At 48.4% G+C, this 71,894-nt stretch overlaps 2 protein-coding genes across 2 annotated transcripts; both read right to left on the reverse strand.

Annotated features, from left to right (window-relative positions):
• Nucleotides 1-19,232: 19,232 nt before the first annotated feature.
• Nucleotides 19,233-46,253, reverse strand: FBXL18 (F-box and leucine rich repeat protein 18). The gene is made up of 5 exons (XM_066577236.1): nt 46,172-46,253; nt 41,270-41,464; nt 36,193-37,745; nt 27,755-27,973; nt 19,233-19,531 (listed from the first exon to the last, which is right to left on the reverse strand). Exons 1-5 carry the CDS (start codon nt 46,184-46,186, stop codon nt 19,375-19,377), a joined length of 2,139 nt encoding a protein of 712 aa, XP_066433333.1. The 5' UTR covers nt 46,187-46,253; the 3' UTR covers nt 19,233-19,374.
• Nucleotides 46,254-67,040: 20,787 nt separating this feature from the next.
• Nucleotides 67,041-71,647, reverse strand: ACTB (actin beta). The gene is made up of 6 exons (XM_066577237.1): nt 71,513-71,647; nt 70,998-71,126; nt 69,089-69,328; nt 68,297-68,735; nt 68,039-68,220; nt 67,041-67,622 (listed from the first exon to the last, which is right to left on the reverse strand). Exons 2-6 carry the CDS (start codon nt 71,118-71,120, stop codon nt 67,479-67,481), a joined length of 1,128 nt encoding a protein of 375 aa, XP_066433334.1. The 5' UTR covers nt 71,121-71,126; nt 71,513-71,647; the 3' UTR covers nt 67,041-67,478.
• Nucleotides 71,648-71,894: the final 247 nt, after the last annotated feature.

The raw sequence follows: 71,894 nt of genomic DNA on the forward strand, positions 1-71,894 counted from the left end.
GTTTAGCCCCCTTACATTAAAGGTGCTGAATGAGAGACTTGCCATTATGTTATTGTCGTGTGATACTCCTTTGTAGCTGGACAGACAAGGGACCAGGAATGAGAAACAAAAGGATGGGAAAGGGAAAGACAAAAAAGAGAGAAGAAATAGAAAGTAGGAAAGAACATTGCTAACGGCATATAGCAGCCGCTGTTGCTCTCACAGTGAGCCCTGCTTGCTAGCGACTCACTAGAGGTCACACTCTGTCGTGTGACAAGTCACCCAATAGGAGGAATTGGAGCACACCTCAAGAAGGAACGCAGCCCCCACTTACACCTACCCCCAAACTTATGTAGATGAACTGACCTCCAAGAGGTCTTCAATAATAATTTCCAGGCACCGGCAGCCCAAGAAGAAAAAACTTGTAATATAATCCCTCAAATAACTTCGCACTCCACCCTGCGGGCGAGAGGTCCCACAACTTAGAACTCAATCTGAATAAATGCACAATCTGACTCCTCCCTCCCCACCACAGAAACAGTGGGAGAGAGGGAGGTGGACAGGTGCGAGCCCCCTCAATCAACCATCAGGTCTAATTTGCGACCCATCAGGGCCTCACAGTTCAAGTTCAGGTGGGATGTTCTCTTCCTCTGCGACGATCCCGTTGCCTCTTGGGCTGTGCTGTCTGCCACTGCTCTTGCGATGCTTGCGTGAGCAGAGTAGGAGGTGTAGGCCAATCAGGAAGCGCGACCATGGGTAATTCAAACACCCCTAAGAATTTAGGGATGTCGCCTAATGTGCGGAAAACAGCCACTTTGCCACCTTTTTTCGCTGACAAGGAAAATGGAAAGCCCCAACGGTATTGAATATCCCGCTCTTTAAGTGCCGACAGGAGGGGTCTCAATGCTTTCCGCAGCTGAAGGGTATGACGTGCCAAGTCCTGCAGTATTATGATTGATTTGCCGTCGGTCGTAAGAAATTCTGGCTGATCTCTTGCTTTGCGGAGTATGGCGTCTTTGTCCCTGTAAAAATGTATTCTGCATATTGATATCGGTGGTCTTGGGACCTAGCGCCCTGTGGATCCTGTCAATTTCAATAGGACGCTCAGGCGGTCGGCCCAACAGGCGCTGAAAGAGGTCTTGTGCCCAAGCTTCCAGCTGGTTCCCTCCTATCTCCTCTGTGAGACCTCTGATACGTAAATTATTCCTCCTATGTCTATTTTCGAGGTCGTCTAGGTGCATAGTGAGGCTCGCAATCTGGTCTGTCTGCGCTTGTATAGCTTGTTTGTGTGACTCTAATATGGTCGCAGTCTCCTCCTGAGCCTCCTCCACCTGGTGTAACCTGTGACCAATCTGGTGCACCTCACTGTGGATTGCTTCCAGAGCCTGTTTATTGGAAGCCTCAAATTTAGTAAATAAAGCTCTGTGCAAAATGTCTAGTCTCTTGTTATGTGTAGCACAGCTGCAGCAGTTGAGAGGTTAATTTCTGAATGTGGCTAGGAGATGTCTGGAAATGTATCAATTTATGTCCTGTCATGTGGTATGCTAAAAACTATAAATGTGAGTGTCTGAGAGTGGGAAGAGCAGTCCTTCATAATCTTCAACAGTTGAGTGTGGAGCGCCGGCCACATGAGGGTACCTTCAACCTTCATGTGGTGAAGTGATGGAGGAAGAGGAGAGGTATCCTGAGGTCTGCTATTCCAAGTACCACCTCTAAGGAGTGACTGGAGAGTCTGCCATGCAAAGCTGCTTGCAAATACTGAGTGTCTACATACCCCCATCCTCCTCCGGAGTGTTCCCCTTCCAGGAGCGGTACCTTACAGATAACGTGGCCTGTAGGACCGGTGTCATCCTGTGTCTCCTCCCTGACCTCACATTCTTTGTCTTTCCTGCGCTGGCGTGGGTAACGTTTTAACCTGACAAACTTCAAGTAAAGTTTTCCGGTCACTGCCTGTTCCCAGGGACTGAGGTACTAAAGTTAATTGTGTGTGTGAACTTCATTTCTCCATGGAGGATCATACCGGTGTGTAAGGAAAAGTGGCATCACGCGTGACAAGTTTACAGTCTACCACAGGTAATTGCTGTCCCAGCATTGCCTGGAAGAGGCTTAGAGATACTTGGGCCAAGATTACGTGCATCCCTCCGGGAGGAGCCTGGTAAGGGCCACCATGACAAGTGCCAACTCTACCCTCCCAGCAACTCAGCCAGGGTTTCGTGTCTAGGTGGCCACTGGGACACTGCAGATATATACTTAATGCCAACTGCTTAAAGAAAACTGCAAACAGTTGTATTGTTTCACTGGTTCTTCTGACTCATGGAGATCCTTCTCACCTAAGACCACCTGCACTGCACCACATACTACACCACCCTCCAGGGGAAGGAAATACAACCCCCAACAAACCATTCCCTAAAAACGTTGTTCGTAGCAGGACTGGGGTGGGAGTTCAACTGCTTGGTTGCCCCTCGCTCGGACCTTGCTGCGGACTGGCATAACAACAATTAATTAACATCATCCCTAATCGACTAAGAGTAGTGGTATTTTTGCAAACTGCCAGTCGCTGCCGTTTGGGGTAAAGCACGGACGGTAACCACTGTGGACGAGTAACTGGTCTAAGACTACTGTTCGCATTGTCCACATAAACCACCAACAGACCCCTCTTCTAGGACGGCGCGCTACATAAGGACACCGGCAGAGCAGTGCTGATATCACCACAGCAACTGTGTTAACTTTCTGGTGCTCAACACACACGCGGTCACATTGCCCCAGATGGGAGGAGGGAGCAAGTGTAGGCTCTGGGGCAAACTTGTCTGGTGCTTAAATGAGTTGTCCAGTTATCATAAGGATAAGCCATCAATAGACTGGTGATAGTCGGTGTGTTCATACAATGAGCTGATTTCTTCAGGAAGCAGACAGCTCTGTTCCCACTACAGTGGCCAGGCTTGATATTGCAGGCCAAGTTCCCATTTGCTTCAATGTAAGCTGGACCTACAGTACCAAGCCTGGACACTGCAGTGGGATTGGAGCTGTCTGCTTCCTGCAGAAATCGGTTCAATGCACAAGTTCACAGGCGCAGTGATTGGTGGGGAGCCCTAGCAATGGAACCACACTGATCTACTGTATGAACCATCCTGCTGAGACACCATCAATAATTTACAACTGTACAACCCCTTTAAATAGGTTCTGGGTAGGAGAAACATATATCGCTGGGGTTGGCCACTGACATTCCAGTAAGCTGCAGGTGTTAAGCAGGTCCACAGCCGCAGGCAGATCCAAGATGGCAGCAGCTTTGTGGGTGTGACACCTGGGACACGTTTTTATACCAGGGCTGCACAGGACAGCTGGCCCCAGCACAGAAAAACACCCAAGGGCATCAGTAAGCAACTTGGATCTCGACTCTCGACTTTGCATACAGACACCTTAGTAGCAGTAAGTGAGAGAGGGGCTGCCAGGGACAAAAGGAAACCTATCTGCATCACAGACTATAATAAATTAATGGGGGGTGTAGACATGTCCAACCAGCTGCTTCAGTAATACCTAGTGAAGACAAAGACCAGAGCCTGGTATAAAAAGGTAGTGATCTACTTTATTCAGACCGCTACCTATAATGCTTATGGAATTTACAAGAAGCCCCGGGAGCGTTCGCCTTCCTGCAGTTCCAGGAGCAGCTTGTTGAGTGCCTTCTGTGTGAGACCGCTGCACCTCAGCAAGATTATGAGTTTGAGGACGTGCTAAGGTTTACATAGCGCCACATTATTACTTTTATCTAAGATTTAGGAAATGCCAAAAAGGTGGGAAGAGCGGGAATTATTTTTAGGGAGTCAATTATTTTTTCTGCATAAGTGAGCAATGGGGCCTGGAATTTATTCAGTTGTGCCCTGAAATCCAATGGTTGTTCCCTCCATTATAGGCCTTGCCATGTGTCCTGTAAGTAGATTGGGGCCACAATGAGGGTTTTACCAAATACAGAAGAATTAGTGCTATAAAATTTGGGTTGCGAGTCCCCAGTTTTTCTTGCTTGAAACAAAGAAAACTGTCATGAAAGTGACATATTTGTGAAAAAAATTACATTTTATTTTTCACATGCTTTATGCAAAAAAGCTGTGTGGTCAGAATGCACAGTACACCCCTAGATGAATTCACTAAGGGGTCTAGATTTTAAAATGCAGTCACTTGTGGGGGGCATTCTATCGTTTTGGCTGCTTGATGATTCTACAAGTGAGCAATGGGGCCTGGAATTTATTTGTGTCCTGAAAGCCAAAGGTTGTTCCCTCTATTACAGGCCTAGCCATGTGTCCTGTAAGAGGATTGGGGCTACAATGGGTATGTTTCTGAAAACGGAACAAACAGGGGGATCTATTTTAGGGTGCAAGTCTTCATTCATATGTGTTTTTTAAATGACATAATTGCCAAAACAATGAAAATCGTATGTTTGCTTAAATGCATTCAAAAACGGTGGGGTCAAAATACGCAGTACGCCCCTAGATGGATTCGTTAAGGGGTCTAGTTTTCAAAATGGGTTCATTTGTGGGGGTTCCATATTGTTTTGGCAGCTCAAGGGCTCTATAAATGTACAATGGGGTCGGAAACATCTTCAAGCAAAATTTCTGTCCTGAAAGCCACCGACTACTCCTTTCATTTTTGGCCCCATTGTGCATCCAGGCATAATATTAGGGCCACAATGGGTACGTCTCTGAACACAGGACAAACAGGGGGATCCATTTTGGGGTGCAAATCTTAATTTTCATGTGCATTATAGAAAAAAAACTGTCTTTAACCCCTTCCCGCTCCAGGACGTACCGGTACGTCCTGGCAGCCTGGTACTTCCCGCAACAGGACGTACCGGTACGTCCTGGCAGCCTGGTACTTCCCGCAACAGGACGTACCGGTACGTCCTGGGGATAGCGCGGGATCACATAAGATCCAGCGCTATCCCGCAACGGGAGCCGGCTGTCAGTCACAGCCGGCGTCCCGCTGCAACAGCAGGGGGCATCGGAGATGCGCCCCCGCTGTTAACCCCTTCCCTGTCGCGATCTAAGTAGATCGCGGCAGGGAAAGAGTTCACAGAGGGATCGCGCTACCTCTGTGTCTCCGGCCGGAACTCGCGATGTTATCGCGAGAGCCCGGCCTGTCGCCATGGCAACAGGACGCCAGACACTGGCGTCCTGTATTGCCTGTGCCTATAATCGCTGTATAAGCGATAAGGCATGGCAGAGCAGTAGCTCTGCCATGCCTTATGACAGCGATCATAGGCACAGTGATGTAAGTCCCTCAGAGGGACTCAAATAGTATAAAAAAAAGAAAAGAAAAGTGTAAAAAAAAGAAAAGTGTTTAAAAAAATGTAAAAACCCCCCTTTTTTATGCTTTTTTCTAATATTAGCATAAAAAAAGGGAAAAAAAATTAAAACCCCACATATTGGGTATTGACGCGTCCGTAACGACGTGTACAAAAAGTTGAACACACTTTTTATTTTGTACGATAAAAAGCGTAAAAAACAACGCTAAAAAACAGAGGCAAAATGCTAATTTTTAGCATTTTGCCTCCCAAAAAATGCAATAAAAGTGATCAAAAAAGCCGTACATTCCCCAAAATGGAACCAATAAAAACTACAGCTCGTCTCGCAAAAAATAAGCCCTCATAGAGCTCCGTACATAGAAAAATTAAAAAGTTACAGGACTTTGAATGCAGCTATAGAGGAAAAAAAAGATTTCCAAAAAAAAGGGGATTTTATTGCAAAAAAGTGTAAAAACCTAAAAAAAATATAACAATTTTGGTATCGTTGTTACCGTACCGACCCGCAGAAAAAATTTAGTGTGTCATTTATGCTGCATGATTAACGCTGTAAAAAAAAGAAAAAGAAATCTATGGCAGAATTGATGCGTTTCTCTCCCTGTTATCATAAAAAAAAAAAAAAAAAATTTTACGATATTGTCTATGTACCCAAAAGTGGCACCGATAAAAACTACAGCTCGCCACGCAAAAAACAAGCCCTTATACGGCCGCGTCCACGGAAAAATAAAAAAGTTATGGCTTTTGAAAAATGGAGATGGAAAAATACCAAAAAATCGCTTGGTCCTCAACGCCAAAATAGGCCATGTCAATAAGGGGTTAAAGGACATATTTGCAAAGATATGAAATGTTATTTTTTCTCTTCTGAATTGCATTAAATCCTGAAAAGAACTGTGGCGTCAAAATACTCACGACACCCCTCAGTGAGTACATTAATGGGGTAATTTTTAGGGGTAACTATTGTTGTAGTAATAATAATATGTGTTTCTTAAAGGGGTTGTCCCGCGGCAGCAAGTGGGTCTATACACTTCTGTATGGCCATATTAATGCACTTTGTAATGTACATTGTGCATTAATTATGAGCCATACAGAAGTTATAAAAAGTTTTATACTTACCTGCTCCGTTGCTAGCGTCCTCGTTCCCATGGAGCCGACTAATTTTCGCCCTCCGATGGCCAAATTAGCCGCGCTTGCGCAGTCCGGGTCTTCTGCAGTCTTCTATGGGGCCGCTCGTGTAGAATGCCGTCTCCGTGTAGCTCCGCCCCGTCACGTGCCGATTCCAGCCAATCAGGAGGCTGGAATCGGCAATGGACCGCACAGAAGCCCTGCGGTCCACGGAGACAGAGGATCCCGGCGGCCATCTTCAGCAGGTAAGTATGAAGACGCCGGACCGCCGGGATTCAGGTAAGCGCTGTGCGGGTTGTTTTTTTAACCCCTGCATCGGGGTTGTCTCGCGCCGAACGGGGGGGGGGTTAAAAATAAAAAAAAAAAACGTTTCGGCGCGGGACAACCCGTTTAAATCAACCTATGCAAACATATATATTCATATATCCACTTTCATAGAAAATAGCTAGCAGTGAAATGGTTAACGGGTTCAATACTGTACACTGTGTGTGTTGCATTCTACTGCAGTATCTCCAACACTCATACACACAGTTCTGTAGGTAGTGTTAAGTCCTGAGATGTGTTTCTTATGAGAAAGACCTGGGATGCACACCGCTCATAAGAAGGGGGGGGGGGGGCTGCTCCTTCCCTCCTACCTTGGTCCAGATTGGAATATTAATAAAGTCTATGCTACTTGCGTATATAGGAATTACATATTCACCTAGTGACATACACCTGGGGCGTAAACATATGTTAATCATTAGTGTCATTACAATAAGGCTGTTGACAAAGGCTACTATAGCCGAAACGCGTTCAGCGCGAACCTGTGAGCTGTATGCTTTTTTTAATTCAATAAAGAATGAAATTTTTTTAACGGTAGCAGCTCCCCTCCACTTCTATTTTTTGTTTATAGTGTCATTACATACTAGGCCAATCATGAGTTGTTATGATGTTGGGAGGGGTATGCATGTAATTGGTGCGTCATATTCAGTATAACTGTATTGTACTTCCTGTCAATAAACCAGAAGGGTATGGGGGTTGACGTAGAGCATCCGTGAGCTCAAATACATATATTCATGCATGAAGCTGCTCATTATAACCAATCTGGAGCAAACCAGTGAAATCTTCTGGAATACGATTTATTCCCATAACACTAGAATTCTGATACCCATGAACCTTTGCAATCTTGGCTTGGTGTTGGAAAACAAAATGTTCCTTAAAATTGTAATAATGTTAAATTGTAGTCTCCTAAATTGCTAAAAAAAACTGAAGTTTTTCAAAAGTGCTGAAATCCAACCTTGAGGTCTGAGTTTTCTCAGGTCTTCCTCCCCTTTTTATCCAAAATTCAAGGATATCATGATCCCTGCCTCCTAACGTCCCAGCCACCCTTACTCCCTCAACATTTTCCTCCCTGTTGGTAAGAATTAGGTCCAAGATAGCAGATCCCCTTGTTTTCTTGTCTACCTTTTGAAAGATAAACTTGTTAGCAAGAGCGGATAAGAATTTGAGAGATTCCCAACAAATGTCTGATAGGTAAAATCTCCCATGATCACTATGTTGTGCTTTTTTGAGAGCTTGGCCATCTGATGTAGAAAGAGTTCATCCATATCTTCTGCTTGTCCAGGTGGCCTATAGTAAATGCCTACATTGGTGTCCTTTCTGTTGTTCTCTCCTTGTATTCTTACCCAAACAGTTTCTACAGAACTCCCAGCTCTGAAGCTTGAATCTCGGTGGAGATGAATGTTTTCCTAACATACAACACAACACCTCCTTCCCTTTTTTAGGTCTGTTTCTTATAAAAAAAAAGTTGTATCCTTCAAGCCTTGTATTCCAATCATGTGCATCATCCCACCAAGTTTCCGTGATGCCTTTGACATCATATTTCTCTTCCTGTGTTAGGAGCTCCAATTCTCCTTGTTTGTTTCCCATGCTCTGCATTTGTGTAGAAACATTTTAGTTTGTGATCGGTGACTCTTGCTCCTCTACTTTCCTTCTGACTTTTTGTCTTTGCTCTTTCTTTTCACTTCTAATAGCAAGGTTCTCAAATGTATTAATTAGCTGTATATTTTTACCTTTCACTTCCCTTCCCATATTGTTCTAGTTTAAAGCTCTCCTACTGAGTGAAGCAAGGCGCCCACCAGATATATGCTTACCTGTTTTTGTAAGGTGCAACCCGTCTCCAGCTAGCAGTCCATCGTACAGGTAATTCACTCCATGGTCTAGAAATCCAAATCTTTGCTGACAGCACCATCGACTTATCCAGTTGTTCACCTCTAGAATCCTGTTCCATCTTCTTATACCATGGCCATCCACTGGGAGGATGGATGAGAAGACTACCTGTGCTCCTAGCTTCTTCACCTTCTTTCCGAGGTCTTCAAAGTCTCTGTAGATAGCTGCAAGGTCCTTTTTTTGCAGTGTCATTTGTCCCTACATGTATTAGTAGGAATGGGTGGTGTTCCGTAGGACTAAAGAGTCTTAACAGCCTATCAGAGTTTTTTGTGGGTAAAGTAATTTCTTGCTCTACCTCTTTCTCCTCTGCTGTTCTCTGTGGGTAGTCATTTCTTACTGTACCTCTTTCTCCTCTGCTCTTTGTGGGTAGAGTCATTTATTGCTGTACCTCTTTCTCCTCTGCTCTGTTCTTTGTGGGTAGAGTCATTTCTTGCTGTACCTCTTTCTCATCTGCTCTGTTCTTTGTGGGTAGAATCATTTCTTGCTGTACCTTTTTCTCCTCTGCTCTGTGGGTAGAGTCATTTCTTGCTGTACCTCTTTCTCCTCTGCTCTGTTCTTCATGGGTAGATCTATTACTTACTGTACCTCTTTCTCCTTCTATTCAGGAACCAGTACCAGCCCCCCCTGTGTGAGAACCTGGTACTGGTTCCCGAGCAGTATGGGTGCTGGCTGACTTCTGATCCTCCTGCTTCTTTGGGTCACATGCTTCCATTCTTCTACTTCTGCAGGTACACTAGACATTTCTTTCCCTTCAACATTTTGAACTTTCTTCTACTCTGTCAAGAAAATCCTCACCTTCCTTAATAAGTTTAATAAGCTATTCTCTCCTGAAGACTATGTACCTTTTCCTCCAGTAGAAACACAAGTTTCCATTTCTGGCAGGTGAAGTTTGACTTTTCCTCTAGTTGGTCTGTAAACATATAGCAAACGTTGCAGCTCACTATATGGCTCCTCTCCTTTTCCATGTTGTCAGTTGATGTCCACTTCCAAACTTCTAAAAGTCAAGAATTATGGTGAAGATACTGTGACGGTAAATGTATATATTGCCATATGTTTTTTATGCTTTTATACCTGTATGCAAGTTCTATTCAAAGTTAAAATGAGAAAAACTTATATGTCGCCGTACATCAGATATTCCAAAAGTTTGCAAGGCCGAGAGAGATGTGTCCAGAAATTCAGAGATGATACAGAACCAGACACGAAGGCCGCGTGTACTTGGCTGTTTTCCTAGAAACGCCATATCTAGATGAAGACCGTTCAACTATGCATCTGAACTTTCACTGTCTCAGGCCGGAAATCCGGACTTCCCATATATGGTTATGCGGTGAATTTGAGCCAATGAGCCCATCACCCATTCCTAGTGATGTGACCAAAGGGTATAAGATCCCATGTAATCTGTAATAAAGTGCGCAGTCATGTCCCCGTGTGAGGAGCTATACCAGACTTCCGTGTGTGGTGTTTTCTTCTTTACCGCCGGCAGCGGGGCATTGGGGTGGGCCTGATTGGTGCTGTACGCAAGAAATTTTCCTGACAATTGGCGCAACCAACTGGGGCGACAAAACCGGAGCCGTACAACGCAGTCCACCCAGATCCACGCCACGGGGAAGCCGTCCTGCTGCAAACCGAGCCTGATCAACTCACAGAACTCCAGGTAAGACCAGCATATATTTATGTTGTGTTTTACACTGCGAGTCTTGCAGCGGGAGGGACTATTTGTGTTTTGTGACCGGACGGGTTGGGTTAAGAGTTCTACATGGTAACTCGTGGGCTTCAGGTTTGCCGTCACGGACCACTGACCGTGATATGCGCACCAATCGCTCACCCAGGAACTAGTCTGTAGTCTATTTGTACTTTGAAGTCCGTAGCATTTTAACGATAGTGAAGGTTGCTTGTTGTATCTGCAGAATTTTTTTTTTCTTTCTTTTCATTTAGTCTCACAAGAGAAGGGACCCTCGGTTGTTTTTCCAGTATATAAGGGGCTAACAATTTGAATTTAAGAGGGATGCATGCTGAGAGGGATGCATTTTGTGAGACAGGCTTCATAGGAGAAGGGTTGTTTTGTCTTATATATGGGGCTAACGATTTGATTTCAGAGAGATGCATTCTGTGAGGCTGGTTCCATAGGAGAAGGGACCCTCGGTTGTTTTGCCGGTATATAAGGGGCTGACAATTTGAAATTAAGAGGGATGCATTCTATGGAGCGTGTTATTATTATTGTTGTTGTTGTTCTAATATGCGTAAGATCTTATTAAAGAAGACGGAGCCCTTTATGGGCCGCCGCCGTGCGGATCAATTGATGGAGGAGAGACAGTAGGAGAGACAAGAGTTCCAATCTGTAAAATGTAAGAAAACTTATGAAAATGTGTGACATCGACCCGCATGGTAGATTACAGCATGGTGTCTGGGAGGAGGTCTTTAGGACCAAGAAGGGTGCCTTGAAAGACCAAGGGTTGCTAGAAAGTGCTGGAGTGAGGAGGAGAGAGAGACAGTCAGAGAAAGTTAAAGGGGTTGTCCGCCGCCTAAACTGATTTCCCCCCCCCCCCCCCCATTAATGCCCTGTGGAGTAGAAGCATCACACACAACAGCCTTTCCCATAAAAATCGATATTCTGCTTACCTTTTCATTCCTTTTCTTCCCTTTATAAAGTTTGCCTGAAGAATTCTTCAAAGATGGCGCCGCTGGGTAGTTCCCATGATGCACTGCTGCCTCTCTCTCCTCAGCGTGCGCGCTCCCGATGACACCGGTCACATGACTGGAGGACCAGCGTCATAATGCAGACGCACGCTTCACTGCTTTGAATAGAGCCGGCAGCCGGCCGGTCCCATTCAGAGCAATGAGAGGGCAGGGAGAGCAGTGCGATCTGCTGCTAGAGCTGTGACAACTGTAACAGGAGATTCCTTCATCTCCCTGGCATGTCCCCTCATCACTGGATACTGTGACAGCCCTGTCACAGTGTCCAGTAATGAGGGGACATGCTGAGGAGATGAAGGAATCTCCTGCTAACAGCTGTCACAGCTCTAGCAGGATCGTGATCTGTAGCAGCACTTTCAATAGCAGAGAATCGCGATCCTCAGCTATTGAAAGTGAAAGTAGCACCAAACATGACTGACACACACACAGCCCCCTCCACACATGCACCCCACAGTGTCCCCCTCCAGTGCCCCCCCTCCCCCGCAAGCCACCAGTTGACAGCTCCGACCAGCAGCATCCTCCCCCCCCCCCCACTGGCTGACAGCTCCGACCAGCAGCATCCTCCTCCCCCCCACTGGCTGACAGCTCTGACCAGCAACTCCCCCACCTTCCCCCTCACCCCCATACCGGGACTACTGACTGACAGGTCTGTCACCCCTACACCTCCCCACCCCCACCCCTGACTACTGACAGCTCGCAGCACCCCTCCCCCGTGAGAGACCGGCACTCCACTCCACTCCCCCTCCTCCACTCCCCTTACCTGTCAGCTGAAGATCCCGCGGCCGAGCGTCCCCTGCAGGCAGACCAGAGCTTCCTGAAGCAGCCGGCAGAAGAAGATCTACTGCGCATGCGCGGAGTAGAAGAAGCGCGTCCCCGTGCAGAGAACACCTGGAGCTGGCCCGACAAGAAGAGGACAAGAGACTTGTCGGAACCAATGGCAACCGAGGAGCAACACGGGGGGGGGGCACCCCAAAAGGTAAGTGAATAACTTCTGTTTGCCTAATTTACAATGCACAATGTATATTACAAAGTGCATTGTATTGGGCAAACAGAAGTAATGAGACCTAATGTTTATGGCCGGACAACCCCTTTAAGTATGTACACATTATTTGTTTAAGAAAGTATCCGTAAGTGAAATGTTGGAAAGTACAGTAAGTGATCAGGAGGGTGTCGGGAGAGTGTCTATTGAAGGTTACATTGGCAGTTAGGTAGGGAGAGAAATATGGGGAACAAGCAAAGTCGAGAAGAAAGTTACAATGCATGTGATTTGTTGGCCAAGAGAGAGGAAAAGGTGTATAATACAAGATAGATAATAGATATGGATATATATGTGTGTATATATGTGTGCAAATGGTTAACTGAGCTTGCTTTTAGAGGAGAAGGATTGTTTACTTAAAGCTGCAGCCTGTGTCTAGCTTTCCAAGGCTTATTTTGCAAAGGTGGGGGCTTTCAGACTTGACTCTCAGCTCAGGGTCAAATACAGAGAAAGAAAGACAAGGGGGGCTAAAAAAGATACCCACGCATTCTAAAATACTTCAGCGTTTAATACAGCATATAACAGCTTCAGTAAATAAGAAAGATAGAATGTCTCAGTCACTTAGCAAATTTTTTCACATAATTTGTCAAAAATAGCGCTCATTCACAATCTCATCTCAATAGAATCATGTACTTTATAACATTATAGCACTCACCTCAATGTTTTTCAACTGGTGTATGTTTGTTTGTCAGACTTTTTTTTTGTCTGTGCATCTGTATGTACTGGGACACCTTCAATGGGGGGTGACGGGGCAGACTTGAGCGCATGGATGGATGAGAGTTAATGCCCAGTGCTCAGGCTGTGATGAATGTGTGATGTGTGATGCAGATATTGACTGGGGATAAAAGTCCCCCACCCGCCCCAATGCATAAGACTTTACTTGGTTGTGATGTGGATGCTTGGACTGTAAAGCTGAAATGAAGTTGTGAAAAAAGACGCAAGCAGCCAATATCGAAGGCGTGGAGCTAGATGATGTAAAGGACGTAATGTTTCATCCCTCTTGTCCACAAGGGAGGGGGTGAGGATCTTGAGCAGCTAGTAAAAGTTTTTTTTTTGTTTTTTTACTCTCTCAAATTTGATAAGACATTGCAGGCAGGATCAGATTAATAATGAATTTGCTTAAAGGATCTCACATTTCCAATATTAATAGATGTTTGTAGATTATTCTGCCCCGATGTAACTCATGTCTCTGTTATTGTTGCTAACATTTTACAGGCCTTATCTGCATCCATCAAATCTTTTTACAATGTTGTAATACCTTAAACCCGGCTACTCTTCTTACAATTGAGTACCCTGGTTCAAAGGGGGGAGGAGAAGGCATAGGTGATCTAGGTATTGCAAATCAGCCATTTTTAAATTTTTTGCAACAAGATTCTGATCTTTTTGAAATAGAATATCAGCATGATAGTCTAGCAGTGATGCAACAAGAAAATTTAAGTTTTAAAAAGTTACTGAAAGCCCTTGTTAATAATGCATATTTTGAGTTGTTTTTTATAGATGGTACCAGGGTGATTGACGACTCCACACTGGATATACAGTGGTCACACAACAAGATGTCCTAAAAGCAGAATGCCTCCGCATGTCGCAGTACAAGAAGCGGAACTAAAAAGGCCCTCACTGAGGCGAGTAGAGTGGCAGAAGGTAAGACGGCAAACATTTACACTGACTCCCGGTATGCATTTGGCATAGCTCATGATTACGGCCCAACATGGAAGGCCAGACAGTTTTTTACCTCAGCAGGACAGCCAATTAAGAATGATGCAGCGGTGCAGGGTCTCATGGAGACCCTACTTCTACCTGACTGTGGAAAGCTCACACCAATTCCTACACCAGAGAAACAAGAGGCAACGCCATCACAGACCACACAGCAAAAGCAGCAGCCCTCAAGCCGTGGAAGAAAAGAAGAAAAGAAGAATTTGATAAAAACTTTGGACTTTGATAAAAACTTTGGACTTTGATATGCTAAAGACTTTACAGTTACAAGCCAGCAAGGAAGAAAAGGAAAAATGGACTAAAAAGGGACGGCGTATGGCGAACAGTCAACAGCACTTGCCTACCACGGTCCCTGTGCTCCATGATGGCCCAGCTGACGCACGGAAAGACGCACCTCTCAAAGCAGCAATGATGTCAACGCTTGAACGAGGACGGGTGGCTCCTGGGTTTTCTGTAGCTGCTGCATCATTTGTCCAATTTTGCATGATCTTTGCCTTAAGCAACAGGGCAGAAGTAAATTTGCCACATCACACTTGCCTAGACCACTCTACCCATTTTAGGGATTGCAAATTGGCTACACTCAGCTCCCACTTGTTGGGAAGTATGAATATGTGCTTCTTGTTGTTGATTTCTTTTCAGGTTGGAGACCTACCCTGTTACCAAAGTAAATAAGCAGGTAATCGCACAGAAGCTCATGAATGAGGTAATCTGCAGATGCGGGGCACCGGAAGTGATTGACTCAAACAAAGGTACACACTTCACAGGTGAAATAATGCAACACATCATGTCTGCTTTGGGTATATTCCAGGCTTTTCACACACCCTACCATCCGCGGAGTAGGGGGAAAGTAGATACAAAAGGCAATGAAGAAAACGGGCAAATCTTGAATTGAGTGTCTTCCATTAGTTTTTCTTTTTCCCAGGAGGGTACATGCCACAGTAGCTGAGTTTGGGGAATGATTTTCTTGTTAATTTTGTCATAGGCCTCCCAAATGAATTGTCAATAATGCATTCTGCAGTCTCTGCTTTTCTCCCAGGTCCTACAGATGAGTGTCACAATCTGAAACCAGGTGACAGGGTCTATGTGAAAAAGTTTGAGAGAAACCCTGTTTAAAGGTCCCTACCAGATGTTGTTCACCACCCCAACTGCAGTCAAGCTCGAAGGAAAGCCCACTTGGATCCACACTTCGCACTGAAAGAACTCATGATCCTGCATATCCTTTACATGCTATAATGTGGTACAATTCCTCTAACACACACCTTTGACTACTGTACACTAGCCCCGTTTCAGAACAAATTGGAGGGGTTGTCTCGCGAGAGCGGGTGGGTGGGTGGCTTCTGTGTGGCTCATGTTTGGTGCACGATGTGTGTTGCGGGGTGCATTGGTGTGGCCGTACGGGGGTGCTTGACCCCGCTTGCTTTCACGAAACAACCCCTTTAATACAATCAAATGTGCAATATGAAGACTACACTGAGGGTGAGAATCCAACACTGCATCGTGCTAAGAGAGAAGTTGACGCTCCAGGTGGTAACTTTGATCCACATGTATATATAGGTACAATAGGAGTGCCAAGGGGGGCGCCAGATTAATTTAATTCTAGAGATCAGGTTAAAGCAGGTTTTGAGTCCTTATTTGCTATTGTCACTGTTAATAATGTAGATTGGATGAATTATATCTATTACAATCAGCAGAGGTTTGTAAACTACACCAGGGATGCTTTTGCAAGGGTTAGCTGACCAGTTAGGGCCCACTGGATCCATGGCCCTAGAGTGGCCCTGGATATGATTTTAGTAGAAAGAGGTGGGGTATATAACTTCCTGTACGTGTATTATCCCTTTGATCAAAAAGAGTATGAGTAAGGGACTGGATAATGTGACACCAAAATTTCCCTTGTTTGAAAAAGATGAAGAGCCAGTTCCGATAATGCCAACCACGTACGTTACCAGAAGAATGAAGAAATGTACTAGTACTGCGCCTGCCGCGGTCTCATAAGAGGGACTGTCAGTGGAATTCCCATTTGCCTAGGGATAGTGCAGAAGACCTTAGGTTTCGGCGAGGGCACACCCTGTGGGGTGTTAACTTGTACAGATAGAGGGTATGGATGCCCGGAAATAAGCCCAGGTAATCCATGGCCTCCTTCTGAGGTGAGGTAGGGATCCCCCCTCCTAGGAGTAGGGCCTTACGGGCAGTGGGAAAACCCTGACGCAAGGGAGAGGTGACGAGGAAGAGTGCAAGGTCTGGTGCTTGATCTCCATATAAGTTTTTAGGGGGGTTTGTGAGGGTAAATGTATATATTGCCATATGTTTTTTATGCTTTTATACCTGTATGCAAGTTCTATTCAAAGTTAAAATGAGAAAAACTTATATGTCGCCTTACATCAGATATTCCAAAAGTTTGCAAGGCCGAGAGAGATGTGTCCAGAAATTCAGAGATGATACAGAACCAGACACGAAGGCCGCGTGTACTTGGCTGTTTTCCCAGAAGCGCCATATCTAGATGAAGACCGTTCAACTATGCATCTGAACTTTCACTGTCTCAGGCCGGAAATCCGGACTTCCCATATATGGTTATGCGGTGAATTTGAGCCAATGAGCCCATCACCCATTCCTAGTGATGTGACCAAAGGGTATAAGATCCCATGTAATCTGTAATAAAGTGCACAGTCATGTCCCCGTGTGAGGAGCTATACCAGACTTCCGTGTGTGGTGTTTTCTTCTTTACCGCCGGCAGCGGGGCATTGGGGTGGGCCTGATTGGTGCTGTACGCAAGAAATTTCCCTGACAATACATAACCTATAAGATACTACTAAGTGTACAACTTCTGGCGATGTCCTCCGAGGCAGCTAGACCTAGCTAATCCCAATCAATCTTCCCGCTTAGTGATTCTTTGCTCTTCCCAGAAGGCACTGTGAATATGCAAATGATCTTTCTGTAGCTCCAATCTCTGGTCTGGTGATGTCATATTTCTCTTCATGTGTCAGGAGAAACACAGGAAGAGAATTTGGCTTGGTCATTAACCCCTTGAGTGGCGGGTTTCCTACCACCCTGTCGTGCCCACCAGGGCAGGTTTTTTAAAATGGTCTAATCATTGAATTTCAACTAATTTTGCAGTTGCGTCTCAAGAGCCATAACTTTTTCATTTTTCCATTGACATGGCCAAATGAGGGCTTGTTTTTTGCGGGACAAGTTGTGATTTTTTAAACAGGGGGGAGGAAAAAAAGAAATGGGGAAAAAAGAAAAAAAGGGGCCATGTCATTAAGGGGTTAAATAATGTATTAACTTCCTTCTCTGGGTCATTACGACGCATGGATACCACGTGTGATTGTATTTTTGATTTTTTACAAAGTAAAGGGAGACAAGTGTTTTTATAATTTTTTTTATAATTTACCTTTTTTTTTTAAAAAAATGTTTAAAATTTTTTTTTTTGTCCCTTTAGGGGACTTCCACAGGGACCCATCAGGACCCCTGATCTCATTCCAGGGGTCCGATGGTGACAGCCCTTTACATGCTGCAGTGACAGCCCTTTACATGCTGCAGTCACATAGACTGCAGCATGTAAAGGGTTAACACAGCAGAGATCGGAGGTTTTCTCTGATCTCTGCTGTAAGAGCTGGTACGTAGCTGTCCTCTCACAGCCAAGCACCAAGCTCTCCCTGCAACAGAGACCATCGGCTTGCTTCTGACAAGCCGATGGTCTCTATGGCAACCTGTAAACAAAGCAGGAGGTTGCCGGCACATCGGCAATATCTTCTGCTGGTTTTTCAAAGCCCTTGCACTGCTCTGTGTGGGTCTGTGCAGGCAGAGCACACTGTCACAGCTTGTGGCATTGTGCTCTGCAGCTCCCATAGTGATACATAGCCCGGAAATCTTCCGGGCTATGTCACTATGAGCAGTGGAGCTCGTCCCGGAAAATTTCCGGGCGTGCCACTCAAGGGGTTAATGCACAAACAGGCTTGGTCACTAAGTGGTTAAGGGGACAGTGTGACTTTGGTTCATAGAATGGTATAGTTGGAAGGGACCTCCAGGGTCATTGGGTCCAACCCCCTGCTCAGTGTGAGATTTACTGGCTGAGGATTGGACCCGATGGTTAGGGCAAATTCACTGCCTAAGGGTTGATGGGGTCCAAGTAGCTGTAGTGACCACCCATTATTGTGGTCTTAATTGAACTGGGCTCGCTACTCCACTGCCACTTCAGACCTCTAGATTTCTTGCAGCTTCTGGAATCTTTATCGTGTCCCCCTCTCTGTGCTCATATTCTTTCCCTCTCTTATAATAGCAGTATATCACATGTTGGGAAGTGATTAACCCCTTAGTGACATGGCCTGTTTTGGACATAAAGCTTTTTTTAGGGATTTTCATTTCCTCATTTCAAAAGCCATAACATTTTTATTTTTCCATTGACCTGGCCGTATGAGGGTTGTTTTTTGTGTAGCAAACTGTAGTTTTTATTGGTACCATTTTTATGGGACATAGAATGTAGGACTTTTATATATTTGTTTTTGCAGGGCAGGGAGGAAAACAAACATCTATTCTGCCATATTTTTTTTTCAACTTTAAGTATGCAGCATAACTTTATGCTGCGAGTTGGAATGATTAAGACAATAGCAGAATTGCTTATTACTTGTTTCTTGGCAGCACCCCTCACAAAAATGGAGTAAAAAGATGTCTAAAATTCTGACCCAGCAGCAAGCTATATCCATGTTTTGCAAACGGCCATACATGGTGCAAAATGGCTCTAAATTCTAGCACAAATGGTTAATAAATGTGTCCTACAGTGGATTAGATATTATTTCGTAATAAGGTATAAAAACATTGATAGGAGGAAACAATTTTTTTTATTTAAAAAAAAAAAAAGTTTGAAATAAATGTTTTTTGGTTGCCTTGCCTCCACAAAAAAAAATTAATAAAGTTGCATGTAAAAATGGTAGAAATGAGAACTGCAGCTTGCCCTGCCCCCCAAAAAATCAAGCCCTCACATAGGTCCACTGAGGAGCTGTCAGTCTTGAGAATAGGGGTGGAAAGAGCCAGCCTGATGAGAGGTTCACTTTAATTTTAAATATATACACAGCGTAAAAAATTATTCTGAAGATTGTAAAGTATTGCTCTAAAAATTACCAATAAAAATATGCAAATTCGCAGCCCAATCCTGTATCTTCTACTCCACAAGCCAGGAACTCCTCTTGGAAAAGCAAATTTCACACAAACGAGAAGCAGAACATTTATTGTAGTGGTTGGAATATGGTTCATAAGAAACATTACTATGTACAGTACGAGGCAAAGAAAGTTAATCCTTGACGGGTTTTCATGCAGATTCTTTCTGCAGACTCGGTAAAACTTAGTGCCAGAGGTTCGGGGGTTCTTCTGCCACTCTGCTTTTAAATAAAGTTATTTCATCCAAATGCATCAAGGGAACATCTCGGATCACCTCAGCCAAATTCTCATGAAGTAAGGGAAAAATGATGGCATTCAGGGCCGGTCGTTCTAAAGAAAACCTAAATTGAGAGAAGTAAACATTATTGCTGGACAGTCAGGTTATACCTAACATATTATGTTCCACTTATCAATATTTAGCACTTATAAATATTTAACCCTTTAAATAGTGTAAGTACAAAAATATGCAAAAATGATGTTCCAATGAAGATGAGGTTTACAGTCATAAACAATAGATGGTATTTAAAATGAAACAAGGAGAAAAGAAAGAAAAAAGGTACCAGATTTGGGATGCTCAGCTCAAGGTACCAATTTGTGTGGAGTAACTAAAGCAAACGGGAAAGCCTTACGCCGTAGCGCATCTTCAAAGCCTGACCCTAGGGGTTTGTCGAGCCCTGAGTTATAAGGGATCCCCCAGAACACACCTCTTCTCCCCGCCCCCTTCTGAGGTTAGAGAGGAATTCCTGTTTTCTTCTTATGTTGCCTGCTGTAGAGCTTCCTGATGAAGGGGGAACTCGGCCTCAACCCTGAAATGCATTGAGCACTTTTCTACCTCATTAGCCCCCCAACAATTTAGGGTGAGCTCTTTGCTCTGCAGGAAACGAACATTACCGTTTTAGACGAATAGAGCTTGTCCTACCTAAAAAAAAAATACAAAAGTGCACACAAAAACGCATTGCGACAATTGTTCAACAGGAACTGCCGGACGTTCAAGCTGGCTTCCGCAAAGGTCGTGGCACCAGAGACCAAATAGCGAACCGGCACTGGATCATGGAGAAGACCCGAGAGTATCATCAGGAGGTGTACATGTGTTTGATCGACTATAGCAAGGCATGTGATTGTGTTGAACATAACAAGCTTTGGAAGTGTCTGAAGCAAATGGGTGTCCCAGAACATACTGAACGGCTTATAAGGTCACTTTACAACAACCAAGAAGCAACAGTCAGGATGGCTCATTGAAACGCGGATTGGTTCGAAAATCGAGAAAGCAGTATGCCAAGGCTGCATTCTATCACCGGTGCTTTTTAATCTGTACGCAGAAACGATCAGGAGGCGATGCAATCTGGACGAATCACAAACCAGAGTCAAAAGTCAGTGGCAAAAATGTCAACAACCTCCGATATGCAGATGACACCACCCTGCTTCCAGAAAGTGAAAGGGACCTGGAATACCTTATCCAACGATCAGCGAGTGCAAAAGGAAAGCGGAGGCGTGGGACTGTACCTCAACAGCAAGATAAAAGTCATGACCGCGGTAGGCAATGGTACAGTGAACATAAAAATTAACAACGAAGAAGTCGAGACGGTCCAAGATTTCATCTGCCTTGGGTCCAAAATCGATGGGCAATCTGGACTCGAGATCAATTACACTTGGTAGGAATGCAATGCAAGGAATGGAAAAGATCTGGAAAAGCAAAGACATTAGCATTTCAACAAAAACCAGACTGGTCAATCCAATCATCTTTCCCATAATGGTGTATGGTTGCGAAAGTTGAACACTCAGAAAAACAGACAGAAAGAAAATTGATGCGTTTGAACTATGGTGCTGGCGGAGAATGCTACAGATACCTTGAACTGCCATGACAACGAACAAGATGTGTTAGATCGCGTCAAACCGAAAATATCACTAGAGGGCAAAATCATCAAACAGCGGCTCTCTTTTTGGCCACGTGATGTGCACTAACTCACTGGAAACAGTACTGATGCCTGGCAAGGTCAGTGGGAAGAGAAGATCAGGACGACAAAGAACAAGATAGCGAGATACAATCAAGGCCACCATTATGCGACTGAACAGATAATCATCTACTTCAAATAGCTGTAGCTCTGTTTCCATCAATGGGAGCACCGCGCTGCCATTGCAATTCTTGCCCCAGACAGGATGTCAGCTAGAGGAGCAAGAAGTGGAATTGCTGCGCTCCTACTTCCTCACCTGTTCACTGATGACAACATCCGACCCCTGAAATGGACAGTGGGCTGGACAATTAGCTGATGGACAAGGTCCGGAGTGGCAGGCCCCCATCCATCAACTACTGATAGCCTACCCAGATGATAGGTCATCGGTTTAAAAGAGTCCAGACTAAACTTTAATTAAAACATCTTATAATGATATAGGGAAAAGACACACTCAAGATAGTGGTGTAGCTAAAGAGGTCACAGAAATTGCATCTTGGCCTTTAGCCAGGAAGAACCGGAAGGCCCCTTCACCACAATAGCAGGCAGAGCCACTGCACAAGGTATGGAGCCATCTGCTTCCTACTCCACACGGGGTGACAGCGGCTCACTCAACAGCTGATCGGTTGGGGCCATAGGCAGTTGACCTCTGCCAAACAGCTACTGATGACCTATCCTGTAGATAGGTTAATTTTTAAAAGGTGTATTCTCACCTGAGCAAGTTATTCCCTATAAACAGGGAACAGCAGGATAGGGTATAACCTGCTGGTCATTAGCAGTCCCAGCAGTAGGAGTGCCATTAATGCACCCAGCAAGTCCCAAAATTTTGACAGCGAAGGTTGGACATGCTTACGACTCGCTTTAATGGGATCACTGGAGATAGAGTTCAAGGACTCGCCAAACACTGGTGATCCCGTTGAAATGAATAGGATCGCCCGGAACTTGAACTGTGCCTCTCCTGCACTTCCCATTGAAGTGAAACAAATGGTGTCCTGCATGGGCGGCCACTGCTGTATAACTTAAGCGATGCACCAGGGGCAATGTGCCGAGCTGGAAAACCCCTTCAACACTACTTAAATATTTTTCCACAATCACATAAACCATGTATAGGTGCTATGGCTCATGCAGTTTTTTTAAACTTTCATGATATATCAGAAGGGAAGCAATTAACAACTGCTGAGCCCTATTGCATATACAATGCATTCAGAAACTCTTCAGACCTTCTTACTTTTTTTACCTTGCCATCTTGTGGCCGTGTGCAAACTGAAAAAAGAAGAATCCATTTTTCCCCATCATTCTGCACTCCATACCCCGTAATGACAAAGTGACAACAGGATGTTAGTTTGTCATTTTCAACCCCTTAATGATATGATGTAAGTCTTGTTTGGGGCGGTTGATACTTCATCCTGTGCATGGTATGGGCTCAGAAGCTGGACCGATGCCATCTACAGCGGGAGGTGACTGTGACTGACAGCCAGTCTCCCACTGCAACATCGCACTCCCTCTGTGAGATTATTGGACCACTAGGATATCATTGGGAAGGGCCGATGGGTCACCATGGTAACCGGACACCACTGCCTAAAGTCTGGGTCTGTGATAGCATATGATCGCAAGCAACAGCAACAATGCATTTGCAGTATAGACAGAGTGCAATGTATTATCATAGCAATCATACGATCGCAGGTTCAAGTCCTCTACAGGGAGATAAAAAGTGTGTAAAAATTAAAAATAGTAATTAATAAGAAAAAAAAGTGTAAAAAAAAAAATTGTGGTTGCCCACGTTACCCATTTTTTGGGGAAAATGCATCCACTTTTGGTATCACTGTATCCATAGCAACCTATACAATAAATTGAACAAGCTATTTACTTTACACACAAAAGAAGACAAGGCAAAGACATGATGTGATTAATTTACACTTAATTTGTTTTTCTAGAACAGGATAAGTAGAGAAATAAATACTTAAATAGTGCACTGATAAAGGTGTGAAAGTTTTATGGTCTCTGACTTAAAGGGGTTGTCCCGCGCCGAAACGGGTTTTTTGTTTTTAACCCCCCCCCCCCCCCCCGTTCGGCGCAAGACAACCCCGATGCAGGGGTTAAAAAAACAAACCGCTCAGCGCTTACCTGAATCCCGGTGGTCCGGCGTCTTCATACTTACCTGCTGAAGATGGCCGCCGGGGTCTGCTCCCTCCGTGGACCGCAGCTCTTCTGTGCGGTCCATTGCCGATTCCAGCCTCCTGATTGGCTGGAATCGGCACGTGACGGGGCGGAGCTACACGGAGCCGGCATTCTGCACGAGCGGTTCCATTGAAGAGAGCAGAAGACCCGGACTGCGCAAGCGCGGCTAATTTGGCCATCGGAGGGCGAAAATTAGTCGGCTCCATGGGAACGAGGACGCTAGCAACGGAGCAGGTAAGTATAAAACTTTTGATAACTTCTGTATGGCTCATAATTAATGCACAATGTACATTACAAAGTGCATTAATATGGCCATGCAGAAGTGTATAGACCCACTTGCTGCCGCGGGACAACCCCTTTAAACCCCACTTAGACTGGATCAATGTCAAGCAAACGATGCCCAACACTCGTCTCCGCACATACCCGCTCACGTGCTCCTGCAGGGGAGCTTGTATCGCTAGCTCACAGCGGGACGGAAGGAGCAGATTTCAGTTCTTGTCCCCGCCCCTCTCCATTCAGTTAACATAGTGGCCGTTCAATTCTGAACGGCTGCTATTTACACTGCACTGTCATAGTTAAACTTATTGCTCATCGTTTATGCAGCATCGTTTGCCCGACATTCGTCCAGTCTAAATGGGCCTTTAGTGTTAGGGGGTCACCTGGCCGGTGTGTTATCTGTGCTCTAGATTTGTCATACTTCCCAGTCACGATTGAATCCTCTTGAAGAATTTAGGCCTCCGTTGAAAGTATCAAAAACTGTTATAAGTTTGAACTCCCAAATTCTTCTATGGCTTTGTGACTTGAAATAGCTTTTTAATATGGTGACTTATGTGTTCTATGTGTTCTACGTTGTGTCCATGACTACAAAAATGCTCCACCTCAGGTAATTCTGTCCTTCTCTCTTTAATTGTATGGTGATGAGATCTCATCCTGGCTTTCAGTTTTTGCCCCATTTCTCCAACATAAAGCCCCCAACAGGACATTTACTGCCCCGGATCAGGTACACAACAACATCAGACGTGGAACATGTGAATGTCCTGGGATCTTATAGTCCTGCTGTGTGTTGGGGATTTGTATCCTGTCCACAGTCAGTACATGTCAGCAAGACTTAGAGCTCGTTACATTGCAGCGATAAGTGCCTTTTTGTGTGTCGGAGGGGAATGCACTCCTGATTAATAAGTTCTTCAAATTTAGCGTTTGCCTGTAACACAGAAGGGGAGGGTCCGGGAATATGGTGATCTCGTGGTCTTCCTTCTGTAGGGTATGATGGAGTTTCTTTGCAGTTTTCCTTAGTACCTCTATCTGTGGATTGTAGGTCACTACTAGAGGTACACGATTGTTTCCTTCCTTCTCTGTGTATTGTAGTAGTCGAGTCCTGGGGATCCTGGTGGCTCTGGTGATTCCTGGGGATCCTGGTGGCTCTGGTGATTCCTGGGGATCCTGGTGGCTCTGGTGATTCCTGGGGATCCTGGTGGCTCTGGTGATTTAGTCATTAATTGAGGTGGGATGGTAGCCCCGATTTAAAAATGTTTTTTTAAGGTGATATAAATGTTCCTCTCTGTCTGTTGGGTTGGAGCAGATCTGGTTGTATCTGATGGCCTGGCTGACTTTTTGATGTGTTTAGGATGGAAACTGTCCCATCGGAGGTATGTGGGCCGATCAATGGGTTTTCGGTATAGGAATGTCTGTATTGGGTGCTTTGAAATCTTTATGGTGGTGTCCAAAAAGTTGATTTCAGTATATGAGTAACCTAATGTCAGGTTTATGGCGGGGTGAAATGCACTGACCCCACCATAAAAGGTGTGCCTGGCAGGCGGTCAGTCCATCTTTGTGTGAGATCTTGGAATATAAGGGCTCTACATCCATGATGGCGCCATCAGGGAGGGAACCTACATTTGACAGTTTGTTCAGTTGGTCCATGGTGTCTTGCAAGTATCTGGTTGTGTTCCTCACCAGTGGTTTGAGGACACCTTCTACCCATCCTGAGATTTTTTCAATGAGGGTTCCCACACCTAAGATAATTGGCCTTCCTGGGTTACCAGCTTTGTGTAGCTTTGGAAGCATGTAGAATACTCCAACCCACAGACGGGCTTCTGATGGCCATTCTCAATTCCCTTACATATTTTCGAGTTGGGTCTTGAGAACTTTTCTAGTTAATAAACACAACATAAAACACATGAAGTACCCCATATTAAAAAGTAATTTCAAGTCCCAAAGCCATAAAAGAAGAATTTAGGAGTACAAACTTACAGCAACTTTTGACACTTTCAATAGAGGCCTAAATTCTTCAAGAGGATTGATGTGCGACTTGGAAGTATGCGAAATCTATAGCAGAGATAACACACCGGCCTAGTGATCCCCTAACACCAATTCAGATACCATAAGGCTGAACGCACATGGCCGGGTCAGATCTCGCAGCGGAATCCAACCCGATGCCTGGCCGGTGACCCCTATGTACCTGTCTGGATTCTTGTTATCTGTGCTGCAGATGAGCCAGCCGGCCCACATGCGCAGTACAGGTAGTGCCGTTGCCAGGCAATAACGCGGATTCCGCTGCCCGTCCGCAGTAACAGCTTCGGATAGGCTGCGGATCAGACGGCTTTCATTGACTTCAATGGAAGCCATCTGCACTAAAATAGAACTCCGTGAGCAGATAAAAGCAATTAATTTCCGCTCGTCGACATGGAAAAGCCATTTTCAATAGCATGTTAATGGGCAGTAATTGCTGCGGAATCAGGGGGCGAGGCTCCGGATTCCACAAAGTAAATACGCCCATGTGTATTGGACCTAAAACCTTCACATCTTTATCAGTGGACTATTGAATATTTATTTCTCTATGCATTCTGTTCTTGTATTTTTTTAAGTGCAAATTAATCACATCCATGTCTGTGCCTTGTCATATGTATTCATGTAGTAATAAATTATATCTATATAAAGACGAAAGCCCTCACCGACTCACCCCCTCCCTCACCGACTCACCCACCCCCTCACCGACTCACCCCCTCCCTCACCGACTCACCCCCTCCCTCACCGACTCACCCCCTCCCTCACCGACTCACCCGACTCCCCCCCCTCACCGACTCGCCAAAAGTTCTCCAACTTCCCGATGTCGTAGAAACATGAATTTTGGCACAAGCATAGATTATCTCCAAAATAGGAAAAGTAATTGGGTCCCAACTCGATTATTCAATTCTAGCGCAAAAGAATTAGCGTCAAAATTTAATATACATAATCTAAATCGCTCACTTCCCAATGTCATAGAAACTTAAAATTTGGCAGGAGCATTGATTATGTCATAAAAAGGAAAAGCTAATGGGTCCCAACTCCATTATTCAATTCTATGCGCAAAAGAATTAGCATCCGTATTTTACGTACGGAATCTAATTTCTCACTTTCCGGTGTCATAGAAACGTGAAATTTGGCACGAGCATTGATTTTGTCAAATAGGAAAGGCTAATAGGTCCCAACTCGATTATTCAATTCTATGCGCAAAAGAATTAGCGTCCAAATTTTACGTACGGAATGTAATTTTCTCACTTTCCGGTGTCATAGAAACGTGAAGTTTGGCACGAGCATTAATTATGTCATAAAATAGGAAAAGCTAATGGGTCCCAACTCAATTATTCAATTCTATGCGCAAAAGAATTAGCGTCCAAATTTTACGTACGGAATGTAATTTTCTTACTTTCCGGTGTCATAGAGACGTGAAATTTGGCACGAGCATTGATTATGTCATAAATAGGAAAAGTTAATGGGTCCCAACTCGATTGTTCAATTCTAAGCGCCAAAGAATTAGCGTCCAAATTTTACGTACAGAACCTAATTCTCTCACTTTCCGATGTTGTAGAAACATGAAATTTGGCACGAGCATTGATTATGTCATAAATAGGAAAAGCTAATGGGTCCCACCTCGATTGTTCAATTCTAAGCGCAAAAGAATTAGCGTCCAAATTTTACGTACGGAATCTAATTCTCTCACTTCCTGATGTCATTTTATATAAAGGAAACATCGCATGGTTACCTCCCCGTGGTGTTTCCTGGGTAACGCAAAGAACCATGCAAAATGGTGAACATATATTTTTCCTCAGTATCTCTAAAATAACCACGACTTCATAAGATTTTCCGTGTGAACACCCGATAAACACCAGTACCAAATTAACTCGGGCGAAGCCGGGTATATCAGCTAGTGTGTATATATATATATATATATACATATATACATACACACACACACACACACACCCTCTTCGGATCTATTCCTAGATTGTAATGCAATCTATACATAGATTACATTAAAAGATTAAAAAGAGTGGGGGGGGGGGGATCTAAAGACTTTCGGAATACATTGTATAACCTCATTTAATTACTAAAGGTCAACTCTGAAATGAAAGGAAAAATTAAAAAAAAATAATTTCTGCAACTCTCAAAATACCATACCTTTTTATTATATCGTTCTGAAGGCTTTTACAAGCCATTAAAGTTTCTCCGGTGAACAGATGACACATGATTAGCTCTTGACACTTGTGAATGAATGACATCACAGCATCAGCCTGGAAATTTCCATTTCGAGATATAATACATAGGCGTTGCAGGGATGAGCAGTGACTAAGAGCCGTGAAGAACTTGTCATTCGCTGGGAAATATGGCTGCTCCAGTCTGAGAGAGAACAAAATGTTTATATACAATTTTTAGGAAAACAAATAATGGGCTGACATGTACTAGACTACATAAGAGAATAACAGAGGAGCAACCACCGCAACTTTACAAGAAGGTCACTTTACACAGCAATCTTTCAGACCACGAGATATCCCAAAACACAGAAGAGATACAAATCTTTCCATTTTAGTTTTTAGGAGTTTTTGTTCAATTCCCAATTTTGGCTTGGAAAAAAATTGACGCAAAATACGGACTAAAATATTGCGGTGTGAAAAATTTCCATCGTGTCTTCCTCTCCCTCCTCTCTTCCAGTAACATATATAAAAGGTTTCCATCATGTCCCCCTCTCCCTCCTCTCTTCCAGTAACATATATAAAAGGTTTCCATCATGTCCCCCCCTCCCTTCTCTCCTCCTGTAAGGCCGCCTGCAGACGAGCGGAAATCCCGCCGCGGGATTTCCCGCGGGATTTCCGCCGCTGAAAGTCTGCATAGGAGTGCATTACAATACGCACTCCTATGCAGACGGCCGCGGTTTGGCCGCGCGAAATCTCGCGCGGCAAACAAACCGCGGCATGTTCTAATTTTGTGCGGAGCACGCACTCACCTGGCCGCCGGCTCCGGTCTGCGCATGCGCCGGCTGCGCGGCAGCCGGCACATCAAAGAGCCGGGGCCGCCAGGCGCGGGTGAGTACGCGCTCGCCCCTGTAGGCTCTGGGGTCGGATCGCGCGGCGAGATTTCTCGCTGCCGGATCCGACCCGCTCGTCTGCAGGCGGCCTAATATATATAAAGGTTTCCATCATGTCCTCCTCTCCCTTCGCTTCTCTTGTAACATATATAAAGGTTTCCATCATGTCCTCTCTCTCCCATCTCTCCTTCTGTAACATATATAAAGGTTTCCATCATGTCCTCCTCTCCCTTCGCTTCTCTTGTAACATATATAAAGGTTTCCATCATGTCCCCCTCTCCCTTCTCTCCTCCTATAACATATATAAAGGTTTCCATCATGTCCTCCTCTCCCTTCTCTCCTCCTGTAACATATATAAAGGTTTCCATCATGTCGCCCCTTTCCCTTCTCTCCTCCTGTAACATATATAAAGGTTTCCATCATGTCCCCCTCTCTCTTCTCTCCTCCTGTAACATATATAAAGGTTTCCATCATGTCCCTCCTCTCTCTTCTCTCCTCCTGTAATATATATAAAGGTTTCCATCATGTCCTCCTCTCCCTTCTCTCCTCCTGTAACATATATAAAGGTTTCCATCATGTCCTTCTCTCCCTTCTCTCCTCCTATAACATATATAAAGGTTTCCATCATGTCCTCCTCTCCCTTCTCTCCTCCTGTAACATATATAAAGGTTTCCATCATGTCGCCCCTTTCCCTTCTCTCCTCCTGTAACATATATGAAGGTTTTCATCATGTCATCCTCTCGCTTCATCCTGTAACATATATAAAGCCTCCTTTCCACGAACGGATTTCCGCCGCGTAATTTGCGGCGGAAATCCGCTGCGTTGCCCGCTGCTATTAGGTTCTATTGAACCTAATAGCACAATGCTCACGGTGCGGAATTCCATTGCGGAATTCCGCACCGTGAAATCACCCGTCCCCACCCACGGCATGCTCTATTTGCCACGGGTGTACGCGCAGACGGCTTCCATTGCAGTCAATGGAAGCCGTCCGTTCACGCTATCTTCCGCTATAGCACAAAAACACTTCCCTGCCTACCGCCTCCACGTCATATGACGCGGCCGGCGTGTCACGTGACGCGGCGGCGGTGGGCGGGGAAACGTCATGCGGGAGCGAGGACGCCGGATCCGCTGGTAAGTATGGGGTCACTGGGGGGCGCCGTGACGGGCTTCGCCGCAGAATATTCCACAGCGGAGCCTGTCACGGCCATGTGCAGCCGGCCTAAAGGTTTCCATCATGTCCCCCTCCCCCTTCTCTCCTTCTGTAACATATATAAAGGTTTCCATCATGTCCTCCTCTCTTTTCTCTCCTCCAATAACATATATAAAGGTTTCCATCATGTCCTCCTCTCCCTTCTCTCCTCCTGTAACATATATAAAGGTTTCCATCATGTCCCCCTCGCCCTTCTCTCCTCCTGTAACATATATAAAGGTTTCCATCATGTTCTTTTCTCCCTTCTCTCCTCCTATAACATATATAAAGGTTTCCATCATGTCCTCCTCTCCCTTCTCTCCTCCTGTAACATATATAAAGGTTTCCATCATGTCCTCCTCTCCCTTCTCTCCTCCTGTAACATATATAAAGGTTTCCATCATGTCCCCCTCTCCCTTCTCTCCTCCTGTAACATATATAAAGGTTTCCATCATGTCCCCCTCTCCCTTCTCTCCTTCTATAACATATATAAAGGTTTCCATCATGTCCTCCTCTCCCTTCTCTTCTCCTATAACATATATAAAGGTTTCCATCATGTCCTCCTCTCCCTTCTCTCCTCCTGTAACATATATAAAGGTTTCCATAATGTCCCCCTCTCTCTTCCCTCCTCCTGTAAGATATATAAAGGTTTCCATCATGTCCTCCTCTCCCTTCTCTCCTCCTGTAACATATATAAAGGTTTCCATCATGTTCTCTCTCTCTTCTCTCCTCCTGTAACATATATAAAGGTTTCCATCATGTTCTCTCTCTTCCCTCCTCCTGTAACATATATATAGGTTTCCATCATGTCCCAGTCTCCCTTCTGTCCTCCTGTAACATATAGAAAGATCTCCATCATGTCCTCCCTCTCCCTTCTCTCCTCCTGTAACATATATAAAGGTTTCCATCATGTCCTCCTCTCCCTCCTCTCCTCCTGTAACATATATAAAGGTTTCCATCAGGTCTCCCCCTCTCCCTTCTCTCATCCTGTAACATATATAAAGGTTTCCATCATGTCCTCCTCTCTCTTCTCTCCTCCTGTAACATATATAAAGGTTTCCATCAGGTCTCCCCCTCTCCGTTCTCTCATCCTGTAACATATATAAAGGTTTCCATCAGGTCTCCCCCTCTCCCTTCTCTCATCCTGTAACATATATAAAGGTTTCCATCCTGTCCTCCTCTCCCTTCATCCTGTAACATATATAAAAGGTTTCCATCATGTCCTCCTCTCCCTTCTCTCCTCCTGTAACATATATAAAGGTTTCCATCATGTCCCCCTCGCTCTTCTCTCCTCCTGTAACATATATAAATGTTTCCATCATGTCCCCCTCTCCCTTCTCTTTTCCTGTAACATATATAAAGGTTTCCATCATGTCCCCCTCTCTCTTCTCTCCTCCTGTAATATATATAAAGATTTCCATCATGTCCCCCTCTCTCTTCTCTCCTCCTGTAATATATATAAAGATTTCCATCATGTCCCCCTCTCTCTTCTCTTCTCCTATAACATATATAAAGGTTTCCATCATGTCCTCCTATCCTTCTCTCCACCTATAACATATATAAAGGTTTCCATCATTTCCTCCTCTCCCGTCTCTCCTCCTATAACATATATAAAGGTTTCTACCATGTTCTTCTCTCCCTTCTCCCCTCCTATAACATGTATAAAGGTTTCCATCATGTCCTCCTCTCCCTTCTCTCCTCCTGTAACATATATAAAGGTTTCCATCATGTCCTCCTCTCCCTTCTCTCCTCCTGTAACATATATAAAGGTTTCCATCATGTCCCCCTCTCTCTTCTCTCCTCCTGTAACATATATAAATGTTTCCATCATGTCCTCCTCTCCCTTCATCCTGTAACATATATAAAGGTTTCCATCATGTCCTCCTCTCTCTTCTCTTCTCCTATAACATATATAAAGGTATCCATCATGTCCTCCTCTCCCTTCTCTCCTCCTGTAACATATATAAAGGTTTCCATCATGTCCCTCCTCTCCCTTCTCTCCTCCTGTAACATATATAAAGGTTTCCATCATGTCCCTCCTCTCCCTTCTCTCATCCTGTAACATATATAAAGGTTTCCATCATGTCCCCCTCTCCCTTCTCTCCTCCTATAACATATATAAAGGTTTCCATCATGTCCTCCTCTCCCTTCGCTTCTCTTGTAACATATATAAAGGTTTCCATCATGTCCTCCTCTCCCTTCTCTCCTCCTGTAACATATATAAAGGTTTCCATCATGTCCCTCCTCTCCCTTCTCTCCTCCTGTAACATATATAAAGGTTTCCATCATGTCCGCCTCTCCCTTCGCTTCTCTTGTAACATATATAAAGGTTTCCATCATGTCCCCCTCTCTCTTCTCTCCTCCTGTAACATATATAAATGTTTCCATCATGTCCTCCTCTCCCTTCATCCTGTAACATATATAAAGGTTTCCATCATGTCCTCCTCTCCCTTCTCTCCTCCTGTAACATATATAAAGGTTTCCATCATGTCCTCCTCTCCCTTCTCTCCTCCTGTAACATATATAAAGGTTTCCATCATGTCCTCCTATCCTTCTCTCCTCCTGTAACATATATAAAGGTTTCCATCATGTCCCCCTCTCTCGTCTCTCCTCCTGTAACATATAAGAAGGTTTTCATCATGTCATCCTCTCGCTTCATCCTGTAACATATATAAAGCCTCCTTTCCACGAACGGATTTCCGCCGCGTAAGTTGCGGTGGAAATCCGCTGCGTTGCCCGCTGCTATTAGGTTCTATTGAACCTAATAGCACAATGCTCACGGTGCGGAATTCCGCACCGTGAAATCACCCGTCCCCACCCGCGGCATGCTCTATTTGCCACGGGTGTACGCGCAGACGGCTTCCATTGCAGTCAATGGAAGCCGTCCGTTCACGCTATCTTCCGCTGTAGCACAAAAACGCTTCCCTGCCTACCGCCGCCACGTCATATGACGCGGCCGGCGTGTCACGTGACGCGGCGGCGGTGGGCGGGGAAACGTCATGCGGGAGCGAGGACGCCGGATCCGCTGGTAAGTATGGGGTCCTGGGGGGCGCCGTGACGGGCTTCGCCGCAGAATATTCCACGGCGGAGCCCGTCACGGCCATGTGCAGCCGGCCTAAAGGTTTCCATCATGTCCCCCTCCCCCTTCTCTCCAGTAACATATATAAAGGTTTCCATCATGTCCCCCTCCCCCTTCTCTCCTTTTGTAACATATATAATGGTTTCCATCATGTCCCCCTCCCCCTTCTCTCCTTCTGTAACATATATAATGGTTTCCATCATGTCCCTCCTCTCCCCCTGTAACATATATAAAGGTTTCCATCATGTCCGCCTCTCCCTTCGCTTCTCTTGTAACATATATAAAGGTTTCCATCATGTCCCTCTCTCTTCTCTCCTCCTGTAACATATAAAGGTTTCCATCATGTCCTCCTCTCCCTTCTCTCCTCCTGTAACATATATAAAGGTTTCCATCATGTTCTCCTCTCCCTTCTCTCCTCCTGTAACATATATAAAGGTTTCCATCATGTCCCCCTCTCCCTTCTCTCCTCCTGTAACATATATAAAGGTTTCCATCATGTTCTCCTCTCCCTTCTCTCCTCCTGTAACATATATAAAGGTTTCCATCATGTCCCCCTCTCTTTTCTCTCCTCCTATAACATATAAAAAATATATATATCATGTCCTGCTCTCCCTATTCTTCTCGTTCCAAACATAATTCTTTCTACTTGTTATACCTCTCTCTATGCAGCCAAGCAACCTAGTTCCTTTTGTTGCCTGACTGCACTATGGACTCAATTTGAGGTTGTCAAAAATTAGAACCCCAAAATCCTTCTCTTCTAATGTCTTGCATAACATAGAAGACCAAATATGATACTCCGTCTGAGAATTTCTTCTTCCCAGGAAACATTGAACTGCTGTTTCCACTGTTTTGACCATTTATCCAATCAGGCTAAATTGTTCTCCATGTTGAAGACATCACCAGGAGTATCAACCATATTGTACACTTTTGTGTCATCAGCAGACAGACAGGCTTTACGTGTTATACCTTATATCACTTACCAACATATCAAAAAGAATAGGACCCAGAACAGACCGTTGGAGCGCCCACTGGAGTGTCAGAGCAGCATGAACACAGGTTTAATCTTCCCCCATAAAGCTATACATCAGTCCGCTCCTCCTGCTCTATAACATGATGCCTGCAGTTTGGACAGAACCTTCAAGCTGATAAGATTACCCTTAAAGGGGTTGTCCAGTTGTAAACTATTGATAGCCTCTCAGCAGCATAGGTTATCAATAGTAGATTGACGGAGGTCTGTCTTCTGGGACCCCGTTGAGATGATTTCTGCAGCAAGAAGAGAGCAACTTTCTCACTGCAGTGGCCAAGCCTGGTATTGCAGGTCAGATTCCTATTGAAAGGAACTGAAACTTTGCCTGTAATACTAAACCTTGCCACTACATAGAGAACAGAGCGGTCTACTTCCTACAAAAATCAGCTCAGTCCACGAGCACATTGACTCAGAAAACAGCCGACTGCTAGCCATCGTTTTTGACGACAGAGCCTTTGCAGATTTACTAGGTTTTGGCCCTTTCCTTAATAGATTTGGCCATTTCTTCCTCTTTCAATGCTTTTGCAGCATTACTAATTTTGTTTTGCCACTTTCTGTCTAATTTTATACAACTCTATGGCCGCCAGCAGACGACTGGGTCAGATCCGGCTGCGAGAATTCTCGCAGTGGGACCCGACCCGAGCGCCTGCAGAGAGCACCGCGGACTCACCTGCTCCCGCGGCTCCGGCTCTTTTATGTGCAGGCTGCCGGCGGATGCGCAGAGCGGAGCCGGTGAGTGACGTTTCTGTGCGGGGTTTGCTGCGCGTGATTTCGCGCAGACAAACCGCGGCCGCCTGCATAGAATTACGTGCTGTAATGCAATCCTATGTAGGCATCCAGGGGCGGAAATTCCGCGGCGGAATTTCCGCCCATCTGCAGGCAGCCTAAGTCGACTACTTTTCCAGTTTCTTTAAAGTGGCAACTTATGCTCATCTAATAACCTGTGTGTGTCTCAATCTTGTAACATACTTTCATTAAAAATTATTCTTTTACCTCTGTAAATCAAGTCTGAAGTGGCTGCCACTAGGGGTCCCCCTTCCAGCCCCTCTGCAATCCATTGTCTGTTAGGTATTGAGCTTCTGTAGTTACTGGGACGCTAGGAGGTTTTCATAGCTGTGGTTGGGGTAGGCGTTATCTTCAGAGGCTGCGTGCCTGCTCTCACATGCTGATAGATCTGCACACACTGTGTCTGCAGTCTCCACCATCCCTGCCTCACTTGCTCTTACAGCACGTGTATGTATGTATTTACTAACCAATTGGCTAGAATATCACCGATTGCCCCTCTCCTACAATCATCTTGGTAAGGCAGAGGGGTGGGCATTCAGATACTGCCTCCATGCTGATTGGATTAGAGACAGCTCAATGTAACATTTAAGGGCAAGGAAGTCAGGACAGTGAACTACTGGCAGAATTCAAGGCTTAAAGCACACACTCCTTCCTGAAAGTAGATTGCAAACAGCAGAAAAATGGAGACCACCACCCAAAAATCCAAACTTACATAAAACAGGGTGCAAGTAGCAGCAAATAAGGGATAAGGAGAACTTGCTGAAAACTCAGGTACACTTTAAACCTCTTATATGCAGACTTCTTTTACCTTTTACCACTGTATATTACTAACTTTTCCAGTAAACCAGAGTAATTTCTTTTTCTTTTTACTAGTATGCCTAAGTTTTGGTTGCCTTTAAGATGACAACTGTTAATAGTATCCATTGGTCACACACACCTGCCGTTTGCATAATCATCCTAAAGGGGTTGTCCGATTAATGGACAACATTCTCCCTATAGTCCAACTTAGCTAAAACAACGAAAGAAGCTGTACTTACCCATCCTCTGCTGTGGGAATGCAGAGCTGTAGCCCGCCATCCTCCCAGGGTTTGTTATAGATGATGACGTCACTGGATATCACCTGACAGCTGCAGCTAATCAGAGACTGCCAGCATCACTGCTCCGAATGTCTGGCATCATGGTGCCCATGATGTGAGTGCTGATGCCAGGAGAGCGGGCAGTGATGCTGCAGCGGTCAGGTAACATCTGATGACATCATCTTCCGCAACAAACACTGGAGGACGGCAGGGCTACGGCACTCGATACCCGCAGCAGAGGACGGCCAAGTACAGCTCCCTTTGTTATTTTAGTACAGTTGGATATATAGGGGGGGGAATATAACGGCTCTATAGCACCAACGAGAAGATATATAAAACACACAGGTAGAGTTCCAGAAAAGGTTAATGCCTCTTACCTCAGATCCTTCAGATACTTGCAGTGCGTCAACATCTCACACAGAGAGGACATGAACATAACTTTACCCATCATGCCAAAATTTGCCAGCGACAACGTCTGAAGTTGCTGACAGCTTCTGCCAATGCTCACAAGGCAAGACCCTGTGTGAATTCCCGGAAGTTGGGCGAGTGTAAGACTTTGCAAAAAATAGAGTTGACCGATTGCGGCGACATCTGCGTCACTTACAGCGTGGGAACGTTTACATGGTGGGTAAGTGTTTCGTATTGCTGGATCATTTCGAGGCATAACAGAATAGAAATTCGAGCCAATGAGCTCCAAGTACTCCAAAGCCGGTATTCCCTTAAGAAGTTTCCAGAATGCAGACTGTAATTGAAGACTCTCTTGCTCTTCGGGTGCCTTTGGAAAGGTTTGTGCTCCGATACGTACTTTTTTGCTGAACGTGGAAGCAGAAGTGCTGGGCGCGGACTGTCCCGTAGGCTGGTGGAGATTTTTGCCCGTTCTTTTGTTATCGGCTATCGCACACACCGGCAAAGACAGAGAACGCAATTTCTTAAGCTGTGAAAGAACATTGCAAAGATGGATTCCAGACGTGTCCGAACTGTGATGATGCGCCGATGACAGGTTCAGATGTACAAGGTTCAGACAAGCAGATATTAGTCTGTCTAAAACGGAGCAATCTATATCATCTTCCGGTTTCTTAAAAGGTATGTTTGAAATAAGGCATAACGTGCAACCCCTCAAATTCAGACCGACGAGGCTCTTGCAGTCCTTTCCACCATTTAGGAGTGCCTGAGTAAGCTGTTCACCGGAAATCATACAGCGGCTAAAGCTCAAATATGACGGACAGCTAAACTTCATGTGCTGGAGTAGAGAAGATCCATTAAGCCATGATTTGGGTAACTGGAAGGCCTCCAACGTCACATTCTTTACCATGAATTCAAAGAGATTTTTGGTAGCTCTGCTTTCCGTTAAGCTTCCAGGAACAGATATTAGGAAAGATCTGAGATTCTCTGGGGTGCGATCACTAAGAACCGCCAAGTACAATCTAACAACCTCTTCATTTATGTATCCGGGTGCCAGACGAGCATAAAATAACCTCAGGTTTTGATAATGAGGAACATTACTTTCTCCGACCATCAGCTGCCCAGACATTACCATTCCTTCACGAGTTCTGTCCAAGACTTCAAAGTAAAGAAGCAACTTTTCAAGACTAGTACAACAGGGTACAACTCCGTAAGATGGAACGAACAGGGTCTGTTTGAGTTCCCTTAAGTGCCCTAGGGTAGTTCTACACTCGCTACTTAACTGCCCCGAGTCAAAACCTGCATTGATGTCGATGGACAACGAACGCAAAAAATGAAGATTTGTAAGAATCCTCGACAAGCGCAGGGAGGTCACAGAACAGCCGGCCATATTCAGCTTAACAAGCTTTCTACAGCTCGACAGAATTTCCACGGTAGGAGAGTTCAGCCAGTAGCAGTCACTTATATCGAGCTCACAGACCTCTCGGGAGATCACTCGCAGCATCTGCTTCACTTGTTCATCTCTGGCCTGAAAAGAAGAAAAAAAGTTAATGCACAAATAAAAGTAGAGCAAAAACATAAGATACACAAGTCAAAAAAATCAAAAAACAAAAAGTTTGGCATTGTGCTAGCAGTCAGGGGCTCCCCTAGAGGAAAGATGGTTTATGCACGGCATAGAAGGGGATTCTTTACTGTAAGAGCAGTGAGACTGTGGAACTCTCTGCCTGAGGACGTGGTGAAGAAGAACTCACTGAAAGAGTTCTAGAGGAACCTGGAGAGTAATACTATTACAGGTTATATCCTGGGCTGCCATGACAAGCAAATGGCACTTCCCTATCTTATTGCAGGGAGACCGTCGAACCTCCTATACCCTAATCGGGGCATTTCAATACTGCCAGAATTGACAGCAGCATTTAAACGGTAAACAGCAGCCATCAGCATGAACGCTGATAATGGCTCTTGCAGGTGGGTGTCAGCTGTCAGGGACAGCCAGCAACGGCTGTGTATAGAACAGCCTTGCCTCTTGGGTCTGCTTCATGCAAACCCCGCCACCAGAGGGTGTACAAGCAGTTACTGACTGAGAAAAGTAGTTTTGTTACACAATAACTTAACAATAAGATTATGTTCAGATTGAGTCTAATTATTCCATTCTTCTGTTCCATCGTAAGAAACGCATTATGTAAAATTCCTGTTGATTTTAGGGGGTCTTTTTCTTCTCCGTTTCCCTCCCATCTTTTTGACGGAGCACAAAAAAAAAAAAAAACCTGACTTGCAGGACTTTTTTCTATCCGAAATAACAAAAACCAAATGCAATGGAGCTTTTTTCCACCTATAAAAGACGTCTATCAGCGATGACGGATACAAGGGAGGCCATTCAGTTTCTATCACTTTGCGCTTTGTGCTTCTGTTTGAGATATAGCCCTATGAGGTATTATTGTACCTTGTCACCACCGGAAGCTAGCGGTTTGACATGGCTTAGATGGAGGACCGCCCCTGCCACGCACCTAGCTCCCAATTGGCTGAATTCTGTCAGGCTTACATTATTAGCTCTTTATTTAGAGGTAATAATCTAAGCCTAACCGGAAAACTAACCCTAACCCTCCAGGCCAGGCAAACATCAATACAGACGATGGAGCTATCACTGTCCCCAGAGCAGGCGTCCACCTTCCATCTCACCTGCCCGATCGTGGCGGCGCTGGAGGAATTCCCCTGCAGTGAGGCAGTGCCTCAGCTCCCACACTGCTCCATGTGGCCACTTCTTACCAGCCGGTGTGCGGGGGCTCAGCACCGTCCCGGCCGCTGGCTGTATGCCGCTGACAGTTGGGTGCCCCGCTCACTCCTTGTTCCACGCTGAGTGTGGCTCTCCTCCCGCCGCTACCTGTAGCTCTCCCGCTGCCGCCGTCTCTGCCTCTCCTGCTGCCGCCGCTCCCACTCTTGTCGCAGTCGACCCCTGCAGTGTCACAATACTCTCTCCCTGTGGCTCTCCTGCCGTCGCTGCCCATTCCAATATGACCCACAGCCTGCAATTACAAGCGGCGGCCACTACGGCACTCCTCAGACCTTGGTGTATCCTGCCACTGACAGCGCGTCTTTCTGAACCCTTTCAAATATCTGGATTAATTTAAAAAGTAGCAAGAGTATTGGTCAAGTTTCTATCCTCCAGCAATCATTCTAGAAGATCTTTGTATGGCACTTACTCAACAGCTTCATTTCCCCTCAGGTTCTGTTCCATATTTTCAAGACGCCAAGCTTTCCCCCCTTCCTGGATGGCTAGGACGATCCGTGCGTCCATAAAATGACCACGATTGGAAGGGCATGTGACCCACATATCATCATGCCTCCTCCAATGATACAGTGTGCTCAAAGCCCAGTGCATGCATAGAGTGCAGGCGGCATGATGGCGTATTGGTCACATGCCCTTCCATGGGCAGAACTTTTATGTACAGGAGGGCTGTCCGAGACCTCTGGAAAAAATAGAACGGGCGGTTGTACCAGAATCGACTTTTATCGCCCATCTGTAGGACAGGTATTAAAAGCCCGATTCCGGGAACATGGCTCCTGTTTCACTCCCTGACTTACGGTGCACAGTAAGGAGGAGATCAAATCAAGGGCAGGTCGCACACACGCGGTTGCATTGATCTTTAACCTCCTAACATTGCAGGGCGTACAGTTACCTCCTTCAGATTCGGGGTATGTACTACGGTGGATCTCGGGTTGATCCCACTCCATACAATACGGGTGCCGGCTGTTTCTTACAGCTGATACCCGCCTGCAACAGCTCCAATAAGCCGCGTCGCTTATTGGAGCTGTTGAGCCTATAAATACCCCGACTGATGTTCGAGGGTCCCGTATGGCCCCCCCGCGATGAGATTGCAGGTTGCTGTGCAGGTGTCATGGCAGCTGGGGGCCTTCTGAAAGGTTCAAGGGTTGCCACTGCAGAGTGCCTAATCAAGTCATGCCCGTGGCGTGCCTTGATAGACTACCTGTCAGATCGCGGTATTATGTAATTCTATGGCATTACATCATACTGCAGGAGCGATCACAGTATGGCAAGTTCTTGTCCCATGTGGAAAGCAAAAAAAAAGTAAGAATTTAAAAAAACGTTTTACTAATTATTACAAAAAATAAGAGGTAATAAAAGTTAGGAAAAAAACCCACTTTTGCCATATTTATAATAAAAGAATCTAAATAATAAAATAAAAATACATATTTGGCATCGCCGTATCCATAAAAATGAGATCTATCAAAGTAACGCATTATTTACCACGAATAAATGCCGTCATAAAAAATAAACGCCAGAATTGCGCCCTTTTGGTCACCCGTCCCGCATGAAATGACAAAAAATTATGGCGGCAGAAAAAAAAATTCAACATCTTTGAAAAAAAAATAAAAGTACTACCGCAAAAAAGAAAAAAAAAAACAATATATAAAAAAATCTATATAAGTTTAGTATCGTAGCAAGCATACTGACCCACAGAATAAAGCTATCAGGTCACTTTTGTCGCAGCGTGTACGCCGTAGAAGCAAGGCGCACCCAAACAAGCCCTCAGACGGCTACGATGACGGATACATAGAAGAGTTACGATTTTTTTTAAAACAGGGGAGGAAAAAACGAAAATGGAAGAAAAAAAAGGGGTTGTGTCCTTATGGGGTTAATACGAGTGTCGGAGATGGTCAGGTACGAGCACTTGGCTATTTCCGTCAGCCCCATTGAAATGAGTGGAGCTGCGCATATGTGGCCAGCGCTTCATCTGATCTCCACATCGCTGCAGCCAACCCACAATGACGAGAAGAAGGGAACATGGGACCCCCTTGCGCCAAATCAGAAAAGGTCTCAGTGGCGAGACCTCCACTGATCAGACGTCTTACCTATCCTGTGGATAAGTTGTAAAACTTGATTTGGGGACGATCCCTTTTAATGCTCAATGAGAACAGTCGAATGGATTAGGAATTTCGGGCTCCCGCCATCACAGGCACTTGGTAGAGAGGAGAGGCTCTTCTGCTGTTCTTGAGGCACCATGGAAGGTCTTCTGCTCTGTGTAAACAACCCACCTGATATTGCTTGCGGAGGACCACGCAGTTGGTGAGGCTCTTGTCAAGACATAAAGTAGAGAATTTCCGACACGTATTCTTGACGTTCAGAATGAGATCTGTGCTCGGTATGTAGCTCAAGATCTGCAGGAGGATCTCATCTGACAGATCAGTTGGGTTAATGCAATAACTTTCCATTTTCTCATGGCTTTCAATCTGGGGGAAAGAAAAGATTGACATCAATTACACGGAAAAAGTCCTCAGAACTCAAGACGTGCTGTCTGGGGGGCGCTACTGCTGGGGGCGCACCCAGGACCCTCAAGACGCGCTGTCCGGGGGGGCACTCATGACCCTCAAGACGCGCTGTCCGGGGGGCACTCATGACCCTCAAGACGCGCTGTCCGGGGGGCACTCATGACCCTCAAGACGCGCTGTCCGGGGGGCACTCATGACCCTCAAGACGCGCTGTCCGGGGGGCCCTCAAGACGCGCTGTCCGGGGGGCCCTCAAGACGCGCTGTCCGGGGGGCCCTCAAGACGCGCTGTCCGGGGGGCCCTCAAGACGCGCTGTCCGGGGGGCCCTCAAGACGCGCTGTCCGGGGGGCACTCAAGACGCGCTGTCCGGGGGGCACTCAAGACGCGCTGTCCGGGGGGCACTCAAGACGCGCTGTCCGGGGGGCACTCAAGACGCGCTGTCCGGGGGGCACTCAAGACGCGCTGTCCGGGGGGCACTCAAGACGCGCTGTCCGGGGGGCACTCAAGACGCGCTGTCCGGGGGGCACTCAAGACGCGCTGTCCGGGGGGCACTCAAGACGCGCTGTCCGGGGGGCACTCAAGACGCGCTGTCCGGGGGGCACTCATGACCCTCAAGACGCGCTGTCCGGGGGGCACTCATGACCCTCAAGACGCGCTGTCCGGGGGGCACTCATGACCCTCAAGACGCGCTGTCCGGGGGGCACTCATGACCCTCAAGACGCGCTGTCCGGGGGGCACTCATGACCCTCAAGACGCGCTGTCCGGGGGGCACTCATGACCCTCAAGACGCGCTGTCCGGGGGGCACTCATGACCCTCAAGACGCGCTGTCCGGGGGGCACTCATGACCCTCAAGACGCGCTGTCCGGGGGGCACTCATGACCCTCAAGACGCGCTGTCCGGGGGGCACTCATGACCCTCAAGACGCGCTGTCCGGGGGGCACTCATGACCCTCAAGACGCGCTGTCCGGGGGGCACTCATGACCCTCAAGACGCGCTGTCCGGGGGGCACTCATGACCCTCAAGACGCGCTGTCCGGGGGGCACTCATGACCCTCAAGACGCGCTGTCCGGGGGGCACTCATGACCCTCAAGACGCGCTGTCCGGGGGGCACTCATGACCCTCAAGACGCGCTGTCCGGGGGGCACTCATGACCCTCAAGACGCGCTGTCCGGGGGGCACTCATGACCCTCAAGACGCGCTGTCCGGGGGGCACTCATGACCCTCAAGACGCGCTGTCCGGGGGGCACTCATGACCCTCAAGACGCGCTGTCCGGGGGGCACTCATGACCCTCAAGACGCGCTGTCCGGGGGGCACTCATGACCCTCAAGACGCGCTGTCCGGGGGGCACTCATGACCCTCAAGACGCGCTGTCCGGGGGGCACTCATGACCCTCAAGACGCGCTGTCCGGGGGGCACTCATGACCCTCAAGACGCGCTGTCCGGGGGGCACTCATGACCCTCAAGACGCGCTGTCCGGGGGGCACTCATGACCCTCAAGACGCGCTGTCCGGGGGGCACTCATGACCCTCAAGACGCGCTGTCCGGGGGGCACTCATGACCCTCAAGACGCGCTGTCCGGGGGGCACTCATGACCCTCAAGACGCGCTGTCCGGGGGGCACTCATGACCCTCAAGACGCGCTGTCCGGGGGGCACTCCAACTCATTAAAGGGGTTGTAACACAACTCCAAGTTATCGCCCTCAATAGCACAGGGGTTAACTTACTGATCATGGGGGGCTCACCGCTAAGACCGCCGACAATCTCAAGAACAGACGACTGAATGGAGCACTGGTTGCACAAGCACACTGTCACTCCAATTCACTTTCAGTGGGTCACTGGGGAAGATAGCCGAGCGGGTGCCACTTGGCCATGTCCGTCAGCCCCACTGAAATGAATGGAGTGCTGAGCACGCATGGATGGCCAGATTCTGAGTTACGTCACTGCGGGGAAAGAAGCAACTTCCGCAGTGACAAGACAGCAGGGGCAGGGAAGTCCCATTCTTGAGATCGACAGGGGTCTAAGCATTGAGACCCCCACCAATCAACAAGTTATTCCCTATCCTATGGATAACTTGTAATTGTAAAATAAGATATACTTACCCCTCCGTGACTGCCGGGTTCTAGAGCTGTAGCTCCGCTGTGGTCCCGGTGATTGTGGTGGCAGATGATGTTACCGCAAGTCAGATAACTGCTGCAGCCATCATGTTCCAACACCTGGTACCATGGCACTGAGGATGTGAGCGTTGATGCCAGGAGAACGAGCCTCTCATCGGCTGCACCTGATTTCCTGTGACATCATTGGTCACAACAATCACTGGGACCACAGCGGGACTGCAGTTCTGGATCCAGGCGGCTGGGGAGGGGCAAGTTTAGTTCACTTTATTATTTTAATACGGGGTTCCTATTGAAGCAGGGGTCTCCAGTAACCGGACAACCCCTTTAACCATATTTTTAAAGATCTGGCTACCAAGGTGGCCATTATTTAAGGCCTAAAATGAAGCAGCGGGCCCCCAGATCTCTGGCCTTCTGTCCATCGGGTCCTTCCGAGGACAGTGCAGATTGTTTAGACCATTTTGCCCTAAGCCAGACTGCTACGTAGGTCTAAGGTGGTCCCCACGGGGGCTGATGTGCAGCTGGATGGCCCCAGTGGGCATTTTACAGCCGTGGTAAGCCTGCCTCCAAACCGCCACCATTTGTGCAAATTTTGAAGCAGGTTTCGGTTTGGAGTTCCTGCTCAGTAGAAAGAGGCGATTCCGCTGCGGAAGCAGCGATAAAATGGATGTGTTGTGGAACTGAACTCCAAGCCGCATGTCAGCTCAGTCAGGTCAGCTCAGTCAGGTCAGCTCAGTCAGGTCAGCTCAGTCAGGTCAGCTCAGTCAGGTCAGCTCAGTCTCTGCATGGGTTTTATGTGGTGAGGGGACTCGTGGCACAGCGCCGGGGGGGACTCGTGGCACAGCGCCGGGGGGGACTCGTGGCACAGCGCCGGGGGGGACTCGTGGCACAGCGCCGGGGGGGACTCGTGGCACAGCGCCGGGGGGGACTCGTGGCACAGCGCCGGGGGGGACTCGTGGCACAGCGCCGGGGGGGACTCGTGGCACAGCGCCGGGGGGGACTCGTGGCACAGCGCCGGGGGGGACTCGTGGCACAGCGCCGGGGCGGCTGATAGTTTGGCAGCTGCTATTACAAGATGTTCCCTATCCACAGGAAGGAGATACCTTGCTGATCAGTGGGGGGGTCTCTGAGACCTCCACTGATCTTGTGCCCCCCGTCCTCCTCACTGCAGGGTTACTGCACCCCCCACAGTGAGGAGAGACTGAACGGAGTGCGGGTCGCCCAAGCACATAGGCGTTCCATTCACTTTACATGGGGCTGCGGCGCCCACTCAGGTATTTCCGTCAGCCCCACTGAATGGAGTGCCAACAGCACGGGCGTGCCGGCATCTCTTCACAGCGACCCCCGTAGTGAAAGGAAGAACAATGCAAAGTCCCGTTCTCCAGATGGGCGGGGGTCTCACTGCGGAGCCCCCCACTGAACGGCAAGTCATCCCGTAACTGGTTGATGTCGTACAGCCCCTGTAAGCTGTATATTAGAGTCAGCTACTCCGGCCTACGGGGGGCTCTGATGTAAAAGCCCATCAGCGGCACCTCCGCTTGTTCTGGCGTTGGCGCTCAACATCCAGGATGCCAGGAGTTCGGGACGGTGCGGGCTCTGATTGGTTGGACTTCCAGCCAGCGCTACCATCAGGGGGTTCACCGCCGCTCCTTCCTGGGGAGAGGGAAGTATTGTCTATTGGGGGCAGCACTACTGCTGGGGGCACTACGGGGCGGGGGGCGGCACTGCTACTGCTGGGGGTGCTACAGGGGGCACCGCTACTACTAGGGGCACACCGCTACTGCTGGGGGCACTACGGGGCGGGAGGGGGGGGCGGCACTGCTACTGCTGGGGGCGCTACAGGGGGCACCGCTACTACTAGGAGTGCTACAGGGGGCACCGCTACTACTAGGGGCACACCGCTACTGCTGGGGGCGCTATGGGGAGCACCGCTACTGCTGGGGGCACTACGGGGCGGGGGGCGGCACTGCTACTGCTGGGGGTGCTACAGGGGGCACCGCTACTACTAGGGGCACACCGCTACTGCTGGGGGCGCTACAGGGGGCACCGCTACTGCTGGGGGCACTACGGGGCGGGGGGCGGCACTGCTACTGCTGGGGGTGCTACAGGGGGCACCGCTACTACTAGGGGCACACCGCTACTGCTGGGGGCACTACAGGGGGCACCGCTACTGCTGGGGGCACTAGGGGGGGGGGCGCAGTGCTACTGCTGGGGAACGCTATGGGGGGCGCTGTTACTAGTTGCAGCCACTAATAACGGAGGTACCACCCTACGTTGTGGTAAGCCTCGCCCCCTTGTACGATGTCGTCAGCGCCGCTGATCTCGGTTACACGACGGATCGCATGCGATTTCTTGTTCGCCGGTATAATAATATTCGGCGTATTTTCTGCCCGCACACGTGAGGCGGTCGGTCAGTCACCGCGGATCCGGTACACAGAACCTCCTATTACCGGTGCCCCCCCTCCCTACCAACACCGGAGGGGAAAGTAATCCGGACAGGAAATGAGAGCCTAGCAGGTGCAACACAGAACCCCGTCCCCTCTGCACAGAGCGCTCACCTCCCCGCCGGACATGATGGGGCCGGCAGCGCCCGCTCATTCATCACCGCCGCCTCCACCGACACTTCCCAGCGGGCTGCAGGACCTGCGTGACGTCACGACCATGTGACCGGCGTGGGCGGAGCCAGGCTGAATGTGCTGGTGGGAGTCACTGGGGGTGCTGCGAACATCTACACTGTACTGGGGGGTCCGGGATGCAATGCTCTGCAGTACTGGGGGGTCCGGGATGCAATGCTCTGCAGTACTGGGAGCTCTAGGGGCCAATACTCTGCAGTACTGGGAGCTCTAGGGGCCAATACTCTGCAGTACTGGGAGCTCTAGGGGCCAATACTCTGCAGTACTGGGAGCTCTAGGGGCCAATACTCTGCAGTACTGGGAGCTCTAGAGGACAATACTCTGCAGTACTGGGAGCTCTAGGGGCCAATACTCTGCAGTACTGGGAGCTCTAGGGGCCAATACTCTGCAGTACTGGGGGACAATACTCTGCAGTACTGATAGCTCTAGGGGCCAATACTCTGCAGTACTGGGAGCTCTAGGGGCCAATACTCTGCAGTACTGGGGGACAATACTCTGCAGTACTGGGAGTTCTAGGGGCCAATACTCTGCAGTACTGGGAGCTCTAGGGGCCAATACTCTGCAGTACTGGGAGCTCTAGGGGCCAATACTCTGCAGTACTGGGAGCTCTAGGGGCCAATACTCTGCAGTACTGGGAGCTCTAGGGGCCAATACTCTGCAGTACTGGGAGCTCTAGGGGCCAATACTCTGCAGTACTGGGAGCTCTAGGGGACAATACTCCGCAGTACTGGGGCTAGTACTGCAGTTCTGGGGGCCAATACTCTGCAGTATGGGGGAGGGCTCTAGGGGCAATACTCTGCAGTATGGGGGGGGAGCTCTGAGGGACAATACTCTGCAGTATGGGGGGCTCTAGGGGACGATACTCTGCAGTACTGGGGGCCAATACACTGCAGTATGGGGGGAGCTCTGAGAAACAATACTCTGCAGTACTGGGGGGCTCTGGGGGCCAATACTCTACAGTATGGGGGGGCTCTGGGGGCCAATACTCTACAGTATGGGGGGGCTCTGGGGGGACAATCCTCTGCAATACGTGGGGGCCAATACTCTGCAGTACGTGGGGGCTCTGGGGGTCAATACTCTGCAGTACTGGGGGGGCAATACTCTACAGTATGGGGGGGGTTCTGGGGGACAATGCTCTGCAGTACTGGGAGCTCTGGGGGACCAATACTGTGCAGTACTAGAGGACCAATACTCTGCAGTTTGAGGGGGGCTCTGGGGGCCGATACTCTACAGTACTGGGGGGCTATGGAGCCCAATACTCTGCAGTACTGGGGGGCTATGGAGCCCAATATTCTGCAGTACTAGGGGGATCTGGGGGCCAATACTCTGCAGTGCTGGGGGACGATACTCTGCAGTATTGGGGGGGGGGGGGCTCTGGGGTACAATACTCTGCTGTACTGGGGGTCCAATTCGCTGCAGTTTGAGGGGGGCTCTGGTGGACGATACTCTGAGGTACTGGGGGCCAATACTCTGCAGTATGGTGGGGTTCTGGGGACAATACTCTGCAGTATTTGGGGCTCAATACTCTGCAGTACTGGAGGACCAATACTCTGCAGTACAGTGGGGCTCTGGGGGACCAATGCTCTGCAGTACAGTGGGGCTCTGGGGGACCAATACTCTGCAGTACAGTGGGGCTCTGGGGGACCAATGCTCTGCAGTACTGGGAGCTCAGGGGGACCAATGCTCTGCAGTACTGGGAGCTCAGGGGGACCAATACTCTGTAGTACTGGGAGCTCCAGGGGACTAATACTCTGCAGTACTAGGGGCCAATACTCTGCAGTTTGAGGGGGACTCTGGGGGACCAATATTCTGCAGTACTGGGGGCCAATACTCTGCGTGACTGGAGGGCTCTGGGGGACAATACTCTGCAGTACTGAGGAGCTCTGGGGGACAAATATTTTGCAGTTCTACGGGCCAATACTCTGCAATACTAGGGGCCAATACTCTGCAGCAGTTCTGGTGGCTCTAGAATGCAATGTCCTGCCCGGACGGGGTGCCCTGGGATGCAATGTTCTGCCTGGACGGGGTGCGCCGGAATACAATGTCTTGTGCGGACGGGGTGCGCCGGAATGCAATGTCCTGCGCGGACGGGGTGCACCGGGGATGCAATGTCCTGCGCGGACGGGGTGCACCGGGGATGCAATGTCCTGCGCGGACGGGTGCGCCGGGGATGCAATGTCCTGCGCGGCCGGGTGCGCCGGGGTGCAATGTCCTGCGCGGCCGGGTGCGCCGGGGTGCAATGTCCTGCGCGGCCGGGTGCGCCGGGGTGCAATGTCCTGCGCGGCCGGGTGCGCCGGGGTGCAATGTCCTGCGCGGCCGGGTGCGCCGGGGTGCAATGTCCTGCGCGGCCGGGTGCGCCGGGGTGCAATGTCCTGCGCGGCCGGGTGCGCCGGGTTGCAATGTCCTGCGCGGCCGGGTGCGCCGGGGTGCAATGTCCTGCGCGGCCGGGTGCGCCGGGGTGCAATGTCCTGCGCGGCCGGGTGCGCCGGGGTGCAATGTCCTGCGCGGCCGGGTGCGCCGGGGTGCAATGTCCTGCGCGGCCGGGTGCGCCGGGGTGCAATGTCCTGCGCGGCCGGGTGCGCCGGGGTGCAATGTCCTGCGCGGCCGGGTGCGCCGGGGTGCAATGTCCTGCGCGGCCGGGTGCGCCGGGGTGCAATGTCCTGCGCGGACGGGGTGCGCCGGGGTGCAATGTCCTGCGCGGACGGGGTGCGCCGGGGTGCAATGTCCTGCGCGGACGGGGTGCGCCGGGGTGCAATGTCCTGCGCGGACGGGGTGCGCCGGGGTGCAATGTCCTGCGCGGACGGGGTGCGCCGGGGTGCAATGTCCTGCGCGGACTGGGTGCGCCGGGATGCAGTGTCCTGCGCGGACGGGGTGCAATGTTCTGCATGGACGGGGTGCGCCGGGATGCAATGTCCTGTGCGGACGGGGTGCGCCAGGATGCAATGTCCTGCCCGGACGTGGTGCGCCGGGATGCAATGTCCTGCATGGACGGGGTGCACCGGGATGCAATGTCCTGCATGGACGGGGTGTGCCGGGATGCAATGTTCTGCGCGGAAGGGGTGCGCCGGAATGCAATGTCCTGCCCAGACGTGGTGCGCTGGGATGCAATGTCCTGCATGGACGGGGTGCGCCGGGATGCAATGTTCTGCATGGACGGGGGACGCCGGGATGCAATGTTCTGCATGGACGGGGGACGCCGGGGTGCAATGTTCTGCATTGACGGGGGTGTGCCGGGATGCAGTGTCCTGCGCGGACGGGTTGCAATGTTCTGCCTGGACGTGGTGCGCTGGAATGCAATGTCCTGCATGGACGGGGTGCGCCGGGGTGCAATGTTCGGCATGGACTGGCGCCTCTGGAATAAATGGAGTTAAATCGGTGCTCAGATCTGTAACTAATATCCACATGTAAAATGGTTTGCGACTTATTGTAAAAGCCACAATGGAGTTTTCTGGTATCTGCGGGAGATGCGGTGCTCTGCTACTGAGTTTACTGCGTACGGAGAGAATGCAGGAAATGGCGCTGCGCTACCGGTACAATCTTGTGCCACCATTTCTTGTACACCCACAGAGGAGGAAGAATTAGGTTAGTTCAAGGATCACAATAGGATGGAAAATTTAGCTAGGAAGCGCCATCTTTCTTAAAATTGGTGCAAAGAAAGAAAAATAGAGTAGAGCACTCCTCAAAAAGAACCTTGTGATCCGGTGCAGAAAAGTGAAACTATTGTGGAGGTGCCGCCAGCCCAGAGATGACGCCAACAACTATGAAGAGTGAGTGTGATGCGGACGGGAAAGAAAAAAAAAATTAAATTGCGGACGCCCATGCTTTCCTATGGGCGGTTTGATTTGCGGATGTTCCGTTAGAATTCCGCAAATCGAATCCGCCCGTGGACATTGGGCCTCAGGCCGCCCGCACACCTCTGGATTCCGCAGCAAATACCCCCTATAGCATGCCATAGAAAATCCCTGTCCAGGTCGACGAGCGGAAATCAATCGCAGAGGGAAAATCGCAGCATGTTCTATTCCAGAGATGGTTTCCATTGAAGTCTATGGAAGCTGTCCGATCTGCGGCCCGTCCTCAATCATGATTGAGGAAAGATTACGGAATCCGTGTCATCGTCTAGCGCCAACACGGCATTATCTGTACGACGCATGTGTGCCATATGCAATACCCATTATGTAGAGAATCCGAAGAGTTACGCAGAGGTCACCAGCTGGGCACCGCGTTGGATTCCACTGCGGGATACGACCTGGCTGTGTGCATATGGTCTAACAGTGTAATAAACAATATACTGCTATACGCAAGTATAGCAATATATTGTACTAGTAATCATAACTTTAAAAAATATATATTTTAGAAAATTTGTAAGAAATATTAAATATATTTAAAGTTTAACAACCTTTCTCCCTTTTATTTAATAGAAAAAATAACCATAATTGGTATCGAAATGTCTGTAAAAGTTGGAATGATTAAAATATAGCATTATTATATAGCACAATGAATGTCATAAAAAACATGCCAGTATTGTGGGCACCCCATCTCATAAAAAAATGGAATAGAAGTAATCAAAATGTTGCATGTCGCAAAATATGGTACAGATGAAACAAATCAAATGAGTTCAAGGTATCATCTGCAAATAATGCACAATCCTTATGCCAGATCATTAATATATGAAAGAGAATAGAGCCAAATACTGACCCCCCTGTGGTACCCCATAGTAAAGGTGACCCCTCCAATACTGCCCTCCCTATGGTACTCCAGTAGTAACAGTGACCCCTCCAGTACTGACCCCCCTGTGGTACCCCGTAGTAAAGGTGACCCCTCCAATACTGCCCTCCCTATGGTACTCCAGTAGTAACAGTGACCCCTCCAGTACTGACCCCCCTGTGGTACCCCGTAGTAAAGGTGACCCCTCCAATACTGCCCTCCCTATGGTACTCCAGTAGTAACAGTGACCCCTCCAGTGCTGACCCCCCTGTGGTACCCCGTAGTAAAGGTGACCCCTCCAATACTGCCCTCCCTATGGTACTCCAGTAGTAACAGTGACCCCTCCAGTACTGACCCCCTGTGGTACCCCGTAGTAAAGGTGACCCCTCCAATACTGCCCTCCCCATGGTACTCCAGTAGTAACAGTGACCCCTCCAGTACTGACCCCCCTGTGGTACCCCACTAGTAACAGTGACCCAATCAGAGTATTACTATTTATAACCCCCCCCCCCTTTGCTTCCTATCACTCAGCCAGTTACTTACCCCCTTACACACATTCTCACCCAGACCAAGCCTTCCCATTCTATATACCAACCTTTTATGTGGCACAGCATCAAATACACAAGTTCTAGTGACTCCCCGGTCCAGTCTAGAACTCGTAGAAGCTGATCAGGTTGGTGTGACAGGAGCGATCTCTCATAAACTCGTGCTGATACTGACTTATATGGCTATTTTCCTTGAGTCCTCCAGGATAGCTTTTTGAATATTGGCACCACATTGGTTATGCGCCAATCCAGTGGAACAGACCCGTCGCTAGAGAGTCCTAAAATATCAGAAACAAGGATCTGTCCATCACATTACTTAATCCCTTAGAACCCTGGGGTGTATGCCATCGGGACCCGGTGATTTGTCTGTTTGCCCACAGTGGAAGACCTGTGATACATTGTGAAAAGCAATTTTGAATGGTCACAGAAGATTGCTGATGCAAGCGGTTTTCCGCACGGAAGTACGCATATGCAGAGCGCGATATAATTGCAGAGAGCCCGGCCTGTATTAGCATTAGCATGCCTAGTTCCAAACAATTCCGCCGCTCATACACAATGTTAATTGCATATGGGTGACTGAACAAATGCATCCATTGACTTCAGTGGGGGCCGTCTGCACGGAATCTGCACTAAAGTAGAGCATGCCACGATTTATCTTCCGCTTGTGGAATACTCAATTGGTACCCGCAAGTGTGAAAGAAAATACCTGCCTCCCAATGCCCGCGTTTTACCACACCTCTTTTGCACGGACGGCAATCGCGTAATCCGCGATTCAAATCCGTTTGTGTGAGCCCGGCCATAGACTGGTGACATTTAATGGAGAGTTTACTTTATCACTCTGCATTTCACCTGACATTTCATTTTCCGGATTGAATACACAGGAGAAAAAGTTATTTAATACCTCTGCTGTATCTTCATCACCCTCTACAATGCTTCCCTTATTTTTTTAAAGGGCCAACACTTTCAGACTTTATCTTTTTGCTGTTTATATAGTTGAAGAACAGGGTTCATTTCTCTCTTTTTGGCAATCAGTCTCTCTGTTTCCAGCTTTTGCTGTTTTTATTTGCTTTCTACATATTTTGTTTTTGCCCTTCGTCACATTGGTTTTCTTCTGTTTCCAACCCTTTTATTTCTGTAAGGCATGAACCGCTCGCAGTGAATATTTAAGATGCCTTTAAAAAATTGCCCATTTATTGTCTGTGCTCTCACTTTTGAGGACCTTGTCCCAGTAGATAAGGTTAAGGGCATCACTAAACTGATCGAACGTTGCCTTCCTGAAGTTTACTAATTTTGTGGCTCCCTGACAAAACACCCCATTGAAAGACAAGTGGAAATCTATTATATTATGGTCACTATTTCCCAGGTGCCCCCCCGACCAGCACCCCTGTTATTCTATCAGGCAGAGGCGTACCTTGAAGCTCGTGGGCCCCAAAGCAAAGCCTGTAACAGGGCCCACAACTATAATGCTTTATTCGTAGCACTGGGCTTCCTATATGGAGAAGAGAGGCCTTATGGGCCCCCTGAGGCTCCTGGGCCGCATCCCATATAGTTACGCCAGTGCTATCAGGTCTGTTGGTTATTATTAGGTCCAAAATGGCCGTCCCACTGGTTGGGTAAGGTAAGTCTCTTTCGTTATTGACAGAATAACGTCTTTATGAGACCCGCAGACTTCAGCTTCCCAGTTTATATCCGGATAGTTAAAGTCCCCCATGATAATTACCTCATTGTGATTTGCTGCTTCACCTATTTGCCTCAGTAATAGATTTTCTGTATTATCTAGTGGCCTATAGAAACAGCAATGAGGATTTTATGATTGTTTTTCCCTCCATGTATTTCTCCACGTTTATCTGCGTCCCATATATCTTCCTGATTCAAAAAGATTTTATTGGGACAAACAATGTAATGGTACAGTTAGGGCATTCTAGATGATTACACAAGAACTCAAGTACATATTAGGTTATGACCATCTACTCGATCCGCCCCATTCTCGCTTTGTTAGAAAAGTGAGTAGAGTTGTCCTCTATTTTGTGTTTAATAAAACTAAACTGGACACACATTTGTGATAGAGCAAGGTTAGGAAACAAACAGTAGAAAGAGAAGAGACAAAGTTTGGAGCAAGGGGTATAAATGGGGGGTGGGGAGGTGGAGGAAGGGTACAGGGAGATATACCAGGCAACCGCGTAGCAACATTGTATGTTAGTTTAAGTGGGATTGGGGAGTCTCGGCGACCCATTCCACCCGAGCCGTCTCTTACCGGGATAACCGCTCGTCCGCGGTCTCCCGTCGCGCACCCCCGTGGTCCCCAGGTCAAGTTGGAGGGGGGGGGGGGAGAGTCGGTCGAGCGAGGAGGCAGCGACCCCTGATCCACCCATTCCCAGCTTCAGTGGTGATTCTGAATTCCAGCCATGGCCGCCAGAGAGCATAGTAGCCCTCTCGCTTCATGTCTTCCTCCGCCCTCATCTCCTCATATCTTGCTAGTCCGTTGATGGCTTCGACCCAGTGACCTCTGGTGGGGAAAAGCGTCAGACCACCAGAACCTTGGTATGATCTGTCTAACTGCTTGTACAAAGAAACACCATGGGCCTTTTTTGGTACTGCATATTGAACCCGGAAACATGGAGAGTACCCCCACCTCGAGCGTGAGCTCCGCGTCCACGACACTTATTTTGTTGAATAAATTTAGTACATCCGTCCACAGAGAGGCTATCGGCGGGCATCTCCACCAGATATGGGACATACTTCCGGTTGCGTTTGGGCATCTCCAGCACTTCGGGCTAAGCTGTGGGAGCATTTTATGTAACCTGGCCGGGGTTCTATACCAGCGAGAGATTATTTTAAAATTGAGCTCTTGGAGTCTGGCATATACTGACCCTTTATGCGTCAAAGCGAAGGCTTTTTCCCATTCCGCCGGGGGCAGAGTCCTACCCAGTTCCTCTTCCCACACGCCCACGAAGTAAGGTGGGGTATCCCCCATCTCCCGGCCAAGCATTATCTTGTATAGCACTGAAATTGGGTGGCTGATGGGGTCTGTGGACATGCAGAGTTTCTCGAAATCTGTAAGATCTCTTATCGCCCGGGACCCAGTGGCCAAAGAATCCACCGAGCTCCTCAGCTGGAAATATTCCAGCCAGGTTCCCGGAGGGGCAGTCCGTCCCACGAGTAGCTCCGTCAGGGACCTCAACCCTTCTAGACCCATCACGTCTCTAAGTCGCGGCACGGGGTTCGCTGGTACGGTCATTAGGGTTTTGCTCTGCTCAAAGGCCTTAAATTGGGGGTTAGCCAGTAAAGGTGTGAGGGGGCCCGGCACAGAGATCAGCTCGTTTTCCTTCGCAAACCCCGACCAGGCCTTAATCAGCTGGTTTAATAAAGGGGATATGTCGGTGATACTCCTGATTAGGGTCCCTGGAACCCAGAAAATTCCCTGAGTCAGTCTAGGGTCCAGTTCATGCTCTAATTCCACCCATAATTTGGATTCTCTGTTTCTGAGCAGGTTCAGTACACAGTTTGCTAGATTGGCTTTATAATATAGGACGAAGTCCGGCAGGCCCAGTCCTCCCTTTGTTTTGCTTCTGATTAAAGTATTGTATTTTAGTCTGGGCCTGCAGCCACGCTAGATGAATTTTGTGACCAGGGAGCGTATGTATTTGAAAAAGAATCTATGTAGTTTAATGGGGAATGCCTGGCAAATGTATAAAAACTTTGGCAGGGCGTCCCTTTTGACCGCATTTATCCTGCCTTCCCAGGATAGGAGAAGGGGATTCCATTTTCCCAGGTCTCTTTCCAGATTTGTTAGAAAAGGTTTAACGTTCAGGTCGTACGCATTTGCTGGGTTGTCTGGTAGTTGCACACCTAGGTATTTGAGAGAGTTGGATTGCCATTTGAGAGGAAATAGGTCCTGCAGGGATTGTGCTTCGGCTCGAGGGAAGGAGATGTTCAGCATTTCTGTTTTTTGTAAATTTATTTTGAAGTTGCTTATCGCGCTGAATTTGTCGAATTCCTTTAATTGGACTGGAATTCCTATTCTTGGACAGGATAAATATAGCAGGAGATCGTCCGCAAATAATGAGAGTTTAAGTTCCCTTTGCCCCAACCTCACCCCTTTTATAGCATAATTTTTCCTTATGGCACTGGCAAGGGACTCCACCGTCAATATGTATAGGAAGGGGGACAATGGGCACCCCTGGCGCGTTCCATTGTGGATGTGAATGTTGTCCGACAGGGCTCCATTAACTCTTACCCTAGCCGAGGGGTCTCTGTACAGCGCCATTATCCAATCCCTCATGCGGGGCCCCAACCCCACCTTCCTTAGTGTGCCCTCTAGGAACTTCCAACCAACTCCGTCGAAGGCCTTTTCGGCGTCGACTGCCATGAAGCATAGCGGGGAACCTACCTGTCGGGCATGTGATATCAGTGACATGGATTTTATTATATTATCTCTCCCTTCTCTCACGGGTACAAATCCCACCTGGTCTCAGTGGACCAATTTTGGAATGTGGGGCTGGAGCCTTGTAGCGATTAATTTTGCAAAGAGCTTGACGTCCGCATTTAGGAGTGAGATAGGCCTATAATTTTCGCACTCTATGGCATCTTTCCCTGGTTTAGGTATTATGACCAGGTGAGCCTGCAGGGCTTGGGTCAGGAAGGGGCATCCCCTATTTATCGCGTTGAAGGAATCGATTAGCAGCGGTGCTATGTCGTCTTTAAAAAGTTTGTAGAATTTTGAGGACAGTCCGTCCGGTCCCGGACTCTTGCCCACTGTGAGTTCCTTGATTAGAGTCGAGATCTCTGCAAGAGAGAAATCCCCTTCCATTTCTGCAGACGCTTCTGGGTCTACTGGTCCAGGAGCGTGGCTATTTAGGTACTCCTCGACGTCACTATCCTTCGAGGCCTGGTCGGGGTTTCGCTCGATGTTATATAGATTATTATAATAGTTGTGGAAGACCTCTAAAATTTCTGATGTCGAGTGTGCGGCGCCCCCCTGTCGTTTTTGTATTTTAGGAATGAGCGTCAGGGGAGTCTTGGGGTGCAGAATCCTTGAGAGCCATCTCCCACATTTATCCCCATATTCAAAGTTGCACCTGCGCATTTTGTCCCTGAATCCCATCAACCTCTGTTCGAGCATCGAGAGTATTTGCTGTCTTATCGTGGCGATTTCTGCTCTCAAGGGCTCCGACACTTGTCCCTTGTTTTTTCTCTCTTTTGTCTGCAGCTCTCCCAAGAGCCTTTTTAGTTTTCTGATCTACTTTTAAGCGGGCCCCGTGGGAGATGAAAACGCTTCGTAGGACTCATTTTAGAGCTTTCCATTTAATGGGAGTGCTCGTGGTGTCGTCTCTGAGGGCTTCGACGAATGTCTTTTTTTGACGTCTCCGACGCAGACGGAGTCGTTAAGGTTGTTGTTAAGTCTCCACTGCTGTATTTTGGGGGCTCCCCCTAATCTACAGATACCCCCATAGACTGGGGCATGATCTGACCATAAGAATGGTCCTATAGAGCACTCTGGGCCCTGGTCCAGTAGTTTGTGGGAGATAAAAAGGTGGTCTATCCGACTGTAGCTGTTATGCACAGCCGAATGGAAACTATAGTTCCTGACTCCCGGGTGCAAGATCCTCCACATGTCCACCAGCCTCAACCTCTCCAATTCCTTTTTGAGTGTGCGGCGAGCTGTGTGGGAAATGGGGGACTTGCCAGACGACGAATCTATCATAGGGTCCATTACCAGGTTGATGTCACCTCCCAGGATCACGTCCGAGCCATCAGCGAAGTCGGCCAGTTTCCTCAGAGTTGTCATCCCGAAGGAGATCTGGCCCTGGTTGGGGAAGTAGACATTGGCCAGTGAGATCACAGAATTCATAACCTCTAGTTTTAGGAAAATGTAGCGGCCTTGTGGTCCACCATTTGATCGACCACAACGTGTTGTAGAGACTTGTGTAGTGCCACCGAGACTCCCCCCGACTTTTTCGTTGGGTGTGGGCTATGTACCCAGGTGGTGTAGAATTTACAGGGGATACGTGGGATGTTGTCTGTCTTGAAGTGAGTCTCTTGTAACATGGCTACCATAATTCTCTTTTTATGTAAGTGATAGAGGATCTGATTTCTTTTTTCCGGGGTATTCAACCCTTTAACATTGTATGTGCATACTGTTATGCTAGCCATGTCGTCGTGTTAAGGGGGTTGTATTTGATTGTCTGGTGGTCGATCTCCCACGGTGCCTTGGGTTAGGGAGGGGTGGGTGAGACATGGGGGAGAGGGAAGGGATGGATAAGGAAGAAAGGACAGAGGAAAGAAGAACAGAAAAACATGAGCAAATATGGGGTAAAGCCCCACTAAACATTTCTAAGTGCTTTCTAAGGAAAAACCTTAAGTTGCAGCGCGATGGCTGCACCCTCTAGTAGGAAGCGAGCGGAACCTGGCGCCAGAGCAGCGCCCCGTGGCGGCTACGGCTTGAACATACAAAATAATAGTAAACTTTCAAGGCTATGGCTAAATGACACTTTGTCTAGGTTACTAAACTACATCCCGGCGGAACCCAGGGGTGGGAGAGCAGACAAAGATACAGAAATGTATGAGTGTTAGCGTCTCAATGTTTGGCGGGCAGTAACAGGCGTTGTAGGTCAGGATGTCAGCGTTTGGCTCTGTCTCTGACCCTCTGCCACGAGGACCCCATTGCTGGGGCTAGCGCTCCTTCTCGTTGTGGCCAGTCTGGCAGATTGATCATTGGGAGCTCAAATGTCCTCAGGAAATTAGGCAGGTCCCCCAAAGATCTGAAGGTAGCTCTTTTGTTCCCTTTGCGGGCTTGCAGCTGAAAGGGGTAGCCCCATTGGTAAATCACGTCCTTTTCTTTCAGTGCCATCAGTAATGGCTTTAACGCTCTTCTTTGTTGTAGCGTGCGGCGAGATAAGTCCTGCAGGATCAGGATGGGGGAGCCTCAGTATGTCAGGTTCCCAGCCTCTCTGGCGCGCCGCATAATTTGCTCCTTCTCTTGGAAAAAATGCACCCTGCACACGATGTCCCGCTTCCTTGCAGGGTCCGCGGATCTCGGTCCCAGAGTGTGGTGAATTCAGTCAATTTCAATTAAGTCATGATGGGTGCTTGAGCAGATAGTTAAAGAATTTTTGGGCCCAAGTCGCGAGCTGATTTTGCTCCACACCTTCTTCTAGGCTTCTTATGCGTAAATTGTTCCGCCTGTGGCGGTTTTCAAGATCATCTAGGTGAAGGAGGAGCTCTGAGATTTGCGCAGATTGGGACTGGATGGCCTTTCTATGCGATTCTACAGTGTCCATTAGCTTTTCTTGTGTTTCCTCCACCAGGCGCTGGCGCACATGTAAGATATCTTTTTGTAAGGCTGTAATGTCCCTCTTATGTGACATCTCGAGCTTGTGTAGAGAATCATTCAGATCTCTTTTTGTGGGAAGAGCGTGTAAGTGGGTTCGCCAGTCCCACTGCTCCTCCTCATGGTATGGGTCTGGTAGGGGCTGGTGATGTGGACCCTTCAAGCTTGCCTCATGGGTCTGTACAGGGGAAGTATCCAAGGGGCTGTGAGGACCCTGAGAGAACTCTGTCCCTCTTGCACTATGTGTGGGCCGCCCCTCCCCCACTGCTGAGATCGCGGAGGGTGGTGTGGTATGTAGTGCTGGCTGGGGGGTCGTTATGCCGGGATGGCCATTATCTGACCTGACTGCTGCTTTTCCTGCAGGCTGTGGGTGGTCTCTGGTCCTGGGCATTCGGCTGCGTCCCTCCGCGCTGTCTCTTGAGTCCTCGGAGTCTGCTGCTCTCCCCCTCTGCATGCCTCCGCTGTGCCGCGCCGGACCTCCCACCGGCGCCATCTTGGATTTCCCTCCGCTGCTGGCCGCCTCGGTTTGCGGTCTTAAAAATTGATCTAGGTTGTCTTTTTCGGGGTCCGAGAGGCGCCCTGATGTACTCTGGGCTCTTCTGCATCCCATGCTGTCCTTCGCCGCCGCAGGTCTTGCTTGTGGAGCCTTGTAATTGCTGCTACCGCCAGACCCCTTCCTGGAAGCGACCTACTCCTTCATCAGGTAACTCCGCCCCCCCATATATCTTCCTGTAATGTGGGCTTTACATAAAGACAAATCCCTCCCCTTTCTAGTGCTTATGATCCCTTCTGAACAGACTGTAACCCTGTAGGTTCACCGCCCAGTCACAGCTTTCATCCAACCAGGTCTCTGTTATTCCCACTAGGTCGTAGATTTCCTCAGATAATATTACTTCCAGCATTAGTTACCTTATTGGTCAGACTTTCAGCATTAGTCACCATACAGTTTAGAAGTTTTTGGTTATTTTTTATATTAAGTATATCCTTATTAATCTGCCAGTTATAACTGTACTAACCCCTCCCACCTGTAGCATTTCCGGCACTATGTTGGAGCCGCGGGTGTAGTAGTCGAGAGAGCCAAGAGTCAGCAACAGGTGGTCCCAGGTCGCAGTACAAAGGGGGAGATGGGTAGCATTGTCAGGAGGAAAGCCAGATGTCAATAACGGAAAGGTCTCAGATGTTTGCAGAGGAGCAGGTTGATAGTGGCTTAGCTAAGGCTGTGGAGCACAATAATCATGCATTAAGGGAGTGGCAGGGTCAGGCTTTTATAGTGAGCCTAATCAGAAATAGAAGCGGGGTCAGGACAGGAGAACAGAATGGGAATTACAAGACCATTGCTAGATGTAAGCAGAGGAGCTGTCTAAGGGCTGGATGGCTCAGCAGGGAGAGCTGCCAACTGGAGTGCAGGCACTCCAAGGTTCGAGCCCTGGCACCACTGCTCCACCCCCATTTCCATTACTTAGTCCTAGGTCAATGTCTTTCCCTGTATCTCTTTGGTTGCCCTCGCCCCAGTCTCTAGTTTAAACACTCCTCCAACCTTCCCATATTCTGCCCCACCCCAGCTGCCCCCTCCCTATTGAGGTGCAGTCCATCCCTTTGTTAGAACCTGTGGCCAACAGCAAAGTTGGTCCAGTTCTCCAGGATCCCATACCCCTTCTTCCTGCACCAACTCTGGAGCCACTTGTTCACCACCATAATCTCCCGCTACCTTTCTGGTGTGGCACGTGGTACAGTTAGTTTTTCAGAAAATCTTTTGGACGTCCTGAAATCATTTGTAAGAACCATCCACCTACCTCTGACTTTGTCATTTGTGCCAATGTGTACCATGACTGCTGGATCCTCACCAGCCCCTCCCAGTAATTTGTCAACACCATCTGCGATACATCAAACTCGAACACTAGGAAGACAACACACCTCTTTCTCTTCTGATGGAGAGATATTACTCTGATAGGTGCCAGAGAAAGGGTGCTATTACTGTAGTGGGGCCAGATAAAGGGCCCTTCTCTGGCCCCAATCACAGTAATAGAATCCCTTCTCTGCCCCTTTCACAGTAATAGCACCCCTTCTCTAGCCCCCATCACAGTAATAGCCCCCCTTCTCTGGCCCCCATCACAGTAAAAGCACCCCTTCTCTAGCCCCCATCACAGTAATAGCATCAGTTCTCTGGCCCCATCACAGTAATAGAGCCCCTTCTTTGGCCCCCATCACAGTAATAGCACCCCTTCTCTGGCCCCATCACAGTAATAGCACCCCTTCTCTGGGCCCATCACAGTAATAGCACCCCTTCTCTGACCCCATCACAGTAATAGCACCCCTTCTCTGGCCCCATCACAGTAATAGCACCTCTTCTCTGGCCCCATCACAGTAATAGAGCCCCTTCTCTGGCCCTATCACAGTAATAGCACCCCTTCTCTGGCCCCATCACATTAATAGCACCCCTTCTCTGGCCCCATCACAGTAATAGCACCCCTTCTCTGGCCCCATTACAGTAATAGCACCCCTTCTCTGGCCCCATCACAGTAATAGAGCCCCTTCTCTGGCCCCCATCACAGTAATAGCACCCCTTCTCTGGCCCCCATCACAGTAATAGAGCCCTTTCTCTGGCCCCATCACAGTAATAGCACCCCTTCTTTGGCCCCATCACAGTAATAGCACCCCTTCTCTAGCCCCATCACAGTAATAGCACCCCTTCTCTAGCCCCATCACAGTAATAGAGCCCCTTCTCTGGCCCCCATCACAGTAATAGCACCCCTTCTCTGGCCCCCATCACAGTAATAGCACCCCTTCTCTGGCCCCCATCACAGTAATAGCGCCCCTTCTCTGGCCCCCATCACAGTAATAGCACCCCTTCTCTGGCCCCCATCACAGTAATAGCACTCCTTTTCTGGCCCCCGTCACAGTAATAGCACCCCTTCTCTGGCCCCATCACAGTAATACAGCTGCTTCTCTGGCCCCCATCACAGTAATAGCACCCCTTCTCTGGCCCCCATCACAGTAATAGCACCCCTTCTCTAGCCCCCATCACAGTAATAGCACCCCTACTCTAGCCCCCATTACAGTAATAGAACCCTTTCTCTGGCCCCCATCACAGTAATAGAACCCTTTCTCTGGCCCCCATCACAGTAATAGAGCTCGTTCTCTGGCGCCCATCACAGTAATAGCACCCCTTCTCTGGCCCTCATCACAGTATTAGCACCCCTGCTCTGGCCCCCATCACAGTAATAGAGCACCCCTTCTCTGGCCCCCCTCACAGTAATAGAGCCCCTTCTCTGGCCCCCATCACAGTAATAGCACCCCTTCTCTGGCCCCCATCACAGTAATAGCACCCCTTCTCTGGCCCCCGTCACAGTAATAGCACCCCTTCTCTAGCCCCCATCACAGTAATAGCACCCCTTCTCTAGCCCCCATCACAGTAATAGCACCCCTTCTCTGGCCCCCATCACAGTAATAGAGCCCCTTCTCTGGCCCCATCACAGTAATAGAGCCCCTTCTCTGGCCCCCATCACAGTAATAGAGCCCGTTCTCTGGCCCCCATCACAGTAATAGAGCCCGTTCTCTGGCCCCCATCACAGTAATAGAGCCCGTTCTCTGGCCCCCATCACAGTAATAGCACCCCTTCTCTGGCCCCATCACAGTAATAGAGCCCGTTCTCTGGCCCCCATCACAGTAATAGAGCCCGTTCTCTGGCCCCCATCACAGTAATAGCACCCCTTCTCTGGCCCCCATCACAGTAATAGAGCCCCTTCTCTGGCCCCATCACAGTAATAGAGCCCCTTCTCTGGCCCCCATCACAGTAATAGAGCCCGTTCTCTGGCCCCCATCACAGTAATAGAGCCCGTTCTCTGGCCCCCATCACAGTAATAGCACCCCTTCTCTGGCCCCCATCACAGTAATAGAGCCCGTTCTCTGGCCCCCATCACAGTAATAGAGCCCGTTCTCTGGCCCCCATCACAGTAATAGCACCCCTTCTCTGGCCCCATCACAGTAATAGAGCCCGTTCTCTGGCCCCCATCACAGTAATAGAGCCCCTTCTCTGGCCCCCATCACAGTAATAGAGCCCGTTCTCTGGCCCCCATCACAGCAATAGAGCCGGTTCTCTGGCCCCCATCACAGTAATAGAGCCCCTTCTCTGGCCCCCATCACAGTAATAGAGCCCGTTCTCTGGCCCCCATCACAGTAATAGAGCCCGTTCTCTGGCCCCCATCACAGTAATAGAGCCCGTTCTCTGGCCTCCATCACAGTAATAGAGCCCGTTCTCTGGCCCCCATCACAGTAACAGAGCCCGTTCTCTGGCCCCCATCACAGTAATAGAGCCCGTTCTCTGGCCCCCATCACAGTAATAGAGCCCCTTCTCTGGCCCCCATCACAGTAATAGAATCACTTCTCTGGCCCCCATCACAGTAATAGAGCCCCTTCTCTGGCCCCCATCACAGTAATAGAGCCCCTTCTCTGGCCCCATTACAGTAATAGAGCCCCTTCTCTGGCCCCCATCACAGTAATAGAGCCCGTTCTCTGGCCCCCATCACAGTAATAGAGCCCGTTCTCTGGCCCCCATCACAGTAATAGAGCCCCTTCTCTGGCCCCCATCACAGTAATAGAGCCCGTTCTCTGGCCCCCATCACAGTAATAGAGCCCGTTCTCTGGCCCCCATCACAGTAATAGAGCCCCTTCTCTGGCCCCCATCACAGTAATAGAGCCCGTTCTCTGGCCCCCATCACAGTAATAGAGCCCGTTCTCTGGCCCCCATCACAGTAATAGAGCCCCTTCTCTGGCCCCCATCACAGTAATAGAATCACTTCTCTGGCCCCCATCACAGTAATAGAGCCCCTTCTCTGGCCCCCATCACAGTAATAGAGCCCATTCTCTGGCCCCATTACAGTAATAGAGCCCGTTCTCTGGCCCCCATCACAGTAATAGAGCCCGTTCTCTGGCCCCCATCACAGTAATAGAGCCCGTTCTCTGGCCCCCCATCACAGTAATAGAGCCCGTTCTCTGGCCCCCATCACAGTAATAGCACCCCTTCTCTGGCCCCCATCACAGTAATAGAGCCCGTTCTCTGGCCCCCCACACGAGCAGAATGGGCCAGTGAGAGCATCATGTAGTGTCTCCCTACCAATGCATACTAACACATAGTGGGCATCATGTACTCAGAGTGCAGCCATTTTTGTTTTCCCAAGCTTGGAGGGTGGCTTTAAGGCTACAATTAGTCACACATGTCAAACATAAGGCCCGCAGGCCAAATCCGGCCCACCACCACATTTTATACGGCCCGCTGCATGTAAAAACCTGAGAAGAGGCTCTGTGTTTATACAGTCTCCTGTCTCAAAGCACCAATCATACATGGTGCATGGTGCAATCATACATGGTACAAGATATATGTTCCCATATCACCTAAATCACGTTTAAGGGGACGCAGCTCTAATAGCCCAAATGTGTGAAGTGTGGCAAAACAGCACACAGTAAGATTGTGCTGAGGTTCCACAACAGGAAGTCAAAAAGATGCCAGTCAAAAGATGCCCAACACGTTTCTCTGGCGAACCGCAGCCAGTTCATCGGGGCCAAGATGGTAAGAACGGAAAATAGTGCCAAAAATCAGACTGCACATAAAAAGAGGTGCCGTGGTTAACGCACCGCCACTCACAAGAATATATCATACCCCATGCACCACCACGTATGATTGGCGCTTTGAGAAGGAAGGCCGTAGAAGCACAGTGGCAGCTCATAATTCATGTTGGCCATTCTTTGATTAGAATTGACCTATGTGAACCTCCACGTTGTATTTGAGGGCTGCCCTTGCTCTTTGAGTCTGGGCTCGACCAATCTGGTTTATCTTTTTTTCACTAACCCTATTGAGGTTACAGAAAAACTAAAACAATCACGGAGGGGCTTAAAGCCCACTCTACTAGGGCAATGTCCATTTCATGTGCAGAACAGACCTCGGCTTCCGTAGAGCAGATATATATATATATATATATATATATATGGCAGCGGCATGGGAAAAATCTGCACACGTCTACTAAACATTTTAGGTTATTCGGGCAGATGAGGATTTAGCCTGTGGACCAAGGTCCCGTCGGCTGTGTTCCCACACGGATTTAATTTAGTTGGTACATCATAGGTGTCCCGTCGTGGAGACAACAGGGAAAAGGTAGATTAAGACTTACCGGTAACTGGGTTTTCAGGAAGTCTCCTCGACACCCATACATTCCCCTTCAAATACTTTATTACGCTTTTAACCTTACTGTTATTAGGCTTAGGCTTCTACCCTTGTCTATCCACTAAAAACCACTAAGGAGAGAACTTTAAACCTCTGTGGTTCCTGTCCTACCAGGAGGCGGCGATCTCCAGTGTGCTACCTGAAGAAACTGATCGGTCTAATTTACCCATTTCTATTCAAATTCCATTTCTCTGCTCCAAAAATGGAGCAGAGGATTGGAATTATGACTGAAGCCTAAAGCACATATGAATTGAGCCCAACACTAATAAATGTAAGGTTCTGCATACGGGCAGGAAAGAGAGGTCACCATTACACACTAAATGGGAAACCACTGGGGAACACCGACATGGAGAAGGACTTGGGGAGTTTATAACTAAGCTTAACTGGAGCAGCCAATGTCAGGCAGCTGCTGCCAAGGCAAATAGGATCAGGTGCATCAGAAGAGGTCTAAGGGCGCATGACGAGAACATTGTTCTTCCTCTTTACAAGGCACTGGTCAGATCACACAAATTGTATATTCTGTATAGTTTTAGGCATTGGTACTCAATGCCAGAGCTTGGGGTACAAAAGACAGGCAAGTAATATAGGAAGGGGCAGACTGCAATGTCCTCTAAGTACAAAAAGGACCTGGAGTGATTACTTCAGAAGGGTCAGTGATCCAGGGATTATTCAGATTAGAGTTGGGAGGGAATTTTTTTTTCCCCCATTAAAAAGGCTTCCTCATTTGGGTTTTTACCTTCTTCTGGTTCACCATTGCAGGATAATAGACTAGAGTGTATGGAGGTGTTTTTCAGCCTTAGGCTCTATGCATGACTAGGTTATTTGTGGAACAGTCACAGAATTCCACCCTTGTATTTCAGGGTTTCCATTCTGCAGTATAGACAGATATGTAGTGGTATCCAAATCAGTAGCATTTATATATAAAAAGGTCCACACAATGTGAAGGGTGTTTAACTCCCTCTACATGGCACAGCTGTGGGATTTCCAATTGTGTGGAGACTGTACAAAAGTTGTGCCTGACGTTCTTGGGCACAACTTGCATTGGAGCCAACACCCATTTTTCCCCCTCATACCATTAGTCAGTTTACAAAAAAAAAACTACCTTCAAGTTAATGTGTTCCTTTTTGAGTATTTGGCTCCAAAACTAACTCCATCTCTTGTAGAAACACTGCTCACAGCGAATGAAGCAAGGGTGCTGACAGTTCTATGGACAACTGGAGTTCACATAATCTACAAAGTAGTGTATTTACACACTAGTCACCCATTGATAAGGGCTCTCCCACACACACACATTGTGTTTTTGTTGCATTGCGTTTTTAACATTAGAAAGTCCCCATTGACAACCGCGTTAAACAAAAAAAACAAAATGCAGCGTTACAAGATGCAAGGGTGTGGGAGCCCTTAGTGTTATATACCATTATGGCTTGTATTACAATTGAAGAAATGATAGCTTTAAAGCCAGTTACACTGGCCAGTGTTGGGCAGTTTGATGACAAACTGCTGTTATCTTGGCATATCATTGGTCCGTTAGTCTTCCCATCTAAACCAGATGTATTGCCAGTTATGGCGATACTACAAGTAACCCTCCACCCAGTGTAATGCCACCACCAGCAAGTTGTTTACTGCCTTACCATTTAATGTTTCACATAGAAATGTCAGTGTTCATAGTGCTCAGTGAGTGGAGGAAAAGGCAGATCTATGACTGCCTGTTCACTGCCACTAGACAGATGTGGACAGCCTATTCATATGCCTGCAGAAACTGGGTGGCAGATTGTTGGCCATCCAGTAAGAACATGAGGTTGCAGTCGGTATATTAGGGCCCGTCGGCTCTGTTCACACCATTAGCTTACATATGGCTGGATACATCATACTGACCTGAGGGTCTTCACTCCTCCGTAACATGCTGCCAGCAGATGGTAGTTTCATACCTGACCTGTATTTACATTCTTACGCTGACTAACTCTACAGCAGTTCTATAGTGCAACACTCGGACACATGTTAAACTAATTTTTTTTTTTTTAATTAAGTTTCATTTAACTTTTCAGGTGACCCCTCGCATCTTACCAAGATCACTGACAATGTAAACTTTTCAATGTTATGAACATAACCCATTCATGAGCTTAAAGTAGTTACAGAGTGTTCAAGGCAGAACATAAGACATGTTTGGGTATATAGCTGCACAAATAAGCAACACCAGATTTTTTTTTTTTTTTTTTTTTTTTAAAGAGCTCCAACTGAGCAGCATCCAGAATGACAATTCAGAACAATGCATTACATGGGGTGTCAATTGCAATAAGTCCTTAGATGTACTGTAGGGTTTTCTGCCATCTTCATTCCAGTTATTTTTTAAATCCTGAGCCAAGCGCCAACAAAAAGGGAAAGCCATGCCAATGTGATCTTTCTGCACAAGTACACTCGGTACAAGGGTCAGTTCACTTAGAAGCACTTGCGATGGACAATTGAGGGCCCAGACTCATCATACTCTTGCTTGCTGATCCACATCTGCTGGAAGGTTGACAGAGAGGCCAAGATGGATCCTCCAATCCAGACAGAGTACTTGCGCTCTGGTGGTGCGATGATCTGCAGGAGACAATGAAGAGTTTTGTTTAGCTTCTGGGAGTACTACAGTGACTAAAAGCAACCCTCAGGGCCTGGACAAAGACAGCCGCAGCAGCTTCAGACTACACTGCATTGCTATGCCTTCATTTAAGACACTACACCTGCTTTGACTAACCAATGCTGCCCATGTGAGCCACGTTGGCTATTCAGAGCAGCGTCTTACTACCCGCAGGGCATACTAATACTGTGCATCAGTCAGAAGCGAAGCAGCCATCTTTGTCAAGGACCAGAGTGTTATGGGAATATTGTCTTAACAGTAGCCTATTTTGCAACAGGTTTACTGCATACAAGGTGTAGGATATTCCCTAAACACTAATGTAAAGCTGAGAGCACAGCTTCGTCAGACCGTAGCCAGGGAAGAGAAGTCGGTGCCATACCTTAATTTTCATGGTGCTTGGAGCTAGTGCAGTAATTTCTTTCTGCATCCTGTCAGCAATTCCTGGATACATAGTGGTACCTCCAGACAGTACAGTGTTGGCATACAGATCCTTACGGATGTCCACGTCACACTTCATGATGGAGTTGTATGTTGTTTCATGGATACCACATGACTCCATACCTGGAACGAACAACAAGAATAAGAGAACAACCCACCAAGTGGCGCACCATTCTCTAACCTAGAAGGACATTCATACCGAGAAAAGAAGGCTGGAAGAGAGCTTCTGGGCATCGGAACCTCTCGTTACCAATGGTGATCACCTGCCCATCGGGCAACTCGTAGCTCTTTTCCAGGGAAGAGGAGGAAGCTGCTGTAGCCATCTCTTGCTCGAAATCCAGAGCCACGTAACACAGCTTCTCCTTAATGTCACGCACGATTTCCCTCTCAGCTGTGGTAGTAAAGCTATAACCTCTCTCGGTAAGGATCTTCATGAGGTAGTCCGTCAGGTCACGGCCAGCCAAGTCAAGACGCAGGATGGCATGGGGCAGTGCATAGCCTTCATAAATTGGCACAGTGTGGGTGACACCATCTCCAGAGTCCATCACGATACCGGTGGTACGTCCAGAGGCGTACAGAGACAGGACAGCTTGAATGGCAACGTACATTGCGGGAGTGTTGAAGGTCTCAAACATGATCTGCAGAGAGAGCACAAGAGTTAGGTGGGGAGTGTAACCAGCAAGCGTGTGTGCAGACCATGCAGTGTGTGCGTGGTTTAGGTGCAGAAAGACTGCATTTGTATTGGATCACAGCATATGTGGGTTTTAAGAGGCAAACTGAGCTTATGGAAGTGCAAGTCATAGAAGTTAAGGTTCAAAACAGTCATACTGCACACGGTTAGTTGCACGAGCATAAAACATTACAAGAGGAACCTGTATGTAATCCAAAGAGAAGACTTGGGACAAGAGAACCCTGTATGAACAGCAAATTACATGGTTACTATGCATTCCATTAGCAGACTGCTACAAGGGCCAGATATGGGCTCAGGTACCTGGGTCATCTTCTCCCTGTTGGCTTTGGGGTTAAGGGGGGCTTCTGTTAGTAGGACAGGGTGCTCTTCAGGGGCAACTCTCAGCTCGTTGTAGAAAGTGTGGTGCCAGATCTTCTCCATGTCATCCCAGTTTGTGACAATGCCGTGTTCAATGGGGTACTTCAGGGTCAAGATACCCCTCTTGCTCTGAGCTTCGTCTCCTACATAGCTATCCTTCTGTCCCATTCCAACCATGACCCCCTAGAAAGAAGATAACATCCATTATGTGGGATATTCTAGGCTGCTGTAGACATAACATTCACAGCTAGGTAGCTTCCCCTTAGACCAAGCCTTTACATGCCTACCTAGTACAGACGATTGGTTGTACATGCAGGGTCACACTAAAGCTGGCCTACCAGCCAAACCTGCTCCCGGCCACCAGGGAGTCACCCCTTCTCCCCACCCAGGGGGGCCAGCTGCTTAATGGGACTGAGCGGTACAAAGCGCATCACTTCCACTAGCTTTGTGCGTTGAGATGCAGCTATCAGCTCCATTCTTTTGAAGGGTCCTGAAACACCATGCGATTGTTTCCTTGCACCATCCCTGGTGGGGAGGGGTGGGGCTCATGAATATCTTTTGGCCTCACCCATTGTTATCAATGGGTTCTTTAAAAACCATCACATGGCGCTCACAGGCTGTGAGATGAGATGCCTCCTATTGAAGTCAATGGTGATCGCCTGATGCATGAAATGCACCGAGTACTGCAGCTACACAGAAGTGATGGGGGGGGGGCATGAAACGCGTTGGTAAACGCGATATCAGGCGGAGCGCCTCAGCCCGGTGTAATACTGTGCAAATCGGGCCTTAGAAGGGACAAGTCATGAAGATAGGGACTATTCAGAGGAGGGATCGCTCAGTGATTGAGGCGGCGCAGGCCGGGGCGTTCCCCACACACCGCCATTCATAGATGAGCGACTACACGTTTGGATGGAGCAGACGACCAGCTGCTTGTCACTGATTGTTCCCGGCCTGCAGGCATTTCCATTTAACAGTCATTCTGCAGGCGGCTCCATGTAAGCGGCGCTCCGCAGGACAGTTGTGCAGATCAGCCACCTTCCATTAGTGAATGGAGATCCAGACCGTCCATCCTCCCTTACACACAAGTCAGGCAGATCAACCCATTGGGTGGGTCAGACCCACATGCCCATGTGTGCCAAGTACCAGCCTCACTGCAGCACAGGTCTGCTGATGGCTACAAACCTGTATCCTCACACAAACCCTTTAATCTTAGTGCTATACTACTGGGGGGGGGGGGGGGGGAGGGAGGGGATTAAGGGGTTTTCTGAAAAGTTAAGAGAAAAAAAAACAAAAGCTTAAAAAACTAGCTTGAACTACTCCTATTTGTTGCTCCTGATCCAGCGCCGCTGGGTGGTCACATGTGGGGCATCTAGCCACTTACAGGCTTCAGCAGGGCGGCTGAGTGGTCATGTGACCACCCACCTCTTGTGCCAGGCATGGGATAGGGGAGTATTCCAGTTCTTTACATTTTAACCCTTTACATTTTTAATGCCCAAGTAAACTCCATTAACCCATTATACTCCCAGGGGATGGGGTGGGTGTGCCTTGCCGCCCCCCTCTGCACACCCCTGGGGAAGGGATGCCTTGCCGCCCCCCTCTGCACACCCCTGGGGAAGGGATGCCTTGCCGCCCCCCTCTGCACACCCCTGGGGAAGGGATGCCTTGCCGCCCCCCTCTGCACACCCCTGGGGAAGGGATGCCTTGCCGCCCCCCTCTGCACACCCCTGGGGAAGGGATGCCTTGCCGCCCCCCTCTGCACACCCCTGGGGAAGGGATGCCTTGGCGCCCCCTCCTGGTATTCCTAGAGTAGATGCTCTTCCCCAGCACTAGCTGCGAGTAGTCACCAACTTACCTGATGTCTGGGGCGGCCCACGATGGAAGGGAAGACGGCACGGGGAGCATCATCCCCGGCAAAGCCAGCCTTGCACATGCCGGAGCCGTTGTCGATGACGAGGGCAGCGATATCGTCTTCCATGGTGATCTGGGAAGAGAGAGCAGTGAGTGCGGGAGGATCTGCGCGCAGCGGCCTGCAGGGGGCGTGTGGGTTTGTACTGCCGCCTCACACAACAAAGGGAAGTCCTGCTAGGCAGCAGAGATTACCAAATAAGGCAACAGAGGAGATGAGCGGCGGAGGGCGGGAGCCGCAGCCAGACCCACCGCTCCCCGCCGCCGGCTCAGGGATCCGCACCGCCGGGACCCCCTGTGTGACACCGCCGGGCAGCCCGCGGCTCTGCCGCCACACCTACACCCAGTTACAGCGCGGGAAAGCCGGCCGCGCACAGGGCAGACAGTGAGCCCGGGCCGAACACACTACTACAGCCGCAGGCAGAAGGGGGATACAGGGCCGCTCACCGCGGCGCCGCTTACCTGGAGATGCTACGCTAGCCGATCTAGTGCTGGGAGAGATGCGAGCGGTCACTGAACGACGAAGGGCTCGGCACCGGTTTTATACTGAGCGCGCCCCACCGGCCGCACCATATAAGGAAAGCTCCAGGACCCGGCACGCTGATTGGCTCACAGAACTGCGGCCGGCGGAGGGATATCTCAAAAAGACAAAAAACCTTGCCGGCACCCTGTGATGTAAAAGCCGCCTGAAGAAATGGGGTATCGCGCCGCGGACAGATAGTGCGTATTGTGTGCAGCATTTCCGTCCTTCGTGCCACACCCGAGCCGGGCGACCCCGGGCCAGGCGTTGCCGCTGCTTGTATCTCCTCAGCCCGCCGTTCCGGTTGCAACAAGAGTGCTTCTC

This window comes from Eleutherodactylus coqui, chromosome 8, assembly GCF_035609145.1.
Source record: "Eleutherodactylus coqui strain aEleCoq1 chromosome 8, aEleCoq1.hap1, whole genome shotgun sequence".
Lineage (NCBI taxonomy): Eukaryota > Metazoa > Chordata > Amphibia > Anura > Eleutherodactylidae > Eleutherodactylus > Eleutherodactylus coqui.

Bases quoted from the DNA above. Each gene is read 5' to 3' on its own strand.
- FBXL18 (XM_066577236.1), bottom strand. The intron at 27,974-36,192 runs GTAAGAGGCATT...GTTCTCTCTCAG, and splicing joins AAGTATCTGAAGGATCTGAG to ACTGGAGCAGCCATATTTCC. The intron at 19,532-27,754 runs GTATGGTATTTT...CTCTCAATTTAG, and splicing joins CAGAACGATATAATAAAAAG to GTTTTCTTTAGAACGACCGG.
- ACTB (XM_066577237.1), bottom strand. From the start codon at position 71,120: ATGGAAGACGATATCGCTGCCCTCGTCATCGACAACGGCTCCGGCATG. The intron at 68,736-69,088 runs GTACCTGAGCCC...CTCTCTCTGCAG, and splicing joins ACAGGGAGAAGATGACCCAG to ATCATGTTTGAGACCTTCAA. The intron at 68,221-68,296 runs GTATGAATGTCC...TGTTCGTTCCAG, and splicing joins CTTCCAGCCTTCTTTTCTCG to GTATGGAGTCATGTGGTATC.